Genomic DNA, 72,089 nt, shown 5'->3' with positions numbered 1-72,089 from the left:
GGACAGGTGACCTTCAGGCTGAAGAAGGGTTCCGACCCCTAAACATAACCTATCCATGTTCTCCAGAGATGCTGCCTGAACCGCCTGAGTTACTTCAGCACTTTGTGTCTTTTTTTTAACTGGTTTAAGGATGTCTGTTTGAAGATTTCTCTGGACCCAATGGGTTGAAGAGCCTGTTTCCATGCTGTATCATCCTATCATTTTATGGCTACAAAAGGATAATGGGAACTACCAGCTATTAATAGAGGTCGGGGTGGAAAATATTTTTTAAAAATCAAATACCTTTTGGGGATCTATATTTTGTTCTTGTCACACTCACTGTGAGCACTTTGTTAAATCGAATCAGCCTGGGTTGGATTCGAACTGAAGACAGCCTGGGAATGCGAGGCACAATAGATTCATTGCCTGGGGAAACAGATAATCCATCCATTGAATTCACTTTCCATCACAGACCTAATTTATGTTGCCCACACCAGCAAAGTAAAATTATATAGGAATAGGAATACTTTATTGTCACATGTGACCAGGCACAGTGAGTTCTTTGCTTGCATACACAATGTATACAAACAGCAGCCACCTATTGGCACTGGCAAAGTTACAAAGCACGCCTGCTCCTCCTTTTGTTCTCCCACCCCACCAACAATTCCCTCACGCTGGGTCCCCATTGTCCATTGTCCTTTGTCCCCCCCCCCCTCCCCCACCCCACCCCACATTGTCCCATAGTCATAGAGTTATACAATGTGGAAAAAGGCCCTTCGGCCCAACCTGCCCCACTGACCAACATGTCCCATCTGCATGAGTCTCACTTTTCTGTGTCTGTCCCATATCCCTCCAAGCCTATCCTATCCATGTACCTGTCTAACTGTTTCTTAAACATTATGATGGTCCCTGACTCAATCAGCTCCTCTGGCAGCTCATTCCATACATCCACCATCCTTTGTGTGAAAATATTACCCCTCAGATTCCTATAAAATCTCTCCCCCTTCACATTAAACCTATGTCCTCTGGTCCTCGATTCCCCTACTCTTGGCAGGAGTGCCTGTGTGTCTACCCAAACTATTCCTCTCATGCTTTTATACACCTCTATAAGATCACTAAAATCTTTTAATTGCCACATTTCTGATCCTCAGGCGGAGGGACTGAGGACGATTGATGCCAAGGGCTTCACTCTGTACCTGCCTCCAGCTCCCTTGACTGCTGAGGAACAATGAAAAGCCAATGTTTATTTCCTCCAGTGGAGACTTCAAAGTGTCAGTCTAGGCAGCTATGTTGCAAATCAAAAGGGATTATTTCCCCAGCAAATCACATTGCCAGAGAGTTGGGTTTAATCCTGACCTTGGGTGCTGTCTGTGTGGAGTTTGCTTGTTCTTCATGTGACACCCGAGTTTCCTCCGGGTGCTCCGGTTTCCTCCCACATCGCAAAGACATGCAGGTTTGCAGGTTAGTTGGCTTCTATAAATTGCCCCTAGTGTGTAGGGAGTGGATGGGAAAGTGGGATAACACAGAACTAATGTGAACGGGTGATCGATGGTCGGCGTGGACACGTTGGGCGTTGGGCCTGTTTCCATGCTATTTCTCTAAACTAAGCTAAACCATACAACCTGTTGCCCATTTTAGGGCACCAATGAGCAGTCATCCAAGATGTCCCCACAACTTCTACCATACGTCTCAATAAAAATAGTATTTAAAATCTATCATTTTTATTAAATGCATCATGGTAAAGATACCACAGTCAGAAAGAAAGAACAGTCTGAAGAAAGGTATCGACCCGAAAAGTCACCCATTCCTTCTCTCCAGAGATGCTGCCTGTCCCGTTGAGTTACTCCGGCTTTTTGTGTCTATCTTCGGTTTGAAATAGCATCCGCGGTTCCTTCTTACACAGAAAGAAAGAAAGTTTAATTGATTATTTTACCATTCCAATTTTCCCTTGATATATCCATTCCACATGGGATGAACTAGCTAATGGGTGATTCCACTTGAGTACTGCCTTTGTGTGGGCCTCTGAACATCTGGGATTGTATAACACCTGGGATGTATAATAAGGATAGATAGAAGGTAAAAGGTTATCAACAAACTCCTTTGTAGCATCCGTTCTCTGCTGCATAACTCAACAGCAATAGTTATGGAAAAACTGTTTTGCTTTGACAAAATAACTTTCCCCAGAAAACACAGGGTGTTATCATTAGCTAATCAAAGGGTGCCACTTTCAAAACGTTGAACTCTTTTACTTAAATGTAGCTTTTGCCTTTGTAAAAATATTTGTTTCCTGAATTAATATCCTCCAGCCCCCTCTTTGCTATCTGCACTTTGAATATTTTCCCTCTAAAAGCTGTTTCTGTTTAGTAGTTTCTGGCATTTTGACCTGCAAACCTCAAAATGAATGTTTCACATAGTACGTTCAGTTCTTTGGTGGAAAATGAACCAAGGAACCAGATTTAACTAAACAGATAGGTTACAATGCAGCTGTCGTAGGTTAATGTTGAATTTTCCATTGAAATCGACTTCCTTGAATTTAACATTTTTTTCACATCAATTCTGATCTATTTAGTCTAACAGTAAAACCAAATGCAAAAGGCGAATAAAAAGCATCTTGGACAACTTTCCAAAAAGACATTTTGTTAGTCGGCAAGTTTGAAAAAGTGACACCATTCAGCAGCAGTTATCAGGCAAATTAACGGTCTTCTCATCAGCTCGGGTTTGGTCCTGACCTACCATCTACCTCATTGGAGACCTTTGAACTATCTTTAATTGGACTTTATCGGACTTCAGTCTAGCACTAAACATTGTACTCTTTAACCTCTATCTGTGCGCACACTGGACAGTTTGACTGTATTCATGTATAGACATTTCTTTAGAGGGCATGCAAACAAAAGCTTTTTCCCGTACCTCGGTACATGTGGCAATAATAAACTAAACTAAAACTAAAAAACTAAACTAAAAGACAGTGCAGCGCTTGTTCTGAATAACACTTGTTCCAATATTTGTTCTTTTTTGTGTAAAATGCACGTATGCACAAAAGTAGAACGTGTTGTGCAATCTGCCAATTAAGAGGCTCACTATTCAGGCAACATTGATGCTCAGTGGAAGTATGTAGAGCAAGTTAATTGTGATGTTAATTCTCAGGGGCACTGTTTAATGAAAGCATTGGCAAAACGCACCTCAACAATGTAGCTAACATGGGGTCATTGCACAAGGTGGCTCAAGAGTTAGCAGCAGGAAGGAGTCCTCTTTACCCTTCACCTACCTTATTTAAAGAGATTATCAGTTATCACCAGATTAGTTTTTAACATTAATAGAGTGTCAGTTTAAGTGTTGTTTGGAGCTTTATGCTGCTTCAGAGCTTGGAAGGTCTACAGAGAGTGTGGGGATGAGATTGTATTAACCTCACAGTTTCTGCACTATCCTGTTGCCTCCTTCAAGGGTTCTTTCCTAACCTCCCAGAATGCTGTAATAATAGGGAGAACAAACAGAAAACTTGTAGAGCAAAACAACTTATCAAAGGAATGTGGAGAAGAACTTTTTGCAGGAAATCGTCAAATACATGAAGGGAATTATCTGCCATATGCACCTCAAGGCACCTGCATTTATTACAGAGGTCCCTATTACAGAATATGCTACATGTGCCAGCCACATCTACAACCATTCAGCAATGGAAATACTCTCTCCTATTAGTCACTAAGGCAATGTTGTTCATCGTGTTTTTCACACAAAGCATGGTAGGTGTATGGAATGAGCTGCTGGAAGAGGTAGTTGAGGCAGGTACTATTGCAATGTTTAAGAAATATTTAGACAGGTACATGGATAGGACATGTTTAGAGGGATATGGGCCAAATGCAGGCAGGTGGGACTAGTGTAGATGTGACATGTTGGCCGGTGTGGGCCTGTTTCTATGCTGTAAAAACTCTATGACTCGATGACTTCAACGCTTTGGGTTCCTTTCTGAACAGAAATAACTGTAACATTGCTCCAGCTTTGTAACATGCTTCAGGAAAATCAAAGATGATCTCTGCTCCAAGAGTTTGCAGCCTTTGCAATGTTACAGGGTGCCACGGACCACAATTCTGTTGCTCTATGGGAGCATATTGAGTCGGTGATCAATTACAATCAGAGTTCCTTGAACTTCCAGCTATTGTACAAGCTTTGACTGAATGTACTACAATGTGAGAAAGAGACAGAAAGAGAGAGGGACAGGTAAAGAGGCAGAGGGAGAAAGGAAGATGGAAAGGCTCATGATGCCCTGTGAAATCATGTGGTATTGCTGCTCATTTACTGTAGATGTGTGCATACATTCTAATCAATAGAGACTGTCGGAAGGTAGCTGACAGAAATGAGGAACATTCAGCAGTGTGTGAAACCAATATTGTTGTTGGTGGGATCTTAGATATAAGCCTGACCCTGCATGTGCGGTTGTTGAACTCTTTATGCCACTGCATCTTGACTTGGTCCAGGGGTTGGCTTTGGACAATTTCCCTTCTGTCTAAATCTCCTCTTAGAATTTTCACAATGGAAGAATTGTTCTTTTCCAGAAGGTTCTGAATCTTTGGAATTCTCCACCTTATGGATATTGAATCACTGAGGATGTTGAAGATTAAGATAAGGAGAGTGTTGGACTGCAGCAGATTCTAGTCTGCTTGGTAATGGGCAGGAAGTACAATTTAAATTAAAGAGCAAATCAGACATTGAATGGCAGACTACCACAGGTTACCACAGTTTGGTTTTAATTTTACTTTTAGCTTTAGGTTTAATTTAGTTTAGTTTAGAGGTACAGCATGGACAAAGGCCCATTTGGCACACCGATGCCGGACCGAACATTGATCACTGGCCCTATCCTATATACTAGGAACAATTTTACAGAAGCCAATTAACCTACAAACCTGCACGTCTTTGGAATATGGGAGGAAACCGGAGCACCCAGAGAAAACTCATGAGTACAAATTCTGTACAGAGAGCACCCGAGATCAGGTTCGAACCCGGGTCCCTGATGCTATAAGGTAACAATTCGACTTCTGCGCCACTGTGCTGCCCCTGACCTTCTAAACCCTTCCTATCCATATATAGTATTAACCAATACTAAAATGTCTAAGCAGGGATAAGGAAACAAGACATTTTCTTTGGGGAATCATATAGCATGTCAGAAAATGGGCATAAAATGCATGATGCATTATAGTCTGTTTCTCACTTGTCTACTGTAGCCACCATGCTAACTTCATGCTATCTATTCATTAACTGATGGAATAATTAGTAATTAGTTTAGTTTTAATTTTAGATTTAGTTTTAGGTTTAGTTTTAATTTTTGTTTTAGTTCAGTGTGGAAAGATGCCCTTCAGCCCATCGTGTCCTCTCCGACCAACAATCACCGATACATTAGTTCTATCCCGTATACCATGAACAATGAATATATATATACATATGTATATGTATATTCATTGTTCATGGTATACGGGATAGAACTAATGTATCGGTGATTGTTGGAAAGTTGAGATGAATTTCTTTCGCCAGAGGGTAGTGAATCTGAGGAATTCATTGCCACAGGTTTCGGTGGAGGCCAAGGCATTAGGTATTTTTAATACAGAGATTGATAGGTTCTTGACTTGGAAGGGACATAGAGCAGGCAAGGGAATGGGATTGAGATGGAAAAATAGATCAGTCATGATTGAATGGTGGAGTAGACTCGATGGGCTAAACGGCCTAATTCAGCTCCTATGTTTTACGGTCTTATGGTCTTAACAGGTAGTACAAAGAGAAAAATACCAGAGTGTGGAATATAGTTTGACAACATTATAGCATTACAGTTCCAATTGCCTCAATGACTTCCTCAGCTGTTAATATTTACTACTCATCTTTTTAACTCAACTATATTTGCTCATCCCCATTAGGCAAAATAATACTATTGCTCATTATACTTTTTAGACAAGATGGTGATGTCCAGGGGAGTGGAAAGTAACAAATGCCATAAATGTGTTTAAACATAAAATAGATTAATCAAGGCAAGCCTGAGCAGATTTGTTGAGGTCAGATTGTGTTTAACTAATTTGATATGATTTTTTGATGGGGGCGGCACAGTAGTGCAGCTATAAAATTGCTGCCTAACAATGCCAGATATCCGGGTTCAATCCTGACTACGTGCTGTCTGCACAAAATTTGTACATTCTCCCTGTGACCACCTGGATATTCTCTGGGTGTTCTGGTTTCTTCCCACTCTCCAAAGATGTGCAGGTTTGAAGGTTAATTGGCATCTGTAAATTGTAAATTGTCCCTAGTGTGTAGGATAGATCTAGCGTATGGGGTGATCGCTGGTTGGTGAGGACTCAGTGGGCTGAAGGGCCTTATTCCATGCTGTATTACTAAAACCTTACAGATAGAGCTGATAAGGCTGACATGAGATGATATCTTGATCAAAGTGCTGGAGGAACTCGACTCAGCGGGTCAGGCAGCATCTGTGGAGGGAATGGACAGGTGACGTTTCGGGTCGTGACCCTTCTTCAGTCTATCTATTTCCTCCAGAGATATTCCCTGACCTGTTGAGTTCCTCCAGCACTTTGTGCTTTGAGCTGATAAGGGTGATGCAGTCAATATGAGGTACATTGACCTCCAGAAGCCTTTTGATAAGGCACAGCAAGACAAGCTTAAAATTTGAATGACAGCACTAAAAGGACATTGACACCATTCCAAATGTGACAAGTGCCCAAGCTATCTATACTTGGCAGGAAGGAAGTAGTTGAACTTCCTTTCACCTTGAATAATCCAATGGGATTATTTTGGTAATCTTGGTAACCCTGATCTTGATAGAAAGTGAATCTTATATCCACTGAGATTGCTTTCTTCTGCCTTTCCAGGGTACACTATTGCCTCTATATTATACACAAAGTATAAATGGAATTGATGTTCATGGGTGTCACTGGAAGCAAGTTTCAGGGAAAGCTAAAGACATCTTCCCTTCATCTACAGACCATTCTATTTGTTCAGGTTCAACTTTAAAAAGTGAAAGAAGCTTCATTTCAAAAATGAATAGGTTTAAGTATCTTCAGGGAAAGGAATTAACAGCAAAAAATCCGAATATTGGGCTCAAGCATTGACCACACTTGCCTTCAACGATCAATGGAGAAATGATGCATTAATAAGACAGTCATTTATCATTAGTCTGATTGAAGTAAAGACAATCAATCATGATTCCATGTCAATTAGCTTTTTCTTCTTTATACTAAGCCCACTTCACTTCAGCAGCACATTGTTCACATCTATTTTTTCAATGCTGTCAGGCATAAATATCTGTTTAAATGATGTGGAGCCAACAATTCTGTTTCAAGCTATCAGCTCAGATTTATTTTTCACCCTGTATTGCTGGCAAAGCATGAAGACAGCTCTGTAGTCAGTTTCTGGGCAGTGTATTCATATATCAAGTCTTTTGAATTTGTAAGAATTCTACTCCATCCTTTAATAAGCTGAAGAGCTTCAAGAATAGACAGGAAATACTTCACTTTTTTAAACACAGCATAGATTGTGTTTAAAGTGTTTAATAACCCACCATAATTGTCTGCCATTGTGTAAACTGCATGTGAGTGAACAATGATAGTCACTAACATGAACCAGTACAACACAGAAACAGGCCCTTCAACACACAATGTCCACAAACCCACATGTGATGAACATGTTGCCAAAATAATCATCTCTGCTGCACGTGATCCATTCCTTGACTATTCAAGTATCTATAGGGTGGCACGGTGGCGCAGCAGTAGAGTTGCTGCCTTACAGCGCCAGAGATCCGGGTTCAATCCTGACTACGGGTGCTGTCAGTTTGGAGTTTACGTTCTCCACATGACCTGCGTGGGTTTTCTCTGGGTGCTCCGGTTTCCTCCCACACTCTAATGACATACAGGTCTGTAGGTTAATTGGCTTGGTATTACTGTAAATTGTCCCTAATGTGTGTAAGATAGTGTTAGTGTGCGGTGAATGCTGGTTGGCGTGGACTCGGTGGGCCAAAGGTTATCTCTAAACTAAACTAAACTAAGCTAAGCTATATATAAATCTTCTTATGCCACTAAGATTTAATTATACACCTTAGAAATGTCAAAACTATATCTGGCAGAACCCACTCCTCACTCATCAATTTGATAATTATTTTATTTAATTTAGCTAAGGGTTTGATAACCATAAAAGTCTCATAGTCGCACCCTCTTCGTCCTTCTCCCATTAGGCAAGAGATGCAAAAATTTGAAAATGCACACCTCCAGATTCAGGGACAGTTTCTTCCCAGCTATTATCAAGCAACTGAATCATCCTTGTACCAACTAGAGAGCGGTCCTGACCTCCCATCTACCCCATCGGAGACCATCAAACTATCTTTAATTGTATTTTACTGGCATTTATCTTGCACAAAACATTATACCCTTTATCCTGTATCTGTATACTGTGGACGGCTTGATTGTAATTATGTATATTCTTTTTCACTGACTCAAGAGCACGCAATGAGAAAGCTTTTCACAGTACCTCGGTACACGTGATAATAATAAACTGAACGAGTGAAAAAGTGAAAAAATCAGTCCCTTCGGCCCGATGAAAGCATACTAACCATCAAGCATCCATTTACACTAATCCCACACTCATCCCATTTTATTCTCCCCACATTCCCGTCATCTTCCCCTCTAGATACTACAACTCAGCTACACACAATTTGTAGCAGCTAATTAACTTACCAACCTGCTGGTGTTGGAAGGTGAGTTTGAACTGAAAGTCCCAGAGGAATCTCATGCGGTCATGGGGCGAACGTGCTAACTGCATACAGGCAGCATTGGAAGATGGGATTGGTCATGGGTCACTGGATTTGTGAGCCAGCAGCTCTATCAACTGCACCTCTGTGCTGCCTCGCAATGCAGCTGCATTCAACTCCATAAAACTGCATGTTGCAATCCTTTCCCTGCATTCCCTTGATATCTTTTCTCCACCGTTTGAAACCTACGATCCTACAATGGGAGCGGCATCTCCCTAGTTAATCAATTAAATCCAAATGATCTTGTTGCTCTGCATTTTTCCAAGTGCTAGCTGGTACCTAGTTTCATTGGAGGATTAGCTATAACATGCAAACAATATTAAAAATGATACAACAACAAGATTAAACAAAAGCACCTGAACTTAAAATGCACACAATCAAGACTGATCTGTTGCTATTAATAAAAGCTCTCAGGGTGTGATGGTTCCCTTTACTTTCTCAGAAGTTTGAATTGATTCGGCAGCCACCTTATACCAAATTGCAGTAATCGAATTTCTACCGTGTACAGTGGAGAGCATACTAACTTACATCATTTGGAGATCTTATCGAAACGTATAAGATTATTAAGGGGCTGGACACGTTAGAGGCAGGGAACATGTTTCCAATGTTGGGGGAGTCCAGAACAAGGGGCCACAGTTTAAGAATAAGGGGTAGGCCATTTAGAACTGAGATGAGGAAAAACTTTTTCAGTCAGAGAGTTGTGAATCTGTGGAATTCTCTGCCTCAGAAGGCAGTGGAGGCCAATTCTCTGAATGCATTCCAGAGAGAACTCTTAAGGATAGAGCTCTTAAGGATAGCAGAGTCAGGGGGTATGGGGAGAAGGCAGGAACGGGGTACTGATTGAGAATGATCAGCCATGATCACATTGAATGGCGGTGCTGGCTCGAATGGCCTCCTCCTGCACCTATTGTCTATTGTCTATCACGGGCTGGCTTGGTAATTTGAATGTCCAAGAATGAAGGGGGCTGAAGAAAGTAGTTGACATCACAGGTAATGACCTGCCCACTGTTGAAAGGATCCATAGGAAGTGCTAATCACGAAGGCAGCTAATATCATCTAAGACCCATACCATCCTGGCCAAACTCAGAAATCACTGCTACCATCAGAAAGAAGGAAAGGTTGGAGCAGAGATTCACCAGGATGTTACCTGGTTTTGCATGCTTGAGTTACAGGGAGAGGTTGAATAGGCTTGGACTATTTACTTTTGAGCATAAGGGGCTGAAGAGTGAACTTATTGAGATTTACAAGTTCATGAGGGACATGGATAAAGTCAATGCTCATAGTCTTTTTCCCCTTGGTAGAAGATTCAAAAACTAGAAGGCATTGGCTGAAGGTGAGATAGGGAAGATTTAAAAGACACCCTCGGGGCAACTTTTTCACTCAGAGTATAGTCCGTATCTGGAATGTTCTGCCCGAGGAAGCTACAGACGTGGATACAATTGCAATGTTGGAAAGACATTTGTGTAGATGAATGAATAGGTATGGTTAAGAGAGCTATTGGCCAAGTGCAAGCAAATGCCAATGTTGTTGTTATGGACAAGGTGGGTGAAGGGCCTGTTTCCGTGCAATATAGCACTATAAGGTGTGCAATTATGGTCTGGTTTACATAGAAGAACAGTTGATTTATTGTATTTTTAAATTGTTATGTTGTTGCATATAATGTACCTATAAAACTACAGCAACTGAGAATGGCATTGTTTTGGGCCCAGTACATTTAATAATTAAATACTTTTGACTCTTGATCCTTAAGTGCAGTGTTCTGCATTTTGCAAATCTGCTATATGTTAAAATACTTACTTCAATTTCCTTTCAAGTATGAAATGCAATAGTACTAATCCTTTGTTTATCAATCTTTCAGTCAAGTCTCAGTAATCATTCCTTTAAGTATATTGTACCTAAAAGCTGGTGAAGAAATAATGGACAAGTTTATCCAAAAAACCACAACCCATATTCTAACTCACAAAACCTTGATATGCAAATTGTTACACTTTCATTCACTCCATGTTTAACCTTTTCTCAAACCTCGAACATTCCAACATTCTTGGACTTTTCCATTTTAGTTTTTTGCATTTATTTACCTGAATTTAATTGCTCCACCACTGGGGTCAGGCCTTAGCCACTTCAATCCTCAGTTAAAAATGACCATCCCACAGCATCTCTCACTTTCCCTAACATGGGTTTTAAAATCTATCTTTCTAGCCAAGCTATAAGCTACCAACTATGATATCTCAATATGATACTCAAAATCAGAGTCACACAACAGGCTCTTTGGCCCAACACAATCAAGCAGGCCAAAATGCCCCATTTAAGATAGCTTAATTTGCCCACATTTGGCCCATATCCCTCTAACCCTTTCCTATCCAGTACCTGTCCAAGTATTTTTTTAAAGGTTGTTATTGTACCTGCCTCGATCACTTCCTCTAGCAGCTCATTCCATATACCCACCACCCTCTATGTGGAGAGGTTACCCCTCGTGGTCTGATTAAATCATTCCCCTCTCACCTAAATCTGTGCCCTCCAGTTCTTCCAATTCTAGTTCAACAATGCTTCTTTGATCTGTCTTCTATTTTGAAGCAACATGCAAATATGAATTGGTGCTGCAAATCTATAAAAAATAAAAATGCAGAGTCTCTCTTTACTTATTATAGGATTGTATTCAAAGTAACAGGCGAGCAAAAAGAAATCCTGCGGATGGTGAAAATATGCAATAAATCGGAAACAGTGTCAACCAACAGTGAATTAGGCAGCACTTGTTAAGAAAGTGAAAGTTAACAAAAAAACATTGAAGTGAAAGAAATAACCGTTTCTTCCTCCCACGTATTTTTTCCGCACTTGCACAAATGTTGATTTGTTATGTTTTTTTTCTAAAGATTTATATTTGTAATTGTTTGCAATGTGAAAGTCAGTAATCTCTGCATCAAGCAAGACACTAAACCAAGGAAAAGGGCTTTTATCATCAGGAATCAATGTTTATGTTGCTTGTCTCTGCCTCTGGAAGTACTATGCATGTCATTAGGTTTTCCTTAGTGCTTTGGTGACACCAATGTCATTTGATGTATCATAGACCTCAGAGTTGATGTTGGGAGCAAGATAGCAACATAAACAAGCAGGCAATCAATGGAGGAGTTCATATCTTAAGCTTTTAATTATTTTGTCAATCTGTTTCAGCTTGCTAAAATATAAATACCTGCACAGTTTTTTTAAACCGAACAACTTCACTTTACTTTTAAAGATTTAGTTTCATTTATCTCATCAGTCCACAATCCTTGTGCAAAATACATCCAATAGTTAAAACACAATTGCTTCTGCGGTCAACCTTTATTTCATCACCAAGCCAATCGTAAAGGTCAGTGGTACAAATACACAAAATGAAGGTTCCCTAAATAGTTCTCCACCACAAAGACTTCATCTTCCTCAAAAAATACAGCAAACTTCAACCTCTTCAGTTGAACAAAGTATATATATTTTGTGTCGTAATCAAGGTTTTATATCTGTTACCATTACCTTTTGTAACACACTGGTTGGCAAGAAATTACATCAGTTCATCAAATGTACGTTATACTTCCTATCACAATCCATTGTTTTTTAATGGTTTTGGTGCAAATTAATGAGTTCATGGCTTTCTTTATCTTGTTTCCAAGTCCCTTGTGATCTCTTTAACTGGAGTTTTAAAGAGAACCCCTTTGAACCCCCTTTTTATCCAATTTACCATTGTGCTCCTTGCATGACAACATCACAGGTTATAGAAACACAATTAGATTTTTATTAATGTGTAATTTTATCTGTGTTTTATAGCCATAGATCTGAACAGATGAAATGTTTATTCAGCTGCATAAGTCGAGGAAATTGATAAAAATGGAGTTTAAAATATTGAGGATGGCAGCGAAAAAAAAGTATGTCATTCTAACTTAAATATCAACATATTGAAGAAAAGGGGTTAAATACTTTTCTGCTGGAATTTATCTCCCATTTACAAAATTCACAAATATCAATGAAAGAGCAAAGTTATAAAAGGAGAAAATGTGGGTTGAGTGGACACTAATTAAAATAATCAAATCCGATTCAACTACAGATGTCGAATCAAATTAGCAGGTTTGGTGATTTCCTACCTCAGTGGCCCAGTGAAGATTAAAGGATTTGTTAATGTGACTGACTTGGGCAGTTACTCAGAACTGACCAAGCACATTTGACAACAAATTAATTCATTTAACATTAACTGTCAGAGATTGATTTTTCATGGAACAAATTACTTGTCCTGTACATCATTTGCTTCCAGTGGGCCATGGATAAAGGGAAGAAATTGAAAGATTTTTTAAAACATGGCTCTCTTTAAGGAGGCATTATTGGCAAGTTAAAGATTCACTGCCATGTTACTGCACAAGAAGGACACTGAAATACAAATATACATGACAAGTGAACCAGCATTCACCACGTAATGGGATGTTTATCAACACGATTATTCTCTTGAATCATCAGTTGCAAGTCTTTTTGTCATTTACACATTAACAACAGGAGATAAGACTATCCCATTGGTTCAGTAGGTAAATATACAGCATGGAAGAAAATTTGAACCATTTTGTTAACAAAATCTTAGCGACAAGGAGAGGTTAGACAGACTTAGATTGTTTTCTCTGGAACTCCGGAGATTGATAGGTGACCTGATAGAAGTATATAACATTTTTTGAGAGGCATAGACAGGGTAGACACTCAGAACTTTTTTCCCAGGATGGCAATATCAAATAATAGAGGGCATTGCTTTAACGTGAGACGGACAAAGTATAAAGATGTGTGGGGCTTGTTTTTTACTTTAATTTAGTTTAATTAATTTAGTTTAGTTTATTGTCACGTGTACCGAAGTACAGTAAAAAGCCTTTATTATTGTGTGCTATCCAGTTAGCAGAAAGACTATATGTGCTACCTGGGATGGTGGTGGGGGCAGATATATATAGTGGCATTTAAGAGATTTTTGTATAATGGAGGGATATGGAGTATGTGCAGGCAGATAAGAGTTGGCCTTGGCATCATGTCCAACACAGACATTATGGGCCAAAGGGCCTGTTCCTGTCCAGTACTTTTTGATGTTCTATATTCTATGTTCTATTCGAGATTTTCACCTCAATAATCAATAGCAGCAATGTCACAGTTGGCTTCAGTGACTCTGGGAAAGAAACAGAAATGTTAGACAAGAGACTCTGAAATGAGTATGGACCATGATATTGGTGTCAGATGGGAACAGGGTGGAGCTTGGTCACAATGGCCTCAAGTAGATGCCTTGATGAGGTTCCTCTATAAAGAATCAACTTCAACAGATGCAGGGAGAGGAGGAGATGATACCTGGTCAGATGAACTTGGATGGAGTCAAAGTGGGAGGTAAAAGGACAGGTGTTGCATCTTCAGATGTCAATTTCTCTACATCGGCGAGACCAAGCGCAGGCTCGGCGATCGTTTCGCTGAGTCCGTCTCAACCAACCAGATCTCCCGGTGGCTCAGCACTTCAACTCCCCCTCCCATTCCCAATCTGACCTTTCTATCCTGGGCCTCCTCCATTGTCAGAGTGAGGCCCAACGCAAATTGGAGGAACAGCACCTCATATTTCGCTTGGGCAGTTTACACCCCAGCGGTATGAACATTGACTTCTCTAACTTCAGGTAGTCCCTGCTTCCCCTCTCTATCCCCTTCCCTTCCCAGTTCTCCCACTAGTCTTCCTGTCTCTGACTACATCCTACCTTTGTCCCGCCCCCTTCCCTGACATCAGTCTGAAGAAGGGTTCTGACCCGAAACATCACCCATTCCTTCTCTCCCGTGATGCTGCCTGACCCGCTGAGTTACTCCAGCATTTTGTGTCTACCTTCGATTTAAACCAGCATCTGCAGGGTTTTTTTCCTACATTCTCTCCAGAGACCATTCTCTCCATTATATCCTTCTCTCCAGTGATGCTGCCTTTCCCTCTGAGTTACTCCAGCATTTTTGTCTATCTTCAGTGTATACCAGCATCTGCAGTTCCTCCCTACACACACCATCCTGTCCTGTTTGAATAACCAATCTTTAGTATCGACAAGATTAAATGTAGTCAAGACAATAGATGTCATCACTTTCAAGAAGCTTAATGTGAGGAAATGCAGAGATATGGATGTGTTATCAAAGTCCATAGATGGTAGCACAATAATTTAAGATGGAATATAATAGACTACTTACCACTGATTGAATGCTCTGGAGAAAAGATTAAATGTTTGTTTTGGCAACACTCTGCCCAAGACCGCAGAGAGTTGTGGATGCAGCCCAGTTTATCACACAAACCAGCTTTCCCTCCCTATCTTCTCCATTGATACTTCCACTGCCTTGGGCTATCAGCCAATATGATCTACCATTTATACACCAATCATTGCCTCTGCTCCCATCAGGTAGAAGGCACAGAAGCTTGAAAGCATGCACCACTTGATTCAAAAGAGCTTATTCCCCTCTGTCATCAGACTTCTGAATGGTCCTCTGATAAAGTAGGTTGTTGACCTGAACTTCCAATCTACCTCATTGTGAACCTTGCACTTTTTTTTCTGTAACTACAACGCTGCAATGCTGTAACACTATGTATTCTGCACACTAGTTCTTATTGCATTACCTGTTGTGCTTGTGTATGGCTTGATCATTCTCATGCAAGTATAATTTGACTGGATAGCACTTTCAAACATCCATATCGTTCTACCACTTCCTCCGGAAGCTCTTTCCATATTCCACAATTCCTTGTGTGAAAAATCATCTCAGATCCCCTGTAAATAGATCCCTTCTCACCCTCAACCAATATCCTCCATTTCTAGATGCTCCCACATCACTGACTATCTCCCCTATCTATGCCCTCATTAATTTATACTCCTCATTAAGATCACCCCTCAGTCTCTCACATTCCAGTGAGAATAAACCCAGCGTTTCCAATCGTTCTTTTTAAGTGAAGCCCTCCATTCCAGACAACATTCTGAAGAATTTCTTCTGTTTTTTTAAAATACTGTGGTAACCAGAAATCGACACAAAACTCCAAGTGCAGCACGAACAATCTTTTGTCCAGCAGCAACATGACATTTCAATTCTTATGCTCAATGCTATAGACTTGACTTTAGATTTTGGAGATACAGCGCAGAACAGGCCCTTCTGCACCGACCATCAATCACCCGGGACACTAACACTGTCCTAGACACTAGGGACAAATTTTAACAATTTTATCAAAGTCAATTAACCTACAAACCTGTACATCTTTGGAGTGTGGGAGGAAACCGGAGCATCCGGAGAAAACCCACGTGGTCACAGGGAGAAGGTGCAAACTCCATATAGACAGCACCTGTAGTCAAGTTCGAAGCCGTGTCTCTGGCGCTGTGAGGCAATAACTCTACTGCTGTGCCACTGTGTAAACCTAAGAGTTCTTGACAAAGAGAACAAAGGGTAGGTTTTAATAGGTAAATGGGGAAAACACAGGCACATGCACAGTCAGTACTTATGTATTTATTATTCATTGTTTTACAGTCAGTGTGAAACTGTTTTAAGTTAAAACCCATTAGTTAATCATCGAAGCAACGACCACAAATTTAGCCACGGACTTCACTGGAATCCGATTCTAAAAGGCAGGTATCTCCCCCTGCCATCCTCCACCTGTCCCACCCTCATCTGGTTCCACCTCCCACCTACCAGCCTTTGTCTCTACCTTTCACCCTCCTCTCACTCAACTCGCTCCATCTTCCTATATTTGTTGTTCTTTTATTCATCTATCACCTACTAGCTTGTTTCAACAATACCCCCCTCACCCTCCTCCACCTGGCTCCATCTCCCCATTATCTTCCTCCCTTTCATTCGCTTCCACATCACCTACCAGCCTCTGTCATCCCTTCCTCTTACTTCTACATATATTTGCTATCTTTCCTCTACACTTCAGCCCTGATGCAGCGCCTCTATCTGAAACAGCAACCATCCCTTTGGCTCCGCAGATGCTGGTCAACCCACTGAGTTCCATGCATCTGCTTATTTGTTGGTCTGGAGTCCATCATCTGTGTTCTTTAGTTTAGTTTAGTTTAGTTTAGAGATATAGCACGGAAATAGGCCTTCGGCCCACCGAGTCTGCGCCGACCACCGATCCCCGCATATTAACACTATCCTACACACACTGGAGAAAATGAACATTTACAGAAAGCCAATTAACCTGCAAACCTGTACGTCTTTGATGTGTGGGAGGAAACCAAAGATGCTGGAGAAAACCCACATGGTCACAGGGAGAACGTACAAACTCTGTACAGACAACACCTGTAGGGATCGAGCCCCTGGTCTCTGGTGCTGAAAGCGTTGTAAGGCAGCAATTCTACACAGCACCACCATGCCACTTGAGTCTCCATCGTGTATCATAGACATAAATGCACCAGAACCTAAGAACAGAAACCTCCTTATTATGTCACTAAAATCCACATCTTCAGCACATTAGATAGTTAACAAAAAGGCAGAACAGACCAGTGAGCAAACCAGAATGAAAGTACAGCCTTAAGAGCATTAACAAACAAAGGACAATCAAAAAAGAACAGGATTGTTAAAGAGTTGCAGATGCAGCTCAGTCCATCACATAGACCAGACATCCCACCTTTGACTCCATCTACAATTCACGCTGCCTCGTAAAAACAGCCAACATGATCAAAGACTTCCCATCCTGGTCAGTCCTTCTTCTTCCTCCTGCTGTCTGGCAGTAGGTACAGAAGCTTGAAAGTGCACATCACCAGACTCAGGAACAACTTCTCTTTTATCCACCATCTGAATGGTCCTTCTATAAAGTGGGCTACTGTCCAATTCACCTCAACCCCATTGTGGACATTGAATCTTGTCCAAGGAACTGGTGCCTACAGTGTTGAGAACTATATCCTGCATTCTGTATCTTTGCATTAGCTCTATTTATCATGCTTAAGTTGGACGATGGTATTTATGTATCGTATTATCTGATCCAATAGGATAACATACAAAACACGGCTTTTCACTGGTACACATGACAATATAAATCTATACCTAAACCTGAATCAGACTGTTAGACTTCAGCTAAGTAAGAGTAAAGGTTAGGGTAATGGAAACAATTATAACAAAATCAGCGTTCAGCATCTTACCTGCAACTTTCAATATTCAAGGTACTGTTGTGATTCCAGTTTTGATTAAAGATATTGAAAATTACAGGGATATGATGCAGATTTTGGAATTAATGAAAAACATCGGCATCGTAATTGTGCAGATTATATTTTAAATTAATTATGTTGCCAAAGTGCAGGACTCAAATATAGAATGGAAATCTCATGTGTATAAATTCAAAGAAATGTTTCCCCATAGGGCCACAGATTTTGTAATAAACTACCGACAGAAAAGCAGCTAATGTTTTGTTGATTATGTTTATTTTGTTAAAAGCCTAGATGAATATATCCCTCAGTGCAATACTGAAGGCTACAAGGAGAGTTATTGGCACAAATCATCATATGCAGCATGTTCCAAACCTCCTGAGATTGTGGACTTATCATCTGGAATTTGAAATGATCAGGATCAAGTGAAATAATGTCATGATCTTAAGATATTTGCACACATAAACATTATTGTCTGTAATTCAACCACTTACTTTTTATAGCTGATGCTTTAACCTATTTTAAACAAATATGCTAAAGCTGAAATTGTAAATATACCACATATTTCTATTTTATCACAAAATGCTGGAATAACTCAGTGGGTCGGGCAGCATCTCTGGAGAGAAGGAATGGGTGAAGTTTCGGGTCGAGACCCTTCTTCATATTGAAGAAGCGTCTCGACCCGAAATGTCACCCATTCCTTCTCTCCAGAGATGCTGCCTGACCCACTGAGTTACTCCAGCATTTTGTGATACCTTCGATTTGTATCAGCATCTGCAGTTATTTTCCTACACATATTTCTATTTAATTCATTGAGTGTTCATGGTTTTAGAGTTTCAGAGATTAATGTTATCTTGATAATGTTCGTGGAATATACCTATACCTGGACATCTGGGATAAATTTCTTGGAACTTTACCTTAAGTAACTGTCACCTCTTTATAATGTATCTATTCAAATACAGAAACAACTCAAAAATGTTTATCAAATGGCCATATTGGTAAGAGGTATTGAGCCACCAAAGCGACTGATTGGAGTAAGGAGAAGAAAGCTGGAAAGGAAATGGTGGCATGCAGCACAAAGCCTGGCAAGTGATAGCTAGGTACAGGAGAGGGGGGGGGGGGTTAAATTGTCAGGTAGCTGGAGTAAGTGACAAAAGCTAGAGATGCAAAGGACACAAAAGGGTGTCAGATGAGGAGAGAAGAGGAGTGAAATGCGAAGCCAGAGGAAGGGATACAGTGGAAGGGGATGGGAGGAGGCAGAAACTGCAGGATAGTGGGAGAACGGGTAAGTACCTGGGTGTGGCACGGAGAGAGAGAAAACGAGAAGGGCAGTGCAATCTAAAATGCACACATTTAATGTCAGTTACATTAAGCTTTGTTGAATTTCCTCGCCATATTAAAATTTATGGCTGTATACCCTTGAAAAACTATATTTTCTGAAGAGTATCCATAAATAGAATCTCATGAATGGGCAAAAAAAACCCTGCTGGAAGACAGTACCTCAGGTAGCTTATGTGGAGGGAAATGGGCAGATGATATTTCAGGTCGGTATCTTTTCCCTCCCTCCTTTCTGTTGCCTGACCCATTGAGTTCCTCCAACAGTTTGTTTTTTTGCTCAAAACTCCAGTTTCTGCAATCTCTTGTACTTCAAAAATGGGTATACAGTTTATGGTGGTTCAGCAAGTCCACTACGTTATAAACACAGTGAATGATATCTTTTTTTTGCATTATTATCACAAACCATCAAGAATAAAGTGCAGTTAAAGCAGGTAAGAAAAGAGTCTGTAAGTGTTCAGATGACTCCCTTCATAACAAGGGTTGCACTGTGGCACAGTGGAAGAGTTGCTGCCTCACAGCGCCAGAGACTGGGTTCTACCCAGACTGTGGGTGTTGTCTGTACAGAGTTTGTACGTTCTCCCTGTGACCGCGTGGATTTTCTCCAGGTGCTCCGGTTTCCTCCCACACTCCCAGGACGTACAGGTTTGAAGATTAATTGGCTTGTATAAATTATAAATTGTTCCTGGTGTGTAGGATAGTGCTAGTGCAGGAGTTAATCGTTGGGCGTTGTGGACTCGGCGGGCCAAAGGGCTTGCTTCCACGTTGTATCTCTCATGTCTAAAGTCCAAAGGCAAACACTTAATGTATATTATCCTCTTCGACTGCTTCATATTATGCAATGTGTTGGTACATTTTATTGTTAAATAAACTGTACATCTCTTTAGCTGGCAGACATTACCATCTGTATTACTGCTTGGATTTGACAATAACTCCAGCCACACCGCTGTAGAGTTCAGCAGCATGATGAAGGGCCTGGGCAGGATGCCATTGTGGACCAGCTGCTAACTGGAATATTTTTGTGGAATATGGAAGAGGAGTCAAGCTCCCAGATGAACAGAGCCAAGTCTGTCTCTTTAGTACCTTACACAAGCCTGCAAGGGAATCCATGAAGGACGGTGATTAGACTGATCAGTATTCAGTTCCGCAGAGTGGAAATGTAATCAGCCCAATGGATCATGTGTTGGAACCTCACCATGAGCAGAGGCCATTGATGAAGCATTTTAACGAGGTTCTTCCTTATTTGGGCATGAATGCCAACGACACATTTTGTGGCTTGTGTTGAAACGATGGGCCTTGGGTAGTGGTCGCCAATGCTGAGGTTTTGTACCATTGAAATGGACAAAAATCTTATAAGAAAGGAAACGGAAAGTAGCCAAAGTCAGGATTCATGTTGGAAGGAAAGGAGTTGTTGTGTAGTCAGCATTCAAGATTTCTGGGGAATGGCAGCTAAAATTGATCTCATCAATGGAAAGTAATCTGTGAATGAATACCAAAGTTAGTGTATAACTTAATACCAGGGTAAACCAAGGTACAGTAAAGTGGGACTCTGGGATTTCCATTGCGGACAGGTTTACAATCAGTATAAGCTGGAAAGGAATTCCTGAAATGTGTGTAAGAAAACGCTCTTGCTTAGAGTATTTCATGGTGGATTTATATTGGATTATTTTGGCCAGGATTTATTCTCGGGGGAAAAAAGGAGTATGTTTCAGGGTGAGTGCATTTGTCCGATCATCCGCCTATCAAAAACCTCACTCACCTGCATCTACCTGTCACTTGCCAGGCTTTGTACCACCTGCCCCCTCATCCAGCTTGCCCCCCCCCCTTACCACAATGAGTGAAGAAGTGTCTCAACCTGAAATGTCACCATGTTCTCCAGAGGTACTGCCTGACCCTGCTGGGTTACTCAAACACTTTATGTCATCAAAATGAGATTTTTAAAAAGGCTTATAATATCTACACATTTCACAAGGGCTGGTTAGAGGGATTTAAAAATAGTTCAAAGGCCGTTGACAGCTGCAAGGCCAGATGGTCATTTTGTACAGCCATGTTGGTTGCCAAAGGTAAATGTGATGACAGGTAAAGCGCAGAGTGAAAGTATAGTTGGTCAGAAATGGCCCCACCCTGGAGAGTGTGAAGATCAGTAGGGGATTCCTAAAGGGCAAAGGTAATAAAAAGGATTATGGGAAAAGATAAGCAGTACATCTGACTGGAAAACTTGTCAGAAAATGAAACAACATGGAAATTGGTCCTTCAGCATATCATATCCAGACACCCATCAAGTTCGCAGTTACACTAATCTTACACTATAATCATTTTATTCTCACATTCCCATCAATTTCTCTCATAGTTTATCATTCATTCACACACAAGAAACAATGTATAGTGGCAAATTAACCTGTGAGCTAAGGACTTTCTGATCTCCCAACCAATCTCATTCCAGCCCTTGCAGTTTTTTTTAACCTGCATTTTCTCTGTAACTGTAAAGGTATGATGTTGAAAAACCATATTCTACATTCTGGTATTTTTTTTCGTTGCACTATCTGTTGCACTTGTAATGGCTTTGATTGTACTCATATATAATATGATTTGACTGGATGGAACACAAACAAAGATTTCCACTGTATTTTGGTACATATGACTAAATTAAACCAATTCTAATACCAATAGTAGCCCAGACCTCTTTAAGGTGTAGAAAGAAAATAGAGCAGCTGGGGGGATAGGATGCCATCAGATGGAGAATATACAAAGCACACAGAGCTTGCACTTGAGTTCAGAATCAAACCTGGGTGGTTGAAGCTGTGAGGCAGCAACTCTACCAGCTGTGTCACTGTGCTGTCCAATGCACATAAAAATCTTAAATCATAAAAGTCTGGGCACAGGAATGGGAAAGATGGATCTGCAACAAAATAGGATCAAGGCATTTGGTGAAGACAGGGACATAGCTGATTTACAGAATACTTGTGACTATCTTTACACAAAAAGTGGAAGCTTCTGATGGATCAATGAAGAAAGAGTCTGTTGCAATTTTGAATAGGATAAAATGAGTCGGGGTGATGGTCTTACAGGCATGGCATTCCTTGAAGAATTAAACTCACTGTGTCAGCTGAGAATGTATTCTAGGGCAGCAAGAGTAGTCATGGTGAATGGACGCTCTGGTCACAGCCTACCAATCCTCCTTGGATATGGTAATGATGCCATAAAAATGGAGGAGCACAAATGTTAATCTTTGGTTCAAACAGGGGAAATGAATAAACCAGTTAGATTAAAGGTGGTGGAGGAGAATCTTTTAGAGACAATAATCTAGGACAAAAATTAATTTGAAATTCAGCATCAATTTGTTAAAGGGAAATTATGTTTGACTAACTTAATCTATCTTTAATTAAGTAAGCACTTCAGCTATATTCAGGCAATGTTCTTGAAGTGCAAATTCCTGGCTGCATCTAAGGTGTCCTTTTATCTTTCACAGCTCATTACTTGGTGAAATATCTGCATTCCTTTTTAGCATATTCTCTGAAGGGAATCCCTTGACTGACAGCCGAGAATATGAAGGAACACAATAACGACTGAACAGCATTTCCATTTTGAGGTTAGAAATCTCTGCCTGTTCAGGTGAATTGGTGCTGGAAATATTATTACAGCAGCTGGTCTCTCATGTGATGCTTAAATTAAAGTAGAGGATGCGCTAAACTGTGATGAATAAAGTGTAATGGAAGTCGGTGTGCTGTCTGCAGGAAGATTTTTACAGCTAAATTTGTAAAGACACCATCAGTAGAGTGCAAATGTAAATTAAATATCAACCAAGAACATTCCACGCAGGTGGAAGAACAAATACACAAGTGACAAGAAAGGGCAAACTTTTCACCAAGTTCTCATGACAAACTTGAGCATGGCACGAGTTCAAAGGTGGAAGAATATTTAAAACCCAGATTGTGAAAGATATTGTGCAAGTGGTTTGCTGTTGAATCATTCTGCAAATTCCGTTCCTTACTGGAAATACTCAAATGAGAAATAAAAACAGGAAATACCAGAAGACTTGGCAGCACAGTGGCGCAGCAATAAAATTGCTAACTTACAGTGCCAGAGACACATGCTCAATACTGACAGTGCTGTCTGTACGGAGTTTGTATGTTCTTACCGTGACATACAGGTTTGTAGGTTAATTGGCTTCTGTAAATCGTAAATTGTCCCTAGTGTGTAGCATAGTGCTAGTGTACGGGGTGATCGCTGATCGCTGCGGACTCAGTGGGCTAAAGGGCCTGTTTCCACACTGTATCTCTAAAGTCAAAACCTCAGCAGGTCAGCGAGCAAAAACTTGCAGGTTCGTAGGTTAATTGGCTTCCCCCTGGTGTGTAGAGTGCATAAGTGGGATAATATAGAACTAATGTGAACAGGTGCTTGGTGCTTGGCGTTGACTCAGTGCTGTTTCCATGCTGTATCTCTAAAGTTAACTAAAATACTAAAAGAACCAGTTAATGCTTCATGTCAAAGTACCTCATCAGTACCTCAGTAGCATCAGTACCTCATCATATGCCATCTGACCTATTGAGAGTTTCCAGCATATTTTCCAGCATATTCTGTTTCTATTTCAGATTTCCAGCATCTGCATTTTTTTAATATCCAAATAAGGAATTGGACTTTGAGTCCTTTTGAAGATGAGAAAAAATGTTAAGCAGACTTTTCACCTTGAGTTTTCCAAGTTGAAGCAATTTATTTTCTTTCTGAGTGTGGCTTCACAACAGCTGGCAAACCAGCCTTCAGGTATCAAGGCCCAAGCTCAGAAATTCCATGCTCAGAAATTCCATGCTCAGTGGGCCAAAGGGCCTTTTCCTGTACTGTATCTCTAAAGTGTAAAATCTAAAAGCCTACTTCTGTAAGTTTCTCCCATTTAGTTCAATACAGAAGTAGAGTTCAACCTAAATACAACTCTTCATCACACATTAGAGGATATTTTTTTCCCTAAATGTCAATTCCAACTTTGTTGCTCCATGTGCATACTGATTTGTTGTGAACTAACTAAAAGATTATAAAGTGAGTGATGGGATCCACATTTGTACTTTATATCGAAGAGAATAATGTAAAGATTTGGATGTGATAATTGAGAGTTCACTAAAGCTTTCCAGTCAAGTGCAATTGCTATCAACAAAGCTAATTAAATACCAGGATGCATCTTGGTGGCAATTGACTATCAGTCATGACAAATTATGGATCACGATTTGAAATATTAGTTTCAGTTTGGTTTTCCTCAATTTAAAATGAATTTGATGCAGAAGCTTTCGAAAAAATATGGAGGAATAATTTTGAGATATAGGTCACAAGGAAAGACCAGGTATTATCAATTATCCAACCGTAAAAGATAGAAATAGAACATGGAGCTCTGGGCTGAGTGCAAACCATCTTATTAGAACTGGAAATAGTGACAAGAGAAGGCTCCTTGGCCCTAAGCCACTTACTAAAATCTAAGAGGAAAGGGGAAAAGTGCAGTGCACAGCAGAAGGGCTGCTCTGTGTTCAAACCTTGCTCTATGTGTATCTCTAAACTTTTTTATTTGTACACGATTTCCCTGGCTCTATGACAATAATGCCTAAAACCAGAGACGTTTAGTACTCTGGCTTTATGGCCATATTGTAGAAGATTTAGAATTGATTGTGCTCCTCGTCACACTCAAAGCTCTTTTGTGGCTTCAAGAGACCAGAAAGATAGCATGCAGATAAACCCAAATCTCTAGGACTACAACAGAATACATTTAATCCTACTGTTCACCAGTTTTTTTGTTTCTTACATTTACTAGCAGTTTCCAGTACATAAAGCTCTTCACAAAATATCCTTCAACTCTAATAAGTTTTGACCAAAATTTACTCTAACAGTTTGACAACGTAGCCTTAAGATGACCTAATTCAAATTCAGTAACAATCTTTTATAGTCATTGGAAAAATTCTTTAAAAAACCATTTACAGGGAAACCGAAGAGTATCTTTAAAATAATGTAATTCTTTGTCCATTGTAATACAGGCAAAGAATATAAATTAAAACACAAGCCCAAACATTTTGTGAAAAAGGTGTGACCTAATCCAATTTTGATCTTTCCTGAAGTCAGCAATTATTTCCAGGTGAAAACACACCAATCATCAATTTGGAGGCTCAGTTCTTAACCTGATCCACATTAGCGCACCTAATGCTTACCCTGTCTCAGGCACTTACTCAATGTCATCAACCACATGCAATACCCAATTCTACCAACATTTATGGGACCCACGGAATAACCTCCACAAAACATCTGTCATGGAACAGCCTCCTAAATGGGCGGCACGGTAGCGCAGCGGTAGAGTTGCTGCTTTACAGCGAATGCAGCGCCGGAGACTCAGGTTCGATCCTGACTACGGGTGCTGCACTGTAAGGAGTTTGTACGTTCTCCCCGTGACCTGCGTGGGTTTCCTCCCACACTCCAAAGACGTACAGGTATGTAGGTTAATTGGCTGGGTAAATGTAAAAATTGTCCCTAGTGGGTGTAGGATAGTGTTAATGTACGGGGATCGCTGGGCGGCACGGACTTGGAGGGCCGAAAAGGCCTGTTTCCGGCTGTATATATATGATATGATATGATAAATAATTAAACTTTAACACTCTTAAGTGCATGCACAGTGTGATGTGCCCCACCTCTTCCCCTCACCTCTTTCTACCAGCTATCTCCCTTCTACTCCATCAATATGAAGAAATGTCCAAAATGTCCAAAATGTGATCTGTTTATTTCCATCGACAAATGTTGACTGACCATTGAGTTCCTCCAGCAGATTGGAGATCTTATGCTCAAGCGTCTAAGGATTGGTCTTAATAGAATGCAAAATAAAACACCATGGTTGTGTGAGAGTGGTGTTATTGTCATCTCTGAAGAATTATTACAAATTAGATCATTACAACCACATTTTATGGCAAATCACCCAAAATGGTTATTCTTATGATCTACTAGCATTGATTTGTACTCTGGTGTCACCAATATTTAGATTCTACTCATTTTAATTACTCTTCCAACTGGTTAAGGCAAAATTTTAAAACAAAACATGGTAATCTGTTGGCATTAACTGTCCACACTTTCCCCCAACCTCTTCTTCTGTGGGACAATATGGCCATTCATGTGAGGCATTACTGGGATGTTGCCTGGATGAGAGGGTGTTAGCAAAAAGGAGTAATTAGACAAATTTAGATTGTTTTCTCTGGTGTGTTGACAGCTGAGGGAAGACCTAAAAGAGGGTAATATAATTAGAAGAGCAATAGACAGGGTAGACAATCAGAATGGGTTTCCCAGGGTGGAAATGTTAAATACTAGAAGGCTTAGCTTTAAGGTGAGTGGGGGAACGTTTAAAGGAGATGTGCGGGGCGAGTGTTTTTACACAAAGAATAACAAATGCCAGGGCTGGTGGTGGAAGTAGATATGATAGTGGCATTTAAGAGGGTTTTAGATAGACAAATGATATGCAGGAAATGCAGGGATATGGATCACGTGAAGGTAGAAGGGTTGTGTTTAATTTAGCACCATGCTCACCATGGGCACATGGGCCGAAGGGCCTCTTCCAATGCTTCACTGATCTGTGTTCTATGTTCACGTTGCTTCAAATCTTTGCTAAAACCATACTCTCGCCAAAATTCATTGTTAAAGTACGACTGTTGCCCGATGACAACTCAGTTTATACGATCTGACAAACAATGAGTTTTAGAAGTTAATAACTTAGTTAAAAAAAACTAATGAGAGAAAGTAAAAAGATTAAAGCATTATAAATATGATCCGGACATCGAAAATAATTAGCTTTCAGACAGTTTCCTCTTGAATTGTGTTGTTAGGGATTATTCAAGGGTTATGAAATTATGTGAAAGTTGCACATTACTTCAAAAGAAAAACTGGTCTTCAGAATATCAGTTCTAATATACATTGAAAGCAGTAATCATTTTGAAATTAAAAGAATGGCTTTGTAAACAGACCATGACCATGACTCACTTTCATATACATCAGCCAAATATAAGACATCGGATATGTTAATTGGCCTATAAAAATTGAAAATATTGACCTTACGTTATTCCACACCATTATAATTGAGATGAAGGAATCTTCCAGACGAGAATTAATTGTCACATGGTATATAAATGAGGGGAATAAATAGGGTAGACAGACAGAAACTTTTCCCAGGATGGAAAAATACTAGAGGAGAGAGGGGCAAAGATTAAAGGAGTTGTGCAAGGCAGGTTTTTTTACACAGGACCACTTTGCCTGGAGTGGTGGTTGAGGCGGATAAGATTGTGGCATTTAAGGGACTTTTGGAAGGCTATGCAGGGAATGGAGGGACATGGATTATGTGAAGGGAGCTAAGAGTTCTTGGCATCGTATTCGGCATGGACATTGTGGGCCGAAAGGCCTGTTCCTGTGCTATACTGTTCTATGTTCTACCTATATCAAACATGGCCATAAATATATTGTCGCACAATTTTCAGGGCACACTGAGGAACGAATAGAGTTGCTGTTTCACAACTCCAGGGACCAGGTTTTATTCTGATCTCGGGTGTTCTGTGTGGAGTTTGCACATTCTCCCTGTGACCATATGAGTTTCCTCCAGGGGACCCAGTTTCCTCCCACATCCCTATTGTGTGCCGGCCGGCCGGTTATTTGTGTAGGTTATTTGGCAACTGTAAATTGACTCTTGTGTGCAGCTGAATTTGGGAAGAGTTGATACGAATTTGGGGAGAATAATATGGAATGAGGGTAAATGCGTGCTCAATGGTCAGAGTGGGCTGATGGGTCTTGATATGAGCTCCGATCCAATACTACTATTAACATATAACATATAACATATAACAACTACAGCATGGAAACAGGCCTGTCCGGCCCTACCAGTCCACGCCGACCATTCTCCCTGACCTAGTCTCATCTACCTGCACTCAGACCATAACCCTCCAATCCCCTCCTATCCATATACCTATCCAATTTACTCTTAAATAATAAAATCGAGCCAGCCTCCACCACTTCCACCGGAAGCCCATTCCATACAGCCACAACCCTCTGAGTAAAGAAGTTCCCCCTCATGTTACCCCTAAACCTTTGTCCCTCAATTCTGAAGCTATGTCCCCTTGTTCGAATCTTCCCCACTCTCAAAGGGAAAAGCCTACCCACGTCAACTCTGTCCGTCCCTCTCAAAATTTAAAAAACCTCTATCAAGTCCCCCCTCAACCTTCTACGCTCCAAAGAATAAAGACCCAACCTGTTCAACCTCTCTCTGTAGCCTAAGTGCTGAAACCCAGGCAACATTCTAGTAAATCTCCTCTGTACCCTCTCCATTTTGTCGACATCCTTCCTATAATTTGGCGACCAGAACTGCACACCATACTCCAGATTTGGCCTCACCAATGCCCTGTACAATTTCAACATTACATCCCAACTTCTATACTCGATGCTCTGATTTATAAAGGCAAGCATACCAAACGCCTTCTTCACCACCCTATCCACATGAGATTCCACCTTCAGGGAACAATGCACAGTTATTCCCAGATCCCTCTGTTCCACTGCATTCCTCAATTCCCTACCATTTACCCTGTACGTCCTATTTTGATTTGTCCTACCAAAATGCAGCACCTCACACTTATCAGCATTAAACTCCATCTGCCATCTTTCAGCCCACCCTTCCAAAAGGCCCAAGTCTCTCTGTAGACTTTGAAAATCTACCTCACTATCAACTACTCCACCTATCTTAGTATCATCTGCATATTTACTAATCCAATTTGCCACACCATCATCCAGATCATTAATGTAAATGACAAACAACAGTGGACCCAACACAGATCCTTGGGGCACTCCACTAGACACTGGCCTCCAACCTGACATACAATTGTATTAAAGACCCTCAATTTCAAAACATGGGAACGCTTCATCTTGAAAGAACACACATTGATACCACCAAGACACACAAACCATGTTACACCGTAAAACACTTCATACTCAGTTATCATGGAGTTCACTTGACTTAGCTCTTAGATTATAAGATCATGAGATCAAAAGTGATAGGAGCAGAATTAGGCCATTCGGGCCATCAAGTCTACTATGCCATTCAATCATGGCTGATCTATCTCTCCCTCCTAACCCCATTCTCCTGCCTTCTCCCCATAACCTCTGACACCCATACTAATCAAGAATCTATCTATTTTTGCCTTAAATATACCCACTGACTTGGCCTCCGTAGCCTTCTGTGGCAAAGAATTCCACAGATTCACCACCCTCTGACTAAATAAATTACCCTCATCTCCTTCCTAAAAAAACGTCCTTTAATTCTGAGGTTATGACCACTAGTCCTCGACTCTCCCACTCTCCTACTTAGATCTTTGGTATATTTTCAAACATTTGCATCTTAATATTAAAAGTGGTTCACCAGGATGTAACCTGTGTTTTTAGGCTTGAGTTATAGGAGAGGTTGCATTGGTTGGGACAGTTTTTTTTTTAGAGTGGGAGGCTGAGGGGTGACCTTATTGAAGTCTACATGATCATGAGGGGCATGGAAAAAGTGAATGCCAACCATCTTTTTTCCAGGGTAGAGGATTCTAGAACTAGTGTGCATACCATTCAAGTGAGGAGAGAGATTTAAGAGGGATGTCAAGGGCAATTTTTTCACTCAGAGGGTAGTCAATATCTGTAATAAGCTGCCAAAGGAAGCTATAGAAGTGGATTCAATTATCTTTTAAAAGACATTTGGATAGATATATGGATCGGCAGCATTTTAAGGACCATAGGCCACATGCAGGCAAATGGAACTAGCCCACAATGCCAATTTGGACACATGGACAGGTGGGCCGAAGGACTTGTTTCCATTCTGTACAGCTCTATGACTTTAAAACAAATTATGTTAATCCAGGTGTATATATTTGGTTCTGAGTTTGAGTTTCAGAAATGTCAGCACTACCAAACATTTACCTCTGAGTGAGGATATAGTGAGTTCAAAGTTCACTCTCGAGATCTGAACACAGAATCTATCTTAATATCCTGATATTTCAATGGTGGAAGGTGGGGGGCTGGTTTGGAGGGAGATGGACATTTGAGACACCATTGAGCTTGCTTTTGCTCATGTAAAACATCATGGCATTATTCTGAGGAGAATCAGAACACTTCTTTCTGGCAGCTCGGTAAATACCTGTCCCTCAATTAACACCACAAAAAAGAAAGATTTTCTTGTCAATATTCCATAGCTATTTTCAGACTTCAATGTGTGAAAATTTGATAACACATTTCCTATATTACACCAATGAATACACTTCAAACATACTTGGCTGTAAGGTGCTGTGAGATGTCCCCAGGTTGTGATACATCTGATCAGAACTTAGCAAGAATAAAGGAAGAAGTGATGGCAAGTATTGTGTAACACACTCAAAACTTAGAGTGGAAACAACAATTCTTTTTTACTATTGATAAGATGGAAAGTTTAAAACATCTAACATAAAACTTTTGATGGAAAATGCCCGAGTGAAATGTTGCATGTTAACTATGAAGAATAAAATTTGTTAACTGAGTATTTCCCTTATAAACTATTTAGGTATGAAATAAGGATGCTGGTAAGAAACCTGCCAGTATGGGGCAGTGCTTGAGTCAAAATCAGTCAAATCCTGATTAATTGTATCAGATTTTTGACTGTCCCTCGGCCCTGTAGTGCTAGAATAATGGATGGGCGATTGTAAATTTTCATTTAAACTGTGCTCTGTTTAAATGCTAAAGGTTCAGACTGCTCCACATTTACACAATTTGTCATGTGAAAATTCCCATGAATTTTTTTGACAGTCTTTTACCTTGTCTCTTTATTCTGGTAATTATATCTTTCCACCCTGCTGAATATGCATGTTTCAGATCCGCTCCTCGTCTTCCCGCATTTGGTCAAATCATTCAACCTCTCCTTAAATTCAGCAAAAGATATTTACAGTAAAGCTGACTGAAGGCTGTTTTTCTGTCATAAGTCATTTTCAGAAGCTTCCAAGTCAGTTATAATAACTCTCTGTCAGACCTGTGCATTGCACGCCCACTGAAATAAGTAGATTTTCTTGGCGCAGCTTCTGGTGAGCGTTATGAAAAATGAGTGATAACTTTGTACCGTCAGAAGCTGTTAATATTTAATTTCGATCCCTTTTATTCACTGATGCGAAAAGCATCATTAACAACTGAAAATAACAAGAACTATCTGTTCATTAACTTTGCTACAACAGTGTGTCATAAAAAAACCTTATTAAAAATTACTCCCTGGTTTACTCTAGAATCCAATACCTCATGTGATAATTTATGAATAGAATAATAAAATTCTCACTGTCTTTAACATAAACAGTTACTTGGTCTTCTCAGCCAATCTGTTACAGTAGAGAAAGTTGAATTTTGCTGTTATGTGCTTCACAGGATAAGAATATTTAGTCAATCATTTGTGTGCCAGGTTTTTGAAAGTATCCAGTTGCTCTTAATGTTTCTAAGCCCTTTCCATATGATACAGCAAAAATTTTGATTTCAACTATCTATCCATTCTCTTTCCGAAACATAATTGTGAAGCTGCAAAAGCATTCATAAGCTCATAAGACATAGGAGCAAATTTAGGCCATTCGGCCCATCAATTCTACTCCATCATTCGATCATGGCTGATCTACCTTTCCCTCTCAATCCTATTTTCCTGCCTCCGCCCCGTAACCTTTAGCACCTTACTAATCAAGAACCTAATAATCTCCGATTTAAAAATATCCAATGACTTGGCCTCCACTGCCATCTGCGGCAATGAATTCCACAGATTCACCACCCCCTGTTCAGGCAGTCCATTCAAAATGACAACAAATGATTGCCTTAATAAGTCTTGTCTGCTTTTTCGTATGCTGATAATCTTAACATTTTGAACATCAGAAAACTGCAGGTACAGGAAAAGTGAAATAAAATCAGAAAGAACTGAAACACTCAGAAGGTGAGGCAGCATCTATGGAAAGATAAACAATTAATATTTCTGGTCGGAGCTCTTCGTTCTTAAATCTTGGACTTGCAGTGCAATGCGAAGAAGTGTATTTTACACCCTATATCTTCCCCTTTGCTCTACCTATTGTACTTGAGTTTGGCTTGATTGTACTTATGTACAGAATTAACTAATTTGATTGGATAGCATGCAAAAGAAAAGCCTTTCACTGTACCTTGGTACACGTGACAATGATAAACCGAAACCAAAACCTGAATATTAGTGATTGTCATCTCACAACTCTTCATAATCTGAGCCAATTACCATCTGTTTCATCTTTTCCAATCATGATTTGATTTTTTTCTTCAGAAATGGTTAGTGGGAACTAAATTATAGGGAACGAAAGCAGAAACAGAACAAAAACAGAAATGCTGGAAGAACTCAGCAAGTCAAGCAGCATCTGTGGAAAACTAGTTAACATTTCAGATCAAAGATGGCGATAAAGGGTCTTCAACCTGAGCAGTTAATTGGTTTCTCTATCCACAGATGCTGCTTGATTGGCTCAGTTCTTCCAAATCTTTTTTTAGATTTCAGCACTTGCAGTCTTATTTGTTTTACAAAACTGACTTAGGAACTATGATGTGCGATTAACCAATTGACCAATACATGGTGCCAACAGAATTCAAGCTACATAACCTTGCATGCACACAAGGTGCAACTCTGTGAGAGGCTTGCATCTTCAAGCTAGCCAGCAACAACCAAAACAGTCTGCATCTTGCAATGGGAGACGCTATGTGACTGTAGCTGATGATTCAAGGTGTTTCGAACGTTAGCAGTTGTTGGAAATCATGATTGAACATGGGCAAAGGACACACATTTTCCACCATGACTCTGGATGTTTTGGTTGGGGAGGGCAGGGGGAGAGATACCCCACCCATTTGGAAGTTCTGCAATGGTGCGGCAATGGTGGGAACACCAACTGAGATGGACAGGAATCAAACCCAAGAACATTGGGCGACAGTGGGGCGGTGGTAGAGCTTGATTTGATCCTGACCACGGGTGCTGTCTGTGTGGGGCTTGGATATTCTCCCAGTGACTGCGTGGGTTTCCTCCAGATGCTCCAGTTTCCTCCCACATCCCAAAGACCTACAGGTTTGTAGGTTAGTTTGTCCCTGTAAATTACCCCGAGTGTGTAAGGAGTGGATGTAAAAGTGGGATAATATAGAACTAGTGTGAATGGGTGATCGATGGTCAATGTGGACTCAAGGCCGAACGGCCTGTTTCTGCGCTGTATCTCGAAACTAAACATGGATTCACTGCCTCACATGAATAATCAGGGTCACTGAATACATCATTGCATCTCATCACCCACCAATGTATTACTGATAATTGTGCTAATGGACCTATATCACTCATTTACAATTCAATTTCTTTCAACCAGGACATCTACCTAAAATTCAAAAACCTCACCTAACCCTCATATAGTAACCATATATCCAATATCCTATATACACAGTGGAGGCACAGGGTTTAGGGTGGTACAGTCGCGCTGTGTAGAGTTGCTGCTTTGCTGTGCCAGAGACCCAGGTTCAATTCTGACTATGGGTGTTGTCTGTATGGAATTTGCACGTTCTCCCTGTGACCACATGGGTTTTCTCCGGGTTCTCCAGTTTCCTCCAACATTCCAAAGGTACACAGGTTTGTAGGTTATTGGCTTCAGTAAATTGTCCCTAGTGTGTCGAATAGAACTAATGTATGGGTGATCGATGGTCGGCACGGACACGGTGGACTCAACGGCCTGTTTTCCATGCTGTATCTCTAACCTAAACTAAACTAAACTAACTAAATATACCTTTTGTCATCCATGCTGCTAGCTATTCAATGGTGATCACATCATACAAACACATTGCACTGTACTCGTCAACATCATTCTCTCCCTTCTGTAGAACAAAATGAAGTATATTCAACACGGGCCACAGCATCTCAGCAGGAGATTAAGTGGTTCTAGCCCTTGGAGGTGAAAGTCCTGGTTAGAGAAAATTGAAGAAAATGGCATGCACTAGATAAGAGCATTTTAAAGATCCCAGTTATCCAGCAAAAGGCCATGATATGCTGAGATATTACCCGAGGAAGAGGCAGAGACTTGGAAGTGCAAGATGTTTCCGAAACATGGCAACATTCAACATGTCGTTCCAGAAGAGTTCTATTGTACTTATGTATGGTATGGTTTGTCTGGATAGCATGCCTCATAAGTTCATAATTCATAGGAGAAAAATTAGGCAATTCAGCCTACTCCATCATTCAAACATAGCTGATCTATCTTTCCCTCTCAACCCCATTCTCCTGTCTTCTCCCCATAACCCTTGATACCATTACTAATCAAGAATCTGTCAATCTCCGCCTTCAAAATACTCAATGACTTGGCCTCCACAGCCATCTGTGGCAATGAATTCCACAGATTCACCACCCTTAGACAAAATAAATTCCTACTAATCTCCTTTCTGTGTCCTTTTATTTTGAGGCTATGGGCTCTGGTCCTGGACTCTCCCACTAGTGGAAACATCCTATCCACATCCAGGTCTTTCACTATTCAGTAAGTTTCAATGAGGTCCCCCTCATCCTTCTAAAATGTGACAATAAAGAAACCATTGAACCTCTAATGTGGATCATTTCAGTCTTACCAAGTGTAAAATCATAAGCATCTTTCTCAGCATTTATGATTGAAAACTCTAGCAAGTTCATGCCTCACCAAGGGGTCCCAAGTGTGGAGTATGGAGGGAAATTGCTGGCCAAGTTCAGCTCTCAAGCTCATGACTTCCATGCTTGCACGTAGTACTGCTGGAACCTGTTGGCACACCCCAGCTTATCTTGAATTTTGATGTATGGCCTCCATAGAACAGGAGAAAGAAAAGTTAGCATGGAGGATTAAAGTACAAATCAATGGCCGAGAATCCACCACAACAGACAGTTGAAGTCCTGCTTTAGACTTTAGAGAGACTTTAGAAAGATACAGCATGGAAACAGGCCCTCCCACTGAGTTTACACCAACCAGCAATCACCTAGCACTGTCCTGCACACTTGGGACAATCTACAATTTTATCAAAGCCAATGAACCTACTAACCTGTACGTCTTTGGAGCGTGTGAGGACACAGGAGCACCCAGAGAAAACCAAAGTGGTCACAGGGAGAACGTACAAACTCTGGACAAAGAGCACCCGTTGTCAGGATCAAATCCGGGTCTCTGGCGCGGTAAGACATCAACTCTACCGCTGTTCCATGGTGCCGCCCATTCTAAGACAGTCAGGAATTAAATTAAACTCATTTTATAATGCATAAGCATTCAAAGTCTAGAAATTTCGGCAAGCGATTATAATAAACTTTGCTGTCCCCTGTTGCAATGAGGATTTCATCATATTAGTTTCAAAAGAATTGATATCATTTAAATAAACACAGTAAAGGGATCATTATTCTTGGCTTATTTCCTAAGATTCCCCACCATTTGCTGCTCATGAATGCTGAATGCAGAGAACTGCTCAGAAAGGCTGTGGTGGGCATTGGAATGGCTACAATTAATACATCAAGCTTGAGTTCCTGTCACTGGGGAAAAAGTAGAAGGGATTCAACTTTGCTTAAATCCAAGTGGGCAGATTTCACTTTCAAACACCAAGAACACTCATCTTGATGGGCATAAAGTTGACGTTAACAATTCAATATCAAACAATTGTAGCCACAAACCCTTAAAGAGCATATATGCAAAACAACTGTACAATTCTCAAGCATAGACACAAACTGTTGGAGTAACTCAACAGGTCAGGCAACATCTCTGGAAACATGGATAGGTCAAAGATGTGTCCCAACCTGAAACATCATCTAGCCATGTTCTCTGAAGATGCTGCCTAATTCATGAGTTACTTCAGCACTTTGTGTCTTGTGAAGGATAACCTTCAATTATCCCTTCGTAATTAGAACGAGAACAAGTGGAAGCAATGGGTGAATAGAGAGGAGCTGTATAAATGAACAAGAATGACAATAATGTTGGACACATTCTACACTATTGACTTTTTGACCCATTTTTGTAGAAAAATATAAATCTCCCTTCAGTTTCTGGGCAAAAGAACTGCTTGGTCATCAGGATCCAGTATAAAGTCAATAATAATTCTGTTATTCCACTTTCATCTGCTTACACAGTGTGACTTCTTTACACATTATAGAAATAACATCCAGGGAATTAAGGCAAAACTATTTTATCTGAAGCATTCAATTTGCATTAAGAATGGGGGGGGTTTCCAGGCACATTTATGCCTGATTCTTTAGAAAATACAATTTCTAGCTTTGCTTTCTGGATAGTCAATATAACATGATCATTAACTTTGAAGTCTGCATTGGAAGTCTTTGGCCATTCTGTAAAAACTGGAGATAACGGGAAGAGGTTTTACCTTTTAAAAGAAACACAAGATAAGGGGAAGCATAGTGGCGCAGCAGTAGAATTGCTGCCATACAGCGCCAGAGACCAGGGTTCAATCCTGACTACAGGTGCTGCCTCTGACTGTGACTGTTTGGGTTTCTCCGGGTGCTCCAGTTTCCTCCCACATTCCAAAGGCGTGTGGGTTTGTAGGTTGATTGGCTGCTGTAAATTGTCCCTAGTGTGTAGGATAGAACTGGTGTATGTATGATCACTGGTCAATGCAGACTCGATAGGCAGAAGGGCCAGTTTCTATGCTGCATCTCGAAACTAAACTAAATGAAACTCTGAACATTCAGTTCGAGTCTCTTATTGACATAAGCTTCAAAAGTTCATAGTGCATATGTTAGACTATCTTAAAACGTTTTCAATACTATAGACAATAGACAATAGGTGCAGGAGTAGGCCATTCGGCCCTTCGAGCCAGCACCGCCATTCAATGTGATCATGGCTGATCATTCTCAATCAGTACCCCGTTCCTGCCTTCTCCCCATACCCCCTGACTCCGCTATCCTTAAGAGCTCTATCTAGCTCTCTCGGGAATGCATTCAGAGAATTGGCCTCCACTGCCTTCTGAGGCAGAGAATTCCACAGATTCACAACCCTCTGACTGAAAAAGTTTTTCCTCATCTCCGTTCTAAATGGCCTACTGAGTCAAGTCAAGTCAAGTTTATTTGTCACATACCCATAAATGTGCAGTGAAATGAAAGATTACCCACAGTCCAATAATAAGAGCAATAAAAATAAGCAATAACACACACAATCAAACAAAAAGAAACGTCCATCACAGTGAGTCTCCTCCAGTCACCTCCTCACTGTGATGGAAGGCCAGAGTGTCTTTTCTCTTCCCGTGCCGTCTTCTCCCGCGGTCAGGTGAATTTGCCACGTTCCAGACCGCGCCGGACGTTGAAAGGTCCGCAGCGGGCCGACCCAAGCCCCGCGATCCGGGGCGGGCGAAGACGCCGCCACTGCCGCTGCACGTTGGGGCGGTCGTGGCTCTCGGCATTGAAGCCCCTGCTGGGCAGAGACGGTGAAAGGCCGCACCGGACCGTGAAAGGTCCACGGCGGGCCGACCCAAGTCCCGCGATTCGGGGCGGGCGAAGACGCTGCTGCTGCCGGAGCTCCCGATGTCAGCCCCCACCCAGGGCCCTTATTCTTAAACTGTGGCCCCTGGTTCTGGACTCCCCCAACATTGGGAACGTGTTTCCTGCCTCTAACGTGTCCAACCCCTTAATAATCTTATACGTTTCGATAAGATCCCCTCTCATCCTTCTAAGTTCCAGTGTATACAAGCCGAGTCGCTCCAGTCTTTCAACATATGACAGTCCCGCCATTCCTGGAATTAACCTAGTAAACCTACGCTGCATGCCCTCAATAGCAAGAATATCCTGCCTCAAATTTGGAGACCAAAACTGCACACAGTACTCCAGGTGTGGTCTCACTAGGGCCCTGTACAACTGCAGAAGGACCTCTTTGCTCCTATACTCAACTCCTCTTGTTATGAAGGCCAACATTCCAATGGCTTTCTTCACTGCCTGCTGTACCTGCATGCTTCCTTTCAGTGACTGATGCACTAGGACACCCAGATCTCGTTGTACGTCCCCTTTTCCTAACTTGACACCATTCAGATAATAATCTGCCTTCCTATTCTTACCACCAAAGTGGATAACCTCACACTTATTCACATTAAACTGCAACTACCATGCATCCGCCCACTCACACAACCTGTCCAAGTCACCCTGCAACCTCATAGCATCTTCCTCACAGTTCACACTGCCACCCAACTTTGTATCATCTGCAAATTTGCTAATGGTACTTTTAATCCCTTCATCCAAGTCAAAACGTTTTCAAATGATCAGAAATCCAGTTAGCTCATTGTTGCTTTCTTCATGTTAAAATCTGTTAATGTTAAAATCTGTTCATGTTAAAATCTGGCCATCAATTAAATATTTACGATTAGACAGAAATTCATGTTAGGCAGTATAACTCAGATTAAATGGCTGTACTGTAGCGACCATAGTGATTGGTCCTGAGAGTCGAATCCTCGGATTGGCCAACAAGGTCACATGGTGGTGCGACCATAGGGATTGGTCCTGAGAGTCGAACCCGCTGATTGGCCAGCTAGGTCAGGTGGTGGTTTTGGGGCCCAAAAACCAGGCAGTGGGAAGAGAACTTCGATGTGAACAGTTTGAGTTAATGGTTGTCTGTAATCTCGTTTGTTATCCTTTGTAATTGAATATTGCTGCCGCAATAAACTTCTTTAACAAAGTACAAGCCTCCAGACTCGCCATATTGGTGACCCCGACGTGATCTAGCCGATCATCTACCATGGAGGGACAAGACGCCCGTTCTTTGGTTCTAACGCCCGGCATACCACAGCTAAACGTGGTCAGCAGTCATCTTCCTCCGTTTTGGGCGCATCAACCACAACTTTGGTTTGCCCATGCTGAAGCTCAGTTCCACCTGAGAAACCTCAGTGGACGAGACAAAGTATTATTACCTGGTCAGCGCTCTACCGCCTGAGACATCCGCGCGGGTGATGCAGTTCATCACCTCCCCTCCTGCAGACGGCAAGTACGAGGCGCTGAAGGTATTCTTGCTTCGAACCTTCGGATTCAGTAGGCATGATCGAGCTGAGAGGCTTATGCACCTGCCGGATCTCGGAGATCGGCTGCCGTCCGCCCTCATGGCCGAAATGTTGGCGCTGGCAGGTGAGCACAAGTATTGCCTCATGTTCGAGCAGGCATTCCGAGAGCAACTTCCAGAAGATGTTAGGCTTATGCTCACGGATTGTTCTTTTAAGGACCCCGTGGCATATGCGGAGAAAGCCGATGCGCTCATGGCGTCCAAATCGAAAAAACACAGTTCGATCAACAGGGTCTCGGCACCATTAGGCAGCCCGCAGCGGCACCAAGATGGCGCCGCGACTCCCGCCATTTCTTCAAAAACCCGCCAAAAAGATCCGCACAAGCATGACTGGTGTTATTATTATCTGCGATGGGGTGGAGAAGCCCGCAACTGCCGCTCACCTTGCACCTTCTCGGGAAATGCCTCGGCCGATCGTACATAGAGGCGGTTGCGATTGGCCAGAACCGACGCCTCTACGTCCGAGATCGATTCACAGACACAGAATTCATGGTCGACACGGGAGCCATAGTCAGTATCATGCCGCCGACTGACCTTGAAGCCCGATTGGGTAAGAGAGGGCCTACCCTCATCGCGGTTAACGGTAGCCCCATCCGCACGTATGGTACGCGGGCAATGTCTCTGGCTTTCGGCACCCGAACTTACGAATGGTCGTTTATCGTCGCGTAAGTCGGTCAGGCGATCCTGAGCGCAGATTTCCTCTGGGCCTTTTCGCTAGTTCCCGATGTCCGAGGTAAAGGCCTTCAATCCTCCGCTAGCAGCGATGAGCCCGCTGCTCCACGGCCGGCCACCCTGCCCAGCCCGACTGTCCAGGCCGTTGTCGTGGCCTCCGACCCTTATGCTGCGGTCTTGGCTGAGTTTCCGGAGCTGCTCGTTCAGCGTTTCGATGCCCCTTCTGCCCGGCACGGCGTTGTCCATCACATTCCCACCGAGGGGCCCCCCGTTTTCGCTCGGGCCTGGAGGTTGCCGCCGGACAAACTGGTGGTGGCGCGTGCAGAATTCCAGAAGATGGAACGAATGGGCATTGTCCGTCGGTCCGACAGCCCATGGGCCTCTCCGTTGCATATGGTCTCCAAAGCATCTGGGGGGTGGAGACCATGTGGAGATCACCGACGCCTTAACGCCGTCACCACGGCAGACCGCTACCCCATACCGCACATCCAGGACTTCTCGTCTGGGCTGGAAGGTGCCATGGTATTCTCCAAAATTGATTTGGTGCGGGGCTACCACCAGATTCCTGTGTGTCCGGAAGACATTCCAAAGACTGCCACGATCACTCCGTTCGGGTAGTTCGAATGGTTGCGTATGCCTTTCGGTTTGAAGAACGCGGCACAGGCTTTCCAGTGGCTTATGGACTATGTTGGTCGGGATTTGTCTTTTGTTTTCATTTATTTGGATGATATCTTGGTCGCCAGTCGCTCGGAGCAGGAACACCTGGTCCATTTGCGGACCGTGTTCCGGCGGCTTCAAGACCACGGGCTCATCATCCACCCCTCCAAGTGTCAATTTGGCCTCCACTCTATTGATTTCTTAGGACACCGGATCACCTCTGCCAGCGCCACTCCTTTGCCCGAAAAAGTGGAGGCTGTCCGTGCCTTCCCGCGGCCCACCACAGTAAAGGGGTTACAGGAGTTTGTGGGCATGGTGAATTTCTACCAGAGGTTCGTACCGGCAGCGGCACGGGTCATGCGTCCACTCTTCCAGTGTCTCGCAGGCAAACTTGTCGAGTTGGAGTGGTCCGCGGCCGCTGAGACGGCCTTTGAGGCAGCTAAAGTGGCTTTGGCAGACGCCACCATGCTCGTCCACCCAAGCGCCTCCGCCCCCATGCGTCGGACATGGCGGTGGGAGGGGTTTTGGAACAGCAGGTGGATGGCAGTTGGCAGCCCTTGGCGTTTTTCAGCCGACAGCTTAATCCGGCTGAGCTGAAATATAGCGCCTTTGACCGAGAGCTTCTGGCTCTCTATTTAGCTGTCCGCCACTTTAGGTATTTTCTAGAAGGCCGCCCATTTGTGGCCTTTACGGACCACAAACCATTGACTTTTGCTTTTTCGAAAGTGTCTGACCCATGGTCGGCCCGCCAGCAGCGGCACCTGACTGCCATCTCAGAGTTTACTACCGATGTCCGACACGTCGCGGGTAAGCTTAATGCCGTTGCTGATGCCCTGTCCCGGCCAGCCATTTCCCCAATTTCAGAGGTGGAATGCGAGGTGGATTTCCAGGAGCTTGCGGAGGCACAGCGCCTGGCAGACACTGCCTCAGCATACCAGTCCACCACTTCGGGGTTAAAGTTGGCCCAAGTGGCTTGCGGGCCTGCGGGTACAAAAGTCTGGTGTGATGTTTCCCTTCCCCGCCCTAGGCCGGTGGTGCCGGCCGCCCTTCAGCGCCAGGTGTTTGATGCCATTCATGGACTGGCGCACCCGTCCATCCGCTCCACCTCTGCCTTAGTGGCCGTTAGGTTTGTGTGGCATGGCCTGCGGAAACAAGTAGCCGCTTGGGCCCGTTCCTGTGTTCCCTGCCAGACCGCTAAAGTTCACCGGCATGTCCAACCTCCGGTGCAGGAGTTTGCGTTCCCTGCGGTCCGTTTTTTTTCATATTCACGTTGATTTAGTTGTGCCTTTACCTTCCTCCAGGGGCTACACTCGCCTACTCACAGTGGTTGACCGATTTACCCGTTGGCCGGAGGACTTCCCGTTGTCCGACACCTCCACCGCCTCTTGTGCCTGGGCCCTGGCCCTCCATTGGTTGGCCCGTTTTGGTTTTCCGTTCGTCATTACCACCGACCGGGGGCCCCAGTTCATCTCTGCCCGTTGGGCTACGCTTGCGGAGCTGTACGGTTCCCGGTTGCAGCAGACCACGGCGTACCACCCACAGGCTAATGGGCTCGTGGAGAGGTTTCACAGGCAACTTAAGGCAGCCCTCAGTGCGTGGCTGGACGGCCCTGACTAGGTAGACCAGCTCCCCTGGGTCCTTTTGGGCATCCATACTGCTCCTAAGCAGGATCTCGGAACTTCGTCCGCGGAACTGGTATATGGCTCGCCACTCACAGTGCCCGGGGATTTCCTTCCGGAGTCCTCTGGTCAGCAGCCCTCGGTTCCGTCGGTTTTAGCATCCCTCCGGGCGCGAGTGGGTTCCCTGGCTCCGGTTCCTACTTCACGTCACGGGTGTTCCATGGTGCACGAACCGCCTGCCTTGAAGGACTGTGAATTTGTGTTTCTACGTAGAGATGCCCATCGTTCCCCGTTGCAGAGGGTCTATGAAGGACCGTTCCGCGTGTTCCGTAAAGGGACGGTCACCTTCACCTTGGATGTTGGGGGCAGGAGTGAGCTCGTCTCTGTGTCCAGGCTCAAACCTGCACACTTGGATCAGGACCGCCCTGTCCTGGTCGGCCAACCGCCTCGGCGGGGCCGTCCTCCTGCAATTCCACCTGATCCGGGACCCCCTGCTCCTGTGGTTCCTGCAGTCCCTCTCCTTACTCGTTCTGGTCGCGAAATCCGGCTCCCTGCTAGGTTCCATACCTCGGGTTCTGGGGGGGTCATGTAGCGACCATAGGGATTGGTCCTGAGAGTCGAATCCTCGGATTGTCCAGCAAGGTCACATGGTGGTGCGACCATAGGGATTGGTCCTGAGAGTCGAACCCGCTGATTGGCCAGCTAGATCAGGTGGTGGTTTTGGGGCCCAAAAACCAGGCAGTGGGAAGAGAACTTCGATGTGAACAGTTTGAGTTAATGGTTGTCTGTAATCTCGTTTGTTGTCCTTTGTAATTGAATATTGCTGCCGCAATAAACTTCTTTAACAAAGTACAAGCCTCCAGACTCGCCATAGTACATTAATCTGAACAATTAAAACAAACAGCTGTTTTGCTATGACCCCAACAACAACATTTTAAATGCTTGGACAATGAGAATATCATTGTATGGAATGTGCAAAATATATTCTAGTAATTGCTATCATGTTCACAAAATTTTTTAAAAATAGCATTTATTTCTTGCATGCCTTTTATAGTAAACTGTTTCAATGTTGTTTGAGGAATTTTAACTTCTGCCTAAAATAAATTATTACAAGTTTATAACTCAGTGGGTTAGAAAGAAATCAAAGTGTAAACATCTTCCAGAACAAAAAACTATGGGAAAATCTGATCTCATGTTCACCAGGCCAGGTCCATTCTTAATGTTTGTACATTCCACTGGCCCTGCTTCTGTGCTCATGAAAACCTCTTGAAAATAGGAGGTAACTATCACAGGAACTGAAAGCAGAAGAACTGATAAATCATATGGAGTTGTTCATGTCTTTACTGTTTATGGATTTGGATGCTAGGGTATTCATTAATAACTGCACAGCATCTGGCAGCATCAGTGCATTTGCTGTGAGTTTTCAAGAATCACAAGGAAACCAAAAAAAAACGTCTGGAGGTCAATGAAACTACACAGAGAAAACTCTGATAGTACTGAGGAAGGGCTTCCAAGCCAGTATTCAAGAAAGCATTCTATAAAGAGGCCCTGTCCTGTGAGTTAATATCTAATTACTGATGAGGTTCATGAAGTGTAACTGCGCCACTTTGCCAAGTCCTATTTAGTGTGCAAGACACTATATTTCAGCCTGTGACAGTTTTAGTTTTATCCTGATCCCTGCAGGTCAAAATGTCAGCGCTGCTGAAAAGAAGACAAAGAACAGAAGAAGTAAAGTATGTGGAACATGCCGATAAATTAATGTTAAATTATTAAAGCATGATTGGAAATATCGCTATTTTTCACAGCTGTCAGTTTAACTATGAAGGCATCAGCACATTGAACTAGTTGCTGCTTTTTCATAATTGAGCCCTTAGCTTCTAGCTGTGCCCCACAGCCTTTCATTAATCACCAGGACTGAAGTTCAGCCATACAGTGACAGCTCAAAAAGGCATTGAATGAGCAAAGTATTTTACAGGTAGGATCAGCCATGGTTTCCAGCACATGATCCTCGACTGAAGCTTTTCCAAACCTGAGTTAAAGGTGAATTAACTAAGCCTTCATGCTGAGGTCAAACCCTTTACATTACACACTGTTCTCTCCATTTAATTATAGTCAATGTTTCTCAATTGTTTCTTGATCCATTAGTAAAGGCGCACTGTGCTCACTTATTCAGACTACCTGGACTGCCGAGTTTTACATGGGCAAGGAATGGCATTCGAGATTCATTCCCAGTAACTGAATTAAGCACGTGCTTTACAAAGAGGGCAATGCAATGACATTGCATTACATTACACAGTTCATTTGATAATTACATTATATTTTGTGAACTTATTAACACATGGGCATTAAGTTTCAAAATTGAATTGAGTAAAAGAAAACAAGCCACAAGAGAATGGTTACAGTTTTGTCTTTTTTCCCCTCCCTAGATGTTTGTGGAGAATCTACATAACAGCTTTCTAGGGAGGTGACATCACGATACTTCATTCAGTCTAAATGACTGAGCAGAGAATGCCCTGACTGGAGGATTAAGAATCAGTAGGGAAACAAAATCATTCAGCTGAGAGAACACCAAATTAGTATAATGAAATGATGGCTCTGAGGTGACCCCTCAGTTTCTTTCTGACCTGACCTGCCCTGACCTTATCTTCCCTTCTCCAGTTTCCACCAAGGACTAAATTGAATCCAACTTGCATTAGTCAAAATTTAAAGCTCAACTGTTGTCTAATGACTCACAGGCCTGTAAGAAAAAAATGACAGTATCATCAATAAGATTAGTAATGGCAGAATCGACCATGGCCTCTGAACCTACTGTGATCCAGAATAGTTTTAAAATTTGTACATTGCACTATTTAATCTATAATGAATTTCTATTAGCTTATTAGGTGATGGCAAATATAAGGACATGGAACACTTAATGCCTGTATATATTGTACTGCTGAGCCAATTAAGCCTGGTTATGTTGACTTTTGAATACATTATTGCTGAATTTGTTGTACCTTTGACCACGTTAATGTTTTACATGTTGTATTATTGAACCTATTAGCATCCGGTCGCATTGAACAGATGGGTACATAGTACTGTTGAACACTTTGGTGATTAAAAGTATTATACAGTTCAGTGTATTGATCTTGAAAACAACAGATCCAAAAACACCACTTATAAAAGTCAATTAGTGGCTCCCACCATTCAAACCTGCAGGAGTTTCTGGGCAAGAAAGACCATTCAGCCCCATGAGTCTTTTCAATCATTCAACAAGATTATGATGTGATTTTGTATCAACTCTGTTACTTTGGTCCCCATTCCCATATCTATCTATCCCAGCCTCACATGCAGGGTAAAGGGGAAGTTACCACAAGGGGAAGGTGACGAGGATTAACTGCATCTTCATGGGGCTTTATCTCAGCTGAGCACCGAGTTAAGAAAGTAGAAAATATTGCAATATTTTTCACACTGAGAGTTCTATTTTATTCATTGAATAGAAATGTGTCCCCACTGTGCCAAACAAGTCCAACTGGACCAGCTATATGTTTGGACAGAAGATGCTAAATGTATCTGTGGAGGATAAATTGAGTTAATGTTTCAAGTTAACCTGGTTCTGATGAAAAAGCCATTGACTTGAAACATTAAATGTGTTTCTTTCTCCACAGATGCTTACTGACCTGCAGAGTATTTCCCTACATTTTCTTTTTACAATTTGTGTTTCCACCTTCTACAGTACGTTGCTTTTGGATAATGAATCACGTACCTGTTTTATTAAGCAGGATGTTAAAGTGTAGATGATGCACTGAAACTAGATTGTCAAAACCCAGTTTAACTCTGCACCCTAAAAGCCATTTCACACATTTGAAAAGGGATGCACGGAGCTCAGCCAATTTTTGCCAAAATAGTATTTACCCCAGGTTAACCCATGTAACAGAAGTTAAGGCTTTGATGGCATTTCTATTCCTCAGCCAGTTGACTTATTGGTGCAAATTTCCCTACTTTCAGGGATATTAAACTCGAATATTTCACCAAAGTACTTCAATGATACCCCAATCCTAAAAGGGACAAATCTTGTCATTGGATATCTTTATATTGTATCCATGGGGCATTAATCTGGATATCTGGAGCAGTACATAGAACAGTACAGCATAGGAACAGGCTCATTCATCGGGGCCCACCACAAGGCTTGTCAGTGCCATTGTTGTTGGGACCCGTTCCGGACCATTGTTGGTGGGACCCGTCCGAAGGCTCGTTGGTCGACAAGGCCGGGAACCCACCTGAAGGCTTGTCAGGGCCCACCTAAAGGCTCGTTGGTCGGTGGGACCGGTAACCCGCCCAACGGCTCATCGAACAGTGTAACAGGGAGGGAGCTGGAGACGTCTGATGCGAGGAGCAAAGGTGAACTGGGATAATGTCTCCAATGCCTTCAAGGTTGGCTGAAGGAGGTGCCACCGAGAAACAAAGGTGGCCAGGCGAGGAGAGGAGAGTAGAGGGATGTGAGGAGAGGAGAGGGAGATGGGAACTGCTCCAGTACATCGAGCGTGTGGGCCGACTGGACTTTGGACTTTGAATAATGACACCAAAAATGGCGGCACCAGCATGCAAAATAGAATTTCACTATACGGTTGCATGTGTGACAAATAAAGCACCATTGAACCACTATTGAAGCCTTGAGCCAATATCTGGCCGAATATGATGCCGACCAATTCTTATCTGCCTGCACATAATCCATATCCCTCAATTCCCTGCATATCCATGAGCCTCCAAAAAATCTCGTAAATGCCACTATAGTATTTGCCTCCACCACCATCAGTGTGTTCCACGGACTCACCATACTCTGTGTAAAAAAACTTGCCCCACACATCTGCCTAAAACTTTGCCCCTCTCACCTCAAAGCTATGTGTCCTGGTATTTGATATTTCCATCTTGGGAGAAAGGGTTCTGACTGTACTCTATGAAGCCTCTCATAATTTTATATACTTCTCCCTTCAACTTCTGACATTCCAAAGAAAACAATCCAAGTTCAACTCTCCCTGTAGCTAATATCCGCTTATCCAGGCATCATTCTAGTAACCGTCATCTGCACCGTTTCCAAAGCCTCCACATCCTTCTTGTAACGGAGTGACCAGAACTGCATGTAATACTCCAAATGTGGCCTGAGCAAAGTCCTATAAAGCTCCATCATGACTTTCTGACTCATACTCAATGCTCAGACCAATGAAGGCAAGGGTACCATATGGCTTCTATAGCACTCCATTTACTTGTTTTGCCACATTCAAGGAGATATGGACTTGGGCCCTAAAACCCTTCTGTACATCAATGCAGTTAAGGGTCTTGACATTAATTATATATTTTCCTCTCACATTCAACCTCCCAAAATGCAACACCTTTCCCTTATTCAGATTAAACTTCATCTATGATTTCTCAGCTCATTTCTGTAGCTGATCTATATTCCACTGTGTACTTTGACAGCCTTCTTCACAGTCCCGTCTCCAGCAATCTTGGTGTCATCCGCAAATTTACTAACCACCCATCGACATTTATTCCAAAGTCATTTATCATAAACTAGGACAGGATAGGACTTTATTCCTTGGAGCACTGGAGGCTTTGGGGGTGATCTTATCGAGGTGTATAAGATCATGATGGGAATAGATAGGGTGAATGCACAGAGCCTTTTGCCCAGAGTAGGGGTATAAAGAACCAGGGGACATAGGTTTAAGGTTAGAGGGGAAAGATTTAATAGAGACCTGGTGGCCATGGGGATTTATCCACTTTAATCTTCCTTAAGAGCCACAAAAACCTCCTCCTTCTTAATCTCAAACTGCACTTGCATATTAGAATTATCCACATTGATCTCCCTGTCCTCTCCTTAGTGAAAACAAATGCAAAGTACTTGTTTAGTACCATGCCTAAATCCCCCCTGACTACAAACACAAATTCCCTTCTTATTCCTTAAGTGATCCTACCTTCTCCCAACTTTCCCTCGTGTTTTTAATGTTGGTATCAAAAGCTCTGGGGTTTTCTTAAATCTGACTCACCAAAGCCATTTTGTGGCTCCTTTTGACTCTTCTAGTCACCTGCTTGAGTTTTCCCCTCCTAGTCATATCTTCCTCAAAGGACCTGTTTGATCTCACCCCCTTAAACGTTGCATGCTCTTCCTTTTTCATTTTGACCATTTCTACAACCTCTTTGGTCATCCAAGGCTCCCTTACTTTGCCATCCTTATCCCTCATGAAGGTACATGGCAACCTTCATTTAAAAGGAGGAGGGGAAAAATTGAAGCAGAGCCTGTTACTTTGTGGATTTGCCAAGAGCAGAAGATGGCTTCCCACCCACAGAATTGGAGACCGATGAGTCATATACCCCAAAACCCCCAGCAAAGCTGAAACAAAAACTTACTCAGAGATCACAATGAGTTGACTCTTAACACTGTTATTCCTGAAAGCTTGACATTTCCACTGGACTGTGTGGTGACACAAAGCAAATGTATTCTTCTTTTAACAAAGAATAGGCACTTTTTTTTTGCCCTGATTATGGATTCAGCATTAAAATGATATTCAGAATTTGAGAAACACCACTTCTAACAGATCAACGATTACTGAGAAAAGAAACAATCTTTACTTTCTTTTTGTTGGTTGGATTCCATCTCTAAAGTGTTTAAAAATACTGCAAAAATTCAAAATAACTTCAGTTTATAACCTTAATGACATCTGGTTTAGTTTAACTTAGTATAGAGATACAGCATGGAAATGGGCCCTTCGGCCCACTGAGTCCTTGCCAACCTGCACTCCCCATACACTAGTTCTATCCTACACACTAGGGGCAATTTATCAAAGCCAATTACCCTACAAACCTGTACATCTTTGGAATGTGGGAGGAAACCTGAGCACCTGGAAAAAACCCCACGCACTCACACGGAGAACACACAAACTCCGTACAGACAGCACCCGTATTCATAATTGAACACGGGTCTCTGACGCTGTGAGGCAGCCATTCTATCGCTGCACCACTGTGCCGCCCCTAGATTACTGATTCTAAACTATTCAGAGCAGAAAAGGAAAAACAAAATACAGAAAAATACAAAAGACAAAATGTTATCAATATTCCAATATTTGTAATCTTATTTTGACATAATTCATTTTAAACTTAGACCAATTATTCTACAATAAATTGCCCTCAATAAATACCCCTTGTGTTTAGCCTTCAGGTTTCACATTTCTCCTATCTGAGCTCCAGCTTTCCAAGTTTCCTTAATCAGATTTTTATTTTCCTCCAATTTTATCCCAAGGTGTTGCATGTCAGAATGTAATGGATGTATTGAAATAGCCCTCTTTCAGATAACAAATTATCAACTTCATCGAGGTTCATTAATTATGTCATCTAATTGGATTGAGGCAGGTGCAAAATACTTTAGACGGAGTGGTCATTGGCAGAGAGGCCTAAGCACAAGTTTTTCTATTAGAAACCAGCATGTCTCCAGACTCCTGGAATTACTTTGTACTTATTGATTAATGGCCATAATTTATTACAGTGCAGAGAATCTTGCATTGAGTTAAATGTGTGATTAATCAATTTTCCATCAAATTATGAACAGCAGTACTGTTGAAGGAGACAAAATGCCAAGTGAATTTTTCCCATGGCTTTGTGAGCCTAAGGTATGTGGGCATCTAGTTTAGGGGAGTTAATGATTGTCTTTCAGTAGTTTAATACATCCTGCCACACTGATAAATGTCATGGCTACAAATGGACCATAGCTAGTAGTGATGGAAAGACCACCATGCACATGTTTCATAGCTGGCTTCCTCCAATATAAAGACATGCTTTCTTTTTTTAAAAGCTCACTTCACGACAGTTTATTAATGCAAAATACATTGTTGCCTTCAGCTCTCGATTCATCACGATTATGTCAGCAATATTATATTACGTTGATAACTGATCCTCTGAAAGCAATCCTAAGGCGACAAAAAGATAGATTTCGAGGTTTTTTTAAATAACAGATCTCATTTTTAAGTCCACGTTAAAGCAGCCAGAAAGATTCATGTGCTTTTTGGAAAGATGATTTAAATTTGGTTCCCTAGTGTTTTAATTCAGTCTAAAACACTTTAGCTTTAATATAATAACTGTTGAATCACTGCATATGTTCTGAATTATACTTGGCATATAACACAAGGGTTATGACATTTCTGCTGTAACCATGTTCTAAAACATTGTGAATATTGCCAATGACACGTTTCTCTCAATTATGGTACTTGCGATTATTCTGAACTGCACCATCTTCATGCAGCCAAATTATAGCTACATTTGCTTAACATGCTGATCCAATAATCGAGATGTTTTACCCTGTCAGTTAAGCACTTGAGGTGCAATTCCCAGGGGAAAAGCATGCAGACACAAATGACGTCAGAAATTCTGCAGCTCCTTGTGTGTGACTGCATTGTGGGTGAGAGGTGTCAAAGGAACAAGGTGGATGTACGTAAAATGGAGCATGACATTTTTGATTTTTGCTTTTCATATAAAACATTTTTTTGCTTCCTGTTCATATTGGGCGAAATCAGGAATTTTGTTTATTAGAACTTCAATACGGAATAATATTAAGAATAATTTCAATAAATATCATTCAGTCCCTATGGTGGTTAACTAAACTGATATCAGTAATATAATTTGGACAGGTACATGGATAAGAAAGGTTTAGAGGGATATAGGCCAAACCTGGGCAGGTGGGACCAGCGTGGATGGGGCTTCTTGGTTGACATGTGCAAGTTGGGCTGAAGGGCCTGTTTCCATAATGTTAGACTCTGTGACTCTGACCCGATATGAGCATTCAATTTCATGTTATCAATATGATTTATGACCATTAATGAGCTCACCAGTCATACACCACTCACCAGAATATCTCCCAAATGTTTGCGATTGGTCAGTAATCAATTCATCAATAATCAATGGTGGGTATATGGAACAAACTGCCAGAGGAGGTAGTTGAGGCAGATTCTATAGCAACATTTAAAAAACACTTGGGCAGGTACTTGGATAGAAAAGATTCAGAGGTGATGTGGGCCAAATGCTGGCAAACAGGGCTGGCCTAGATGGGGATTTTGTTCGGCATGGACAGGTTGGGCTGAAGGGTGTGTTTCCATGCTATATGACACTATGACTATAAATCTAGAGCTTTTTAAAATTTGCAAGCAGCTTACTTTATGCAAAATAAATGAAAACGTACATTATGCATCATCAACATTTGTTATCAACACAAAGTATCTATATTGGAAAACAAAGGAAAAATATTTTTTCCTAGTCGGCCTTGGGTAATGTTTTATTTTCTGCTTTTATTGGTTAAAACCAGAAACATCAAGCCCAAAATTTGTATAATGAGGTAGGGGGTAGAGGAGTGATGGAATTGAATGATCTCAGTGAAGTACAGCCCAAAGAGAAAATAGGGATAGTTCACACACATATCATTGAATAATTGTGAATCTGGAGGCAGATAAAATGGAAGAATTTTTAAAAATGATACTAATTTAGGAAAAGTTTAGATTTTCGCCACAGATTCAATGGGCCAGCATCTGTGTTGTATTTCTCTATGACTCTAGTGAATTCAGACCCTTTTGTAAACATAGACATTGTCCTTTATATCACCAATTTTGGTTGCATCTGCAAACTTACTAACTGCATTGTCATCCAAATCATTACTATAGATGGTAAACGACAGTAAACTCCACAGAGATACCATGGGCACACCATTGGTGCTAGGCTTCCAATCAGAAAAACAACCCTCCACGACCACCCTCTGACTCCTTCTGTCAAACCAATATTGTGGAGAATTGGCTAGCTCACACTGGATCCCATGTGACTAAGCATTGGGACTAAACTACCATTTAGGACCTTGTCAAAGGCCTTGTTAAAGTCCACAGAGACAACATCCACTGTCTTCCTTGTCAATCCTCTTGGTGACCTCTTCAAAATCTTTCAGTTTTGTGAGACGTAATTTCCCAGTCACAAAGCCATGCTGACTATTCCCAATCATTCCTTGCTTTCCAAGTGTTGGTAGAAGCTGTCCCCCACAATTCCCTCCAATAACTTTCCCACGCTGATGTCAGGCTCCTTGGCCCATATTTGCATCATCTTTAGCCATTGAGAGGTACCGTAGGACTGGAAAGGGGCGAATGTTCTCCTTGCCCTTGCAGCCCTTCTTAAATATAGGCAGAACATTAGCCCCCTTCCAGTCTTACAGTACCTTCTCTGTGGCTAAGTATGATGTAAATATTTCTGCCAGGCCCCCAGCAGTTTATTTCCTAGCTTCCCACAATGTCTGGGCATACACCTGGCATTTGGCTACCTTTAATGTTTCCTTACGATTGCTAACACCCCCTCTTTTGTGATTTGGATGTGGTCTAAAGCATCATTGTTTATTTACCTCAATTCCTTTGCTTTTTGAGAAGTATTCATTTAGCCCCTGGCACATTTTCTGTGGGTGAACGCATAGCTAACCATGCTCATCCTTTAATCCATTTGCTCTTAATATACCTGTAAAATATCTTAGGATTTTCTGCCAATTCCATCTGATGTCCTCTTTTTTCCCCTCTTGATTATTCTCTAAAGTGTACTCCCACATTTCCTATATTCTCAAGGAATTTGCTTGATTCCTACTCCCTATACTTTAAATATGCCTCCTTTCTTTCTGACTGGAACTTCAATATCCCTTGTCAACTCTCCCTCTTTGGTTCCATGCCTGCCACCAACCTCTGTACCACCATCCCTTCCCCCATCTGGTCCCATCCACCCATCATCCTCTCCCCATCTTGTTCAACCTATCATCTACCAGCTTCTATCTCATCTCCCTTAATTCTGTTGTATAATGGCATCTTTCTGTTCCTTCTCAGTCTTGATGCAGGGTTTTGACTGAAATATTAACTTATACCCTTCGCCTCTAAAAATCTTGCATGACCTGCTGAGCACCAATTCTTAAATTCTAGATTCTAACATCCGCAGTTTATTTTGTCATAGTGGAATAAAATTTATCCTCTCTGCTCAAATTTCCCAGATGAACAATACTTAACCACAGGTCATTAAAATATTTGAGCTCCTCTGGCATTTTGTGTCTATCTTCGGTATAAACCAACATCTGCGGTTCCTTCCTATCATTAAAACATCAGTCTCACATTAACACTCTTCCATTTCTTCTCCTTAATCTTTCTTGCCCTGGCACCCAGCTCCCAACTCGCATTCCCTAAGATTTAACAATTTACCTGGGATAGTGCTGAAAGTTCCCAAATTTCTGAGGCATGCCCAAATTAACTGCTTCAGCACAGCTGATTGATATCAGCAACCCTCCAGTTCTCTGCAGATTTTGGCCATGGGTACTTGGTGTGGTGAACTTTTCACGGCAATTTCCCAATGCTGGAAGAATTCCTCAGCTGATATAACTTAGATTAGCAACTAAGAGAAAGTAATCTCTGTAGAATTTTACTGTAATTCTTATAATAACTGCTATATTTTGTTCAATTATAACATCTAAAACATAGCCTATAGCAGTAGAGTTGCTGCCTTACATCGCCAGAGACTCATCCATGTCCGATCCTGACTATGGGCGCTGTCTGTACGGAGTTTGTACGTTCTCCCTGTGACTGCATGGGTTTTCTCCAGGTGCTCCGGTTTCCTGCCACATTCCAAAGACATGCACATCAGTAGGCTAATTGACTTCTATAAATTGTCCCAGTGTGTAGAATATGAATCTGTGGTAACATAGGACGTGTACATGTGATCACTGTTTGGTGTAGAGTCGGGTGGGTTGAACGGCCTGTTTCCTCACTGTATCACTAAACTAAATTAAACTAAACTAAACTAAACTAAACTAATAAGATTCTGAGGTCAACTTCTTTTCACATCCAACGGAAATAACTCACTTTGAGACCTCAGAGTGTATATTCCTTCCTTGGTTATTTCTGAACAGGGCTTTAATGAACTAGATTTCTATATTTGATCATAACTTCTAAGACTTGGCCACCTTTTCAGGGGTTCTGAGTAAAGGCTGAAGAGAAGTAATGGATAATAATCGTTTAGTGGTTAGCAGATCTGAAGAGAAATGGCTGCTATAACACAGCAACAGAATGAAGAAGAAAAATAAACGTTATTTTCACAGTATGTTGCAGACTATGGATAGAGATGAAATAAAAACATACAATGCAGAACAAATTAAAAGCAGTCCTTTTTTTACACTCTCACATTGCTGAAGCCTGGAAGAATTGTAACGGTGGTGGGTTCAGAAAGAATATTAATTTTTTACAGAAATTTTAATTATTCTTTCCTTCAGATATCATGTGACTACTGCAACCTCTCAGTAATACATTTGCAATACATTTTGAACAATAAACCATTGAAAAAGGCAGAGGGTTATAGTCATATAAACATTAGCCAATTAATCATCTCCTTGTTGATGATTATCGCTGGATTAAATTCAATCAATTGGTGCAGAGATCTGGAGTACATGCACTGGAGACCTGTGCTGCTCCCTTTTAGATTAGGAAGGTTATGTTTTTATCCATATTCTACAAAATTACAGGAAGATTTGGAACAATGCATATGGCCCTTCTGTTCCTGACCCAAGCAAGTAAAAGGAATAATTTCCCACTGATAATCACTGTTCAGTGAGTAAAATGACTTGTCATATTTAGGTTTGCATATGATGTCCTCCAGCAACCTGTTAACATTCACAGTTAAAGGTTCATAGGAGGATCCATCAAAAGGGGAAGCAAACTGGTGGTCGTATGGAGTTACTTGTCATTCAGTCGGGAGAACAGCAGAGGAAGACGAGTGAAGCTTAGAATGTCTGCTTGCTCGCAGACTGACTGTTCAAGCCAAGACCACATAATCTATGCTGACAATTCAGCCCTCTATTACACAAGTGCCACTGCTGTAGGTTAGATTATCAATCAATGCCCCAGCTGCCTGAAGGTAAAGCACTTTTCCGAGAAGTATAAGAGAGTTTACTCAGTGCCTTGTTAAGGTTTATTCCACAACTGACTCAATAAAAACAAATTACCTGCCGTTTTTCGTATTATGTGATCCTGATTTTATTAGCTGACATTTGTCATTGTCTGTTAATTGCTCTCCAAAGCAGCCTAATAAACTTATAGAAACGAAATGCCGGAGTAACTCAGTGGGACAGGCAGCATCTCTGGAGAAAAGGAATGGGTGGCGTTTTGGGTCGAGACCCTTCTTCATACTGATGTCAGGGGAGTGGGTGGGACAGAGATAGAATTAAGTCAGAGACAGTAAGACTGGTGGGAGAACTGGGAAGGGGAGGGGATGGAGAGAGAAAGAAAGCAAGGGCTATTTGAAGTCTTCTTCTTTCGTGACCATCATCTATGTTTCAACTGTTCGGCCAGGCTCTTGCACAGTGGACAACCTTCTCGTTTGCCACCGCCAGATCTTCCAGGCAGCATTGTTCACCAAGAAGTGGGCATCTTAGTAGGTGTGGCATGGATTGTACAGATGTTCCACATTCCCATTCTGTGCCTGCCACATCTGCATAGCCCCATTTGCTCATATTGGTCTTGCATTGGCCCATCCCTGTACGAACCCTATTGAGGGACTTCCAGGTCTTCCAGTCACATCTGTGACCAGGTGGTAGCTGTTCCTTGGTTGGAATTGGTAGCTTTTTGTGGTGGTGGTTTTCATAGAAACATAGAAAATAGGTGCAGGAGTAGGCCATTCGGTCCTTCGAGCCTGCACCGCCATTCAATATGATCATGGCTGATCATCCAGCTCAGTAACCTGTACCTGCCCTCTCTCCATACCCCCTGATCCCTTTAGCCACAAGGGCCACATCTAACTCCCTCTTAAATATAGCCAATGAACTGGCCTCAACTACCTTCTGTGGCAGAGAATTCCACAGACTCACCACTCTCTGTGTGAAGAAATGTTTTCTCATCTCGGTCCTAAAAGACTTTCCCCTTATCCGTAAGCTGTGACCCCTGGTTCTTGACTTCCCCAACATCGGGAACAATCTTCCCGCATCTAGCCTCTCCAACCCCTTAAGAATTTTATATGTTTCAATAAGATCCCCCCTCAGTCTTCTAAATTCCAGCGAGTATAAGCCTAGTCTATCCAGTCTTTCTACATATGAAAGTCCTGCCATCCCAGGGATGAATCTGGTGAACCTTCTCTGTACTCCCTCTAAGGCTAGAATGTCTTTCCTCAGATTAGGAGACCAAAACTGTACGCAATACTCCGGGTGCGGTCTCACCAAGGCCCTGTACAACTGCAGCAGAACCTCCCTGCTCCTATACTTAAATCCTCTTGCTATGAATGCTAACATACCATTCACTTTCTTCACTGCCTGCTGCACCTGCATGCTTGCTTTCAATGACTGGTGCACCATGACACCCAGGTCACGTTGCATCTCCCCTTTTCCTAATTGGCCACCATTCAGGTAATACTCTGCTTTCCTGTTCTTGCCGCCAAAGTGGATAACCTCACATTTATCCACATTATATTGCATCTGCCATGCATTTGCCCACTCTCCTAATCTATCCAAGTCACTCTGCAGCCTCCTAGCATCCTCCTCGCAGCTAACACTGCCACCCAGCTTCGTGTCATCCGCAAACTTAGAGATGTTGCATTCAATTCCCTCGTCCAAATCATTAATATATATTGTAAATAACTGGGATCCCAGCACTGAGCCTTGCGGTACCCCACTAGTCACTGCCTGCCATTCCGAAAAGGACCCGTTTATTCCTACTCTTTGCTTCCTGTCCGCCAACCAATTCTCTATCCACCTCAACACTGAACCCCCAATACCGTGTGCTTTAAGTTTGTACCCCAATCTCTTATGTGGGACCTTGTCGAAGGCCTTCTGAAAGTCCAGATATAACACATCGACTGGTTCTCCCTTATCCACTCTACTAGTTACATCCTCGAAAAATTCTATAAGATTCGTCAGGCATGATTTGCCTTTCATAAATCCATGCTGACTTTGTCATAAATCCATGCTGACTTTGTCATAAATCCATGCTGACTTTGTCACTGCGTTTCTTTTCCCGCAAGGGTAGTCTGGATGCTTGAGGAGCCTGTGACAGTGGCTGGACAGTGTGAAGGAAGCTCTTCCTCGACTTCAAGCGGTTTGGGGCTGGGTGATGGGAGTGACAGGGATGGCGGGTGTCCCCGACTTGCCTACTACGTTCAGTTCTACCGGCACCTGATCTGTGGTCAGAAAGGTTCCAACCTGAAAAGTCACCTATCCATGTCTTCCAGAGATGTTGCCTGACTCACTGAATTCTTTTAGTACTGTGTTGTTTTCAAGAAACCAATATCTGCAGTCGCTTGTGTCGAGAACTTATGCATAATTTATGTTGTCTGATTCTCCGTGCCTGTGATACTGCGACAGGCAGGATTTTTATTGTACCTGAACCTTGCTGTCCTTGTGTGTATGACAATAAATTCAACTCAATTTGCTTTGACTTGGAGCTTCCACACTCTTCTGTAAGCCCAACAATGTTGACTGCTCTAAGTGAAACTAATAGCACCTACCAACAAATCCTCTGCCATTAATTTTAGTGGCTGGAAGAATGTGTTGTGGTGTTGTCGTTCTCCCTTGTAATTCAGGTCACGGTATGACTGTTCTATAATCCCATAATACAAACAACTTAACTTCAACGTCCATTTTCCATTTCAGTTATTGGTGATAAAAGTGTTGATTCATATTTTGAACATATTGAATGCAGTTCTCCTCTGTAATTGACTATAATTTCCTTCAAATCCAAGTAAGAACTGCATGGACTTCATTGACTAGTGTTGATTGTATAAAGGAATGAGCATAGAATACTCCTAGTCAACTTTGCCGTTGTTATGAGGCAGTGTGACGAACAAAAACTAGTTATTATGACTCACACCAAATTACATTCTAAAGTATTCTGATGATACAGTTTTAATATCTCTGTTGAGTAAATCAGACAACCTTGAGGTGCACCAGCATGGCGTAAACAAAGTGGTCGATTGGAGTGATAATAATGCTCTTGAGATTAATACAAAGAAAACGGAAGAAATTGTATTTGGTTCACCATCTGACTCTCATATAAACATAGCACAAAAAGTAAGAAAATTTGTGTTTGGTAGATTATTTCTTTGTTGTAACAATGCTTCTTGGCAATAAATCTTATACCGTTGGAAAGCCTGTTTATTTCCCTTTTAAATGGTGCCACACTTGTAAGGAACATGCATTTGTGGGATGAGCAGCTGAGCTGAGTATATGGGTTGCGCCCATGAAAAATTTGCCAAATCTTCTCTGCCAATGCCAAACAGCTTATTCTGCTGTTGCTATTGACTCTTGTTTTGAGCTTCTGGCACCCCCAGGTGCTGACAATCAGGTGCCTGATTGGCACCTGATTGGCAGCATCTGTGAGCATGGGCCCTGCTACAGTGGTCAGGAGGTGTCTGCTCCAAGAATCGGCATGCCACGTTTGACTGATCTGGATAGGGCCCGTGCGATAGGGCAACTTCAAGCTGGTGTTCCGCAAAACCAAGTTGCGGCATTATTTGGAGTGAGCCCTAGTACCATCTCCAAAGTGAAGGCCAAGTTCCATATAACGGGGGATATCAGAGACAGGCCGCGAAGTGCCAAGAAGACGACACCCGAAGAAGACCATTTCCTCACCCTGTCAGCACTTAGGAACCGTAGGCTGTCTTCTACAGATTTGCAGTCAAGGTTTGCAGGACGATATGGCCGACGGCTCTCTGCCCAGACAATTCGGAACAGACTGCACGCAGCCGATCTCCGGTCTCATAGGGCTGCCAGGAGGCCTGCCATGACTGCCCTTCACCGTCAGGCCCGTTTGCGCTGGTGTCGGCAACACGTGCACTGGAACCTGAACATGTGGAGGAACGTTATGTTCAGCGATGAGTCCAGATTCTGCCTACGGCAGTTGGATCATAGGGTCAAAGTGTGGAGAAGACGCGGAGAACGCTATGCTGATTGCTGCACCGATAGAGTAACATCTTTTGGTGGAGGCAGTGTGATGGTGTGGGGCGGCATCTCCCTCACTGGAAAAACGAGGCTTGTCATCATTGGAGGCAATCTCAATGCAGAGAGATCTCGAGATGAGATTCTGCAACCAGTGGCAATCCCATATCTCCACAGTCTGGGACCGAACTCTATCCTCCAAGATGACAATGCTCGCCCCCACAGAGCAGGGTTTCTCAGAGACTACCTCCAGAATTTGGGAGTGGAGAGGATGGAATGGCCTGCCAGCAGTCCTGACCTCAACCCCATTGAACACTTGTGGGATCAGCTTGGGCGTGCTGTTCGTGCCAGAGTGACCAATACAACCATGTTGGCTGATGCGACAAATGTTGGTTGAAGAATGGGATGCCATCCCACAACAGTGTGTGACCAGGCTGGTGACCAGCATGAGGAGGAGGTGCCAGGCTGTTGTGGCTGTGTATGGTTCTTCCACACGCTACTGAGGCTCCTGTTTATTAAATGAATAAATTGTTAAATTGCCAATATGTCTTGTTTCTTCAGACTTCAATCATCCAATCCACCAAACAACACCGAACAAGAGTCAATGGCAGAATAAGCTGTTTGGCATTGGCAGAGAAGATTTGGCAGATTTTTCATGGGTGCAACCCACATACTCAGCTCTGCTGCTCATCTCACAAATGCATGTTCCTTACAAATGTGGCACCATTTAAAAGGGAAATAAACAGGCTTTCCAACGGTATAAGATTTATTGCCAAGAAGCATTGTTACAACAAAGAAATAATCTACCAAACACAAATTTCCTTACTTTTTGTGCTATGTTTAGTTTCTATTGTTATCCATAATGAAAAAATCAAGCAGGTGTGTTCATTTAAATACTTGGGTGTGATGATAGACCATCTGCTATCCTGGGAAAGACCACATTGAATTTGTCTGCAAAAGGACAAAACAAATAATTTATTTTCTCCGCTGCCTTAGGTCCTTTGGGGCGAGTAGACAAATTCTTATTTTGTTCCTTACTTCTGCGATTAGGAGTGTTCTTCAGTATTGTAATGCTACATGGTACAAGTGTTTGTCCACCACTTTAAAGTCAAAACTGCTCCACCAAATGAAAATCTGCTCAAAGATCGTCGGTCAACCCCTTGAGAAACTCTATGAATCAGCCTACCACAATAACATGCTTAGGTTGGCAACAACATTGTCTCTGACCCCGACCATGTCCTGAACAGTGAATATGAATTGTTACCATCAAATCAGAGGTACAGGGTACCAAGATTTAATAAGGTTAGATTGAAACACTCTTTTGTGCACCTGTCAATCCTGAAACTAAACATAGAACTTAATCCCAGATCAAATGTATGTTGAAGGGTCTTGAATGTGTCGTCATTTGTGATTGCAATGTTATGGTGAATATATGTATCCTCATTTCTTGTCTTACATTCTTTGTCTTTGTTGATGTTGCAAGTGGAGCTGCTGAGATGCAAGAAAAAATTTAGACTTGATCTGACAATAAAGTATTATCTTATCGTATCGTATGGCTAGAATAAACATTGTAAATAGGGAGAGTTTGGACAGACCTAATTTATTTTCCCTGGAACTCTGTAGGTTGTGGGGAGATCTGATAGAAGTATATAAAACTATGAGAGGTATAGATAGGGTAGACAGTCAGAATCTTTTCCCCAGGGTGAGGGCATAACTTTAAAGTGAGAGATACAAAGTTTAAAGGAGATGTGCAAGACAAGTTTTTATACAGAGGGTGATGATTGCAGATACATTAGTCACACTTAAAATGCTTTTGGATAGGCATATGGATATGTAGGGAACAGACCTATTTAAAATGTAATAAGAGAAAATCTGTGCTATTTATAATTTCAATAATTTTGAGGATTAAGGAGCTAAAAAGAGCTTCCACCTTATGTATTCTAAGACCAAACTAGCAATCATTAGGCAAATGGCCTAATTTGTTGTTTAAATAACAATATAAGTCTTCATTTATTCTCGGTAATGGTGTCTTGTTTTTTTTTGCAAATCACAAATGGACCTGTGCTAAATTGAACAAAATTCAGTGGAAGAAATCATTGGTGGCTGAGCTGTTTAAGCCTGATGGTCAGCCGGCTATCGACTATTCTTTGTCTTTCAAGTCTGGATATAATATAGCAAAGTAAAACATTTTAATGAAGAAAATACTAACATCTTCATAATTATGTTCAGGCACACAAACCCAGCATTTTGCAGTTGACAGGTCAGGCAGCATCAGAACTTTTTCAAATTTCCAACATTCTGCTTCCATAGCAATTGGACTTATTTGCACATATTCTATCTGCACAAGTTGTGCTATAAGCCCCCCCCATATTCATTTTAAATAGGGATGTTGATCATATTTGGGTCAAATGGCTCATATGCATTACCTTCACATGCTTGATGTTTTCCCACTGTCAGTCTCAAAGTTAATGATATCATTGGTCTGCTGGCAAGAATTGGAGCTTCCTTGATAAACCCATTACCTTTTCTTGTTACCATTGTACCATATAATACCCAGCATGTTTCCATATCTCTCACCCTTCTTTCTCAATGGCTAACATCATATTAAATGATTTATTGGAGCTCTCTTGACTGGTCAGACTAATTATTAAAAAATGAGCTGCTTGCTGCAATCACTGGCCTATTGACCAGCCCAGCCCACCCCACCCCACCCCACACAATGGCCTGGGAACACCCGGGCAAATCATCATGGGTTGTGAGAGGAGTTGCTCAAATATTTTGCAGAGCACTGTGTTCATTGTTCGCCATGCCTTCCCTCAGCCCCGTGGCAATCTTTACTGCTGTAAGTCGTACATGGAGATTCTAATGGGAACCTGTGGAGTCATCTGGGCACCTGCTAAATGTAATGGCATTACTTTAAACATTTCTTTACTCAATTTTGCAAAATCTTTTCAGGGGATCCCAGTTTGCGAAAGTACTGCACAGCACATGTTACATGCACCAAAAGTGTATTAACTTCCATAAATGCGTATACATCGAAATAGACAGTGCTTTAATTGAAATTTAACAGTAAGGCTTTGCAGTGTTTTGTTTCAAGAGCCTCTCACACCTTTGGGGTATCAATCATTGTTAGAGTGTTAGAAAACCAGGCACAACACATGACTCTCCTATCCAACAGGATCACATACTATGAATTTATGTATACACACTTTAATTCATGGTGCAGAATGTATGCAAATATATTTAATCACATCTCTTTTTTCTTAGAGAAATAAGTAAAGGGTAGTTTTATCTACAATACTTTCAACAGTGAGATAAAAATAAGTAATCAGCAGATTGTTACTCGTGATTATAACTGAGTCTATTTTAATTCAACAATTCTAAGTGTAGTAATCAGTTTTGGAACATACCTGATCTCTTTTTGGATTGAAACAGCTTTTAGACAGTTTTGAGAGTTGAACACAAAGAATATACTCCTCGTGTGTCACATTCATTTGGATTTGTACTTCACTTTCCGAAGTTGGTGCTGGATCTAATCTAAACACAACTCCATGATCAAGCAGTCAGGCAGCATTTTTGGAGAGAAAATCGGAGTTAATATTTTAGTTTTGAATAACTTTTATAACCTGGTTTTCATTCTCAGATTCTGTCTGACCTGCTGAGCATTTGCTGCATTTTCTGTTTTTATTTAATCTTCCAGTGCTTTTTTTCCAAGAGTATGTACTGGAAATGTAAGTGTTTTAACTAATTATCATAATATTCTGCGGCTTTATCAATTCCCATACCAATGCATCAATTATTAACCAACACATTTTTATGTAAAAGTCTATTCATTTACTGCTATTGAAGCATGTTATATGGATATTGAATAATCTGTTTTTAATTGTCTGAATAAGCTTTCCAAACTATAAAGTCTACCTTTCTTCTGTCATTTTGAACTATCATTAAAATTGCTTTTGTTATTAGTCTTGCTCTTGGATTTGCAGATTTGACCTTTCGTTTGGTAACTGAATCACTTAGCTGTCTAAACTATTAAGACTCCAGTGAGAGATGGCCATTGCAATGATATTTGCTGACTGAACTGGTGTCACCGATCTATCTCTGACTCAGGTTTTAGACTGCAACTATATTAGTCACTTGCAATGGATGAAATTCTCTTACATCCTTGGGTGGCATTTCCGTTGACACCCAATTTGATTGCATATACTGTATGTGTGGCATGGTGGCACAGCAGTAGAGTTTCTGCCTTACAGCAACAGTGTCCTGGGTTTGATCCTGACTATGATGCTGTCTGTACAGTGTTTGCACCTTGTCCCTGTGGCCGCATGGGTTTTCTCTGAATGCTCCAGTTTCCTCCCAAAGATGTGCAGGTCTGTGTCCATGCTGTATCTCTCAAACTAAAACTAAATTAAAACTAAAAAAACTGAAATGTTAGATTATACATGCTAGGCAAATCTAACCGCATTTGTTCATCTGTTAGACCATATCCAAACCTATCCAAGAAGGTAGTAAAATTACAATTTAAGGAAAAGTTAGAGTCATAGAGTCATGCAGCACAGAAACAGTGCCCTCAGCCCACTTGCCCATGCTAACCAACATTACTCCCACATGCCTGCATTTGGCCCATATCCTTCCAAACCTTTACGATCCTATTCTTGCATTAAACTAATTGTCTCATCTATTTGTAGCTTCTTGCACTAATTTATAACTTTTGAGCTATTTTGAACTGGAGTTTGGTCTTCCACTTTCTACCATCTATATCTTTAAGCACGATTTTTGCATAGTACCAGAAGATCTTGCAATATGTTCCATGTCCAATCTCCATCAGTATTGCCATCTTAAGCTCTGACATCACATTGCTCTGGACTATCACCCATACATTAGTTCTATCCGACACACGAGGGACAATTTACAGAAACCAATTAACCTAAAAACCTACATGTCTTTGGCATGTGGGGGGAACTGGAGCACCAGGAGAAAACGCACCCGGTCACAGGGAGAATGTACAAACTCCATACAATGTCCGCAATGAGGTAGGCTGAAAGATTAGGACTCTAATGTAGCTAATGGGAGGAGTATTCAGAAATCTGGTAACAGAAGGGAAGAAGCTGTTCCTGAATCTGCTGGTTTGTGCTTTAAAGCTTTTGAATCTTCTACTCAACAGGGAAGGAGAAAAGAGGGAAGTGTAAACATATCTCTACTCCCCTGTAGGAGTATGTCCACACACATTGATACAGAATAATTGATACATAAGATTATTAAGGGGTTGGACACGTTAGAGGTAGGAAACATGTTCCCAATGTTGGGGGAGTCCAGAACCAGGGGCCACAGTTTGAGAATAAGGGGTAGACCATTTAGAACGGAGACGAGGAAAAACTTTTTCAGTCAGAGAGTTGTAAATCTGTGGAATTCTCTGGCTCAGAAGGCAGTGGAGGCGAGTTCTCTGAATGCATTCAAGAGAGAGCTAGATGGAGCTCTTAAGGATAGCGGAGTCAGGGGGTATGGGGAGAAGGCAGGAACGGGGTACTGATTGAGAATGATCAGCCATGATCATATTGAATGGTGATGCTGGCTCGAAGGGCCGAATGGCCTACTCCTGCACCTATTGTCTATTGTCTATTGTCTAATACATACTATTTATTACATTTTCAAATTTATTACAATAATTCAAAATATAATGAATATTTAAATATGGCACAATGCAAATACTGCTTTGCATGAGGAAAGACTGAGGAAGGTATGAGATTTTTGCATTAGATTAACCCAGATTCCTCAATTATTTGCCAACATATTAAGTGATATTAAAGGACTGAGATAAAACAAGTCGCAATGGCTTGATTCCAGTCGTTGACAAGTTTAAAATAAGAGGCCAGAGATACAAGTTGAAATAGAAGTAATGGGGAATAGAGAAAGTGAGAAAAGGCTTCACTGAAAGCCTTGTAAATTCTACTTCACTACCAGGGTTAGTGGCTTGTGCAGAAAATATGTCAACATACCAAATTAAATTGTGGGAGATGTGAAGAAAGTTATTTAAAAACAGGAATAAATGTGAATGGGACTTCTTGGTCAAATTTCAGGAGAAATATCAATATGAACTTGATGGACCAATTTATCATTTTCTGTGCTGTGCTTTAATCCAAGATGCTGATTCAGATTCAAATGTTATGTATTTCAGAACGTTTAGTTTTTAAAAATTCAGATCCCCAGTGCTTATGTTTTTTGTTCTGTATGTCAAATATTTCTGTGTTATCGAATTTCATAGATACATAGATACATAAACAATAGGTGCAGGATCAGGCCATTCGATCCTTCGAGCTAGCACCGCCATTCAATGTGATCATGACTGATCATCCACAATCAGTACCCCATTCCTGCCTTCTCCCCATATCCCTTGATTCCGCTAGCCCTAAGAGGTCTATCTAACTCTCTTTTGAATGCATCCAGTGAATCGGCGTCTACTGCCTTCTGAGGCAAAGAATTCCACAAATTCACAACTCTTTGTGTGAAAAAGTTTTTCCTTATCTCAGTTCTAAATGGCCTACCCCTTATTCTTAAACTGTGGTCCCTGGTTCTGGACTCCCCCAACAATGGGAACATGTTTCCTGCATCTAGCGTGTCCATTCCCTTAATAATTTTATATGTTTCTATAAGATCCCCTTTCATCCTAAATTCCAGTGAATACAACCCCAGTCGCTCCATTCTTTCATCATATGACAGTTCCGCTATCCTGGGAATTAACCTCGTGAACCTACACTGCACTCCTTCAATAACAAGAATGTCCTTCCTCAAATTAGGAGACCAAAATTGCACACAATACCCCAGGTGTGATCTCACCAGGGCCCTGTACAACTGCAGAAGGACCTCTTTGCTCCTATACTCAACTCCACTCGTTACAAAGGCCAACATGCCATTCGCTTTCTTTACTGCCTGACATACCTGCATGCTTACTTTCAGTGACTGGTGTATACCCAGTTCTCATTGTACTTCCCCTTTTCCTAACCTGACACCATTCAGATAATAATCTGCCTTCCTGTTCTTGCCACCAAATTGGATAACCTCACATTTATCCACATTTATCCTGCGTCTGCCATGCATCTGCCCACTCACCCAACCTGGCCAAGTCACCCTGCATCCTCATAGCATCCTCTTCACAGTTCTCACTGCCACCCAGCTTTGTATCATCTGCAAATTTACTAATGTTACATTTAATTCCTTCATCTAAATCATTAATGTGTATTGTAAATAGCTGCGGTCCCAGCACCGAACCTTATGCACCTCACTAATCACTGCCTAACTGCCTGCAATTCTGAAAGGGACCCGTTATTCCATACTTTTGTTTCCTGTCTGCCAACCAATTTTCTTTTCATGTCAATACCCTACCTTCAATATCATGTGCTCTAATTTTCCCCACGAAACTCCTGTGTGGGACCTTATCAAAAGCTTTCTGAAAGTCCAGGTATTACACCCATTGGCTCTCCTTTGTTCATTTTATTTGTTACATCCTCAAAAAATTCCAGAAGATTTGTCAAACATGATTTCCCCATCGTAAATCCATGCTGACTTGGAACAATCCTGTTACTGCTATCCAAGTGTGCTGCTATTACATCTTTAATAATAGACTCCAGCATCTTCCCCACCACTGGAGCCAGGCTAACTGGCCTGGAATTTCCTCTGTTTTTATTTTCTATGCAATATTCCAGCAAAATTTAGATGTACATTTTGCTATTTTCTTCTCAATCACGTACCCTGCTGCTTAAACAATAGTGTTATAAGGCTAATGTATAAAGATGACATCAGTTTTCTTGCAACTAAAAATTGTGCAAATGCAGAACAGATCCAAAAACATTGTAAAGACAAACAGTGTAGTCAGATTTGATGAGATCAGTTTTAACTGCAAGGTGATTAATCCCGGAATTTCATGTGCATTCCAAGTGACTTTCTACCCACTGGTTCACAAAATTTACCTGAGGTGTATTTTCTGCTCATGTATTTCAAGTTTCCAGTATTCACAGTTTCTTTTTTATCTCTGTCAAAAAAATAAACAGTACTTTTCTTTGGCCCAGTAGTAAAGTTAATCGTTTGATTATTTGATGTGTGCTGTGTGCTTTAAGTCTATCCGGTCAACAAGTAGACCCCATGTACTTACTTTTAAGGTTTTTCCTGTATTTTTTCTTTTCCTTATCTCTATAAATGTCTCCCAAATTTCCAACAGAGGATTGCAGAGACCGAGCTGTAGATGTACAGCCAGCCTATTCTTGTCTGGTGACCAGAGGATGAGAAAATCATCAGATAGATCATAAGAGGTAAGTACAATATTAACATATTGGAGTAAAATGTTATTTATTTTGCAACAACCTTTCCTGTATTTTGGTCATATTGTGAAGCGCAATTGCCTCATTAATAATATTACAAGGTCAATAAACTCATATTAATTAAAATCCCATGAGGGTATGTGCACATCTTCACAGCCATTTGCAAAAGGCCACACATGGCAGTTTCTAAATGTCTCTCACCCTTGTCCCAGAAGCTTGTTAAGAGATCCTGTACATGTTCTTCTCTCTCTTGCCTGTTGAACTAAGGCTGGGATGAAAGTCAAAATAAATTGTTGCTGCCATACCCTGCGGTCAGAGAATGTGTTCCTTTCTACAATTCTGACCTGTCCAGCTGTGTTATAGGACTCTTTTCATTCCTCAACACTCAACATCTTTGAAATGTTATACCCTTGCACCCTGGGACCATTGACACAGGAAGTCTTTAGATACAGAAGAAACACAGCCAAAGAATTTTTTTTAAAAACGAATAAATTCCTGCAAACATTTAATGGTAGAATTTTTTTTAAATCTTCTACTGAAAAAAACATTCAGTTCTACATTTTTCTCATTAGTGAAATGGGAAATATGAATATAAATGAGAAAACTCTATTGAATGCCCATGTTTACTTTTCATTAAACTTAGCCAAAGAATATTTAACCATTTTTACTCATTTTCAGGTTGTAAATTATTTGCAACCATTTAGACATTAAAGTTTTTCATAACTTTTTTTTCAGAATCTATAGACGTAGAAAGGTCAGCAAGAACTTATGTACTTACCGAGGTCTGGATGACCAGTCTTTCCTGCCTTCAGTGTTTTCTGTTGATAATACAAAGATTGGGATTTTATTGACTGATATCTCGAGAAGCTGAAATTGAATCTTATCTCCATGAAATGCAGAATAAAGGGGATACAAATTCTTCCTTGAAATCACATTCAGAATCAGAAGACCTCAAGGGTAGAATCATAGAGAGTTCAAAATGGTAAGATGTCACTGTATCAACAATACAGGTTATTGATAATATCTATTGATAATATGTATTGATAATATAACAATACATCACCCTACCATTTTCTGGATCTCACCGTCTCGATCACAGGAGACAGACTATCGACTGACATCTACAACAAACCTACTGACTCCCATAGACTACACTTCTTCCCACCCTGCTTCCTGTAAAGACTCTATCCGCTACTCCCAATTCCACCGTCTACATTGCATATGCGTGCAGGATGAGGTTTTCCATACTAGATCATCGGAGATCTCATTCTTCCGGGAGTTCCCCTCTTCCATTACAGATGAGGCTCTCACTAGGGTCTCCTCGATATCCCGCAGCTCCACTCTTGCTCCCCCTCCCCCCATTTGCAACAAGGACAGAGCCCCCCTTCTCCTCACCTGCTACCCCATCAGTCATCGCATACAGCATACAGTATAATCCTCCAACACTTTCGCCACCTCCAACGGGATCCCATTACTGGCCACATCTTCCCATCTCCACCCCTTTTTACTTTCCGCAGAGACCGTTCCCTCTGAAACTCCCAGGTCAACTCGTCCCATCCCACCCAAACCACTCCCTTCCCAGGTACTTTCCCCTGTAACCGCAGGGGATGCAACACCTGTCCCTATTACCTCCCCCTCGACTCCATCAGAGGACCCCAACAGTCTTTTCAGGTGAGGCAGAGGTTCACTTGCACCTCCTCCAACCTCATCTACGGTATCTGCTGTTCCAGGTGTTAACTTCTGTACATTGGTGAGACCAAGCGCAGACTCGGCGATCGTTTCGCTGAACACCTCCCTTCAGTCCGCCTTAACCTACCTGATCTCCCGGTTCCTCAGCACTTTAACTCCCCCTCCCAATCCCAATCTGACCTTTCTGTCCTGAGCCTCCTCCATTATCAGAGTGAGGCCCAGCGCAAATTGGAGGAACAGCACCTCATATTTCGCTTGGGCAGCTTACACCCCAGCAGTAAGGACATTGACTTCCCTAACTTCAAATAGCCCTCTCTCTCCATCCCCTCCTCTTCCCAGTTCTCCCACCAGTCTTACTGTCTCCGACTATATTCTATCTCTGTCCCACCCACTCCCCTGACATCAGTCTGAAGAAGGGTCTTGACCCGAAACGTCACCCATTCCATCTCTTCAGAGATGCTGGCTGTCCAGCTGAGTTACTCCAGAATTTTGTGTATACAGATCATTGATACATAATCACAGAATAATCACAGATATCCCCACCTTCAATAAAATTGATCTTCTTGTTCCTGCAAAGCCAGTGCCACATTCAAATAGAAATTAGGTTATGGAGTGGGGGTAGATGATGGAAAGAGAGAAACCCTGAATACTTTGCAATTGTTTAATCCACATATAAGTACTTCACAGGACTGCCAAGTCATCTTATAGAAGGGTGATGAAGTTCCACCTCTGGCATGACCTACTCTCTCCAATTTGTGTTATCTTCTAATGCCTCAGTGTCAACTTCAGTCTAAGCATTGTCAGTGTTCTCCTTTACACTATTGGAAGTCTCTTTCTTTACAGCAGATTTCCCATTGAAAGATCTGTGCACTGCAAATGATCCTCGGGGATAGGGAGCCTGAGTTGAGTTGCACCTTGAATAGGTGATGGACTTCCCCATCTTGTCTGAACTCTCACAGATCCCCACCCATTGATCACCCTGAGTCTGGAGTTCAAGTCTTGTGAATTAGTTTAGAGATACACACATGGAAATTAGCCCTTCGTCTACCAAGTCCACACCAACCATTGATCACCATTTCGCACTAATTCTGTTATTCACCCACTCCCTACACACTAGGGGCAATTTGACAGAAGTCAATTAACCTGCAAACCCCATGTTTTTGGAATGGGGGTGCCGCACGATAGCTGCCTCGCCAATGGTCTGTCTTCGTCTTTTTCATTCTTTCTTTTTGTAGTTTATTGTAAAATGTATGTTTTAGCTTATCTTTAATTTTTGTATTTGTGGGGGGTGGGAGGGGGGGAATTTATTTTTAAACTCTTTCCTCGATGGAGATGCAACTTCTTCCGTGCCGTATCTCCGCCTGCATTACGGCTTAACATTGTGGAGTTGGCGGCCTCTTGTTTGGGACTTCTAGAGCTCCAAAACCACGGAGCCTGCAGACTTTAACATCTTGGAGCGGGCGATCCCTTTGCCAGGGGTCGGCCTTTGCTCCAACCTGCGGGAGCAGCGGACTTTAACATCGTGGAGCTCGCAGTCCCTGGTTAGGGACCGATTTCGGGAACTCCAAGCCGCAGGAATTTCGACCGTCCCGATGCGGGACCTCGATCGCCGGCTGCGGATGGTTTGACTCCCCCGACCGTGGGAGGAAAAGAGGAAAGAAGATAAGACTTTATTGCCTTCCATCACAGTGGGGAATGTGGAGGAGCCGCTGTGGTGGATGTTTATGTCTAATTTTAAGTAATTGTGAGTCTTGATTTTTTGGTATGACCGGCAAACCAAATTCCTCATATGTTGCAAAACATACTCGACTAATAAATTACAATTATGATTATGAAAGGAAACCGTGAGTGCCCGGAGTGCCCAGTCACAGGGAAACTCCACATAGACAGTACCCGAAGTCAGGATCGAACCTGGAACTCTGGCTTTGTGAGGTAGCTGCTCTACCCTCAACAGATTCAACAGATTCACCAGTCAACAGTTTGAATAATGTGATGAACCATTCCTTATCATCTTTCCTTATTGGTGATTTGGGATCTGACTCAATATTGACCCATAACGACAATGGATGCTATAGAGTTAACTTGTGTCTATACCGAATCGGCTGATCCTGATTATGATGGAATAAATTGACCTCATGTAGAGGATCTAGTGAGAAGCACACACAGTTAAAGCTGTAATGCTTTACCTCTGACAGGGAAGACGCAGTGGAGACATTAGAGATACATTCTGATTTGACCATTAGTGTCTCATGCATATGAAGCATGGTCACGGGTGAGGTATCAGAGGACCATTGGCATCCGTAAAATCCTGTACATTCCTTGGGTGCAGAGAACGGAAGAAGTTCCTTCTTTGTTCCATCTTCAAATAATACAAGGCATCCTTCATTGTCACTTCTACTGTGAACATTCTACACTTCTACATTTTCAAAGCTCTGATATTTGGTTCTGCTTCAAAATAAAATGTAAATTATGAAATGACTTATTTGAAGGAATATTTTATTTTTATTATTTTAAGAATTAGCTTTACATTCAATTAATACCAAGCACGCAAAACCATACAAACAGGCCAGGCTTAATGACACATTAGACCCACCAGAAGTCCTAGACAATCATTGCATTAAAATCTACAGTACAATTTTTTTTAATGAGATGTAACAGATGTTCATGGCTTATCCTAAGCCATCAGAAGTGGAACTATGAAATAATACTTGCAACACGCAGCTTTCTTCAATTAACATCACTTACTGTAAGAGCAACGTATCGAATACAGAGGCAGAACAAAGAACAACAAAGAAAGTTAGAAATTTTTGTGGGAAATGATTGAAACCTGCAATTGGAGCCAACATGATGTCACTCCCCATTATCCCTCTGGTTATTCGTCTGCTTTACATGGATAAAAGCAGCAAATTACAAGGGGTTGGATTTTCTGCCCAAC

At 41.8% G+C, this 72,089-nt stretch overlaps 1 long non-coding RNA gene across 2 annotated transcripts; it reads right to left on the bottom strand.

The window, feature by feature from the left end:
- Positions 1-16,018: 16,018 nt before the first annotated feature.
- Positions 16,019-68,285, bottom strand: LOC144599150 (uncharacterized). Of its 2 annotated transcripts, none has more exons than XR_013547968.1 (3): positions 68,244-68,285; positions 67,300-67,412; positions 16,019-16,175 (listed from the first exon to the last, which is right to left on the bottom strand). It is a non-coding gene; the product is annotated as an uncharacterized LOC144599150 (long non-coding RNA). The 2 variants fall into 2 exon arrangements; XR_013547967.1 differs by lacking the exon at positions 16,019-16,175 and adding an exon at positions 62,568-62,690.
- Positions 68,286-72,089: the final 3,804 nt, after the last annotated feature.

The sequence above is a fragment of the Rhinoraja longicauda genome, chromosome 13, assembly GCF_053455715.1.
Source record: "Rhinoraja longicauda isolate Sanriku21f chromosome 13, sRhiLon1.1, whole genome shotgun sequence".
In the NCBI taxonomy this organism is placed as follows: Eukaryota; Metazoa; Chordata; class Chondrichthyes; order Rajiformes; family Arhynchobatidae; genus Rhinoraja; species Rhinoraja longicauda.
The sequence above is the reverse complement of the archived record's forward strand: the minus strand, read 5'-3'. Positions and strand labels throughout refer to the sequence as shown.